At 41.0% G+C, this 72,089-nt stretch overlaps 3 protein-coding genes across 7 annotated transcripts; all 3 read right to left on the reverse strand.

Moving 5' to 3' along the window:
- Positions 1–22,974: 22,974 nt before the first annotated feature.
- LOC124274530 (ankyrin repeat and death domain-containing protein 1B-like) lies at positions 22,975–23,466 on the reverse strand. Its single transcript, XM_046709893.1, has one exon. The coding sequence runs from the start codon at positions 23,464–23,466 to the stop codon at positions 22,975–22,977; it is 492 nt and encodes a 163-aa protein (XP_046565849.1).
- Positions 23,467–23,614: 148 nt separating this feature from the next.
- On the reverse strand, positions 23,615–24,583 carry LOC124274531 (putative ankyrin repeat protein RF_0381). The gene has a single exon (XM_046709894.1). It carries the CDS (start codon positions 24,581–24,583, stop codon positions 23,615–23,617), a length of 969 nt encoding a protein of 322 aa, XP_046565850.1.
- Positions 24,584–25,511: 928 nt separating this feature from the next.
- LOC124274532 lies at positions 25,512–43,257 on the reverse strand. 5 transcript variants are annotated; one of them, XM_046709896.1, is made up of 11 exons: positions 41,927–43,256; positions 33,477–33,527; positions 33,027–33,305; positions 31,826–31,946; positions 29,012–29,065; positions 28,766–28,779; positions 27,842–27,865; positions 27,306–27,359; positions 27,084–27,143; positions 26,463–26,807; positions 25,512–25,834 (listed from the first exon to the last, which is right to left on the reverse strand). In XM_046709896.1, the coding sequence occupies exons 2-11, from the start codon at positions 33,505–33,507 to the stop codon at positions 25,548–25,550; spliced, it is 1,269 nt and encodes a 422-aa protein (XP_046565852.1). In that variant the 5' UTR covers positions 33,508–33,527; positions 41,927–43,256; the 3' UTR covers positions 25,512–25,547. The 5 variants fall into 5 exon arrangements, with proteins under 5 accessions (XP_046565852.1, XP_046565851.1, XP_046565854.1 ...); XM_046709895.1 differs by having other exon boundaries at positions 27,842–27,874; XM_046709898.1 differs by lacking the exon at positions 27,084–27,143 and having other exon boundaries at positions 27,842–27,874; positions 41,927–43,257.
- Between the last annotated feature and the right edge of the window lie 28,832 nt (positions 43,258–72,089).

The following is a 72,089-nucleotide window of genomic DNA, read 5'->3' on the forward strand; positions in this document are numbered from 1 at the left end:
AGGACTCCAGAATCACAGGACTTCACAGTGGCATCTACATCAGAGTTTGTCCAACAGAACGGGGCGCTCGTGAAGAGCAACCTCCTCATGGTGAGTGCTGGGTAACGCTAAGAGCTCTTTCCCGTGTGGTCCTCAGCACATCATTGCTGGTCGTAAGAGGCGACCGAATTAGGCAACCTGTGGAGAGCACCCTATGCCGGAGGAAATGATTCTGGTGGCTGAGGGTAAAGGGTCCAGATCTGTGTTCACTTTTACCCAATACAATTCTTCGACCCTTACTTCACTTAGACGGGTGGAAGGATGGGCCTGATTCTATCTATCAGCTGGTCATGCCAAGACCTGTGCAGATATACAAGTTTTCACAGAGATGGTTGAAAACACAATTGACTGGATTTGACGGATTCGAAAGTAATTTAGTGTTATACTGCAGTGAAAGTTCAATGTGGCGTTTCTCACGGGTGGTTCAGGGTTGAATTATATCTCTCACTCAATATATTTACACAAATAACAATAGCACATGTCAGCTTATTTGTAAATAGGAATATGCACAATTGAGTTCTACATATAACTTTCGGCGTTGAATTTGTGAAGATGCTTCCAAGGATAGTTTCAAGTGCCACATGTTGTTTGTTTGTAAACTTCACGATATGACTGCAATATTGCCGATGCTATGTAAAATTGTAACTCGCTCACAGAACCGTGCAAAATCGCCTAAAATAAAGACAGAAGACGTATCAGACGTTCATCGTTATCCCCAGAGCACAAAGCAGTACGACTAGCTCGGTGTCAAACTCACTGGAATTTGATGCCATAGGGAAGTGTCAATTTGTCGGACGAATGTCGATTTATTTTTCATGAAATGGCGTCTGACCAAATACCTTGTAGCAAGTACTGTTTGGTGGGGTTCATTAATGTGCCTCTCACATGGCTGTAAACTTGACGATCAGACAAACTGTGAATGGACAACGGTATATCACCGACATCCCAGACTGAGTTGTTGAACCATATTTCCATCAACCATCCTCCGAAAACAAGGTCCGTCTTTACGGGTTGGCAATGCTAGGCGACATCAACATCGTGTAAGTGCTGCTGCTGACGAGATTTCGATGTCAAGCGACGGTAGCAATCTTGACCCACCAGGAATCCAGATCTCAGTCCCATAGATCATGTTTAGTAAATTATGGTCGCAGAATACGCAAGAGAGATCCTTCAGTACAAAATCCCGACAAGCCCTTCATCAAGAATGGAACGCAACATCTCAACGTCAAGCTGTAATTCAATGAGGAGGGTCAGGGATGTTATTGCAGTTGGTGGAGGTTACACCAGATAGCTATATGCTCGGTTTAGGATACTCTCTTGAGCAGTGTATGCCAGAATCCTGAACATTATTGCACTTGTAAACATCGTTTGACCATAGTTCTTAGCACTACAAAAGAGTAAATTGTATTCCATGCCTGCTTTCCCTGAGTACACTACACCTGTAATGGTCTGTTTGCGTTTATTATTGGTGTCCATTTATCGGTGATTTTAATTTGGTAGAATTATTAAATAACTGTGATTGTTGGTGAGTGTACCATCAAGGGGGGTTGAAGTAGCGTAAAATAGTTGTCCTCTTGAGAGGATACGTAAGTCCAATTCTATTCAAAGTATCTCTCATTGTACGTGGTTTTAAACGAAGCATATGTCTTACTTTTAACTGTCTGGCTAAACTGTCTGATAATCACCAGTTGCCAGAGGTAGGGCGTAAATCCACCTGGGGTACTATGCAGGTAGCAGAAGGACTGTAAGTCCCTATTGTGGTGGCCTACCTTTGAGTGCTGGCGATTTTTTAACTGTGAAATAGGCAGTGTTTGTATAATGTACAGTTAGGAGTGGTAATCTTTTTTCAGTTAGATACTAACTTTTATATTATACATCTGCAATAATCTGGTTATTTTACTGTCCTTTGTTGACAGGTTTTATTTAGCCTGAAATTGTATTCTTAATGAGTACTTATATTACTCTCACAATATGGCTGAAATAACTTGTTACTTTAAAATTAAACTCACCCACTATTTCTTGCGTGTTAAACTCAGATTTGAATAGGTTCCTGTGCTAAGGATAATGGCAAGATATTGATATTATGAACAATATAGGGTGTTGCGATGCTTGTTTTCCAATATGTGTATATTTTTATAACCTAACGGCAAATAAGTCAGAAATATTTTACAGATTGATATTTCATCTTGATGAGCAACAGTGCTTTTAACATGTCTACCCTGTCTCTAGAAACCTAAAAGACGGGTTGTTAGACTGGATCTAAGTTCATATCTGTAACATTAGAAGTTACGTCTAAGATAAAATGGCAAACAAGTGGTTGGTAGGTATCGATGAGCAACGTGCAATAGAAATAACCATGGGGTGCACCTGCTTAGAGGTCATTTTAAGACGATGCCGTATTGCCGTAGCAGGGGTACTCAGGAATATTTATTAAAAGGCGAGGATCTTCCATTCTGTATCCCTTGTGATGAAAGAATTACAGTCAAGCATGTTCTGCAGTCAAGCATGGTACAAGCAGCCGCACGTATACATGCACACGCATGCACGTCGTCATATGAGCGAAATATTCTCAAGCACGACGTAAAGCCCAATTTCACCTCACCTCTCCTAGTATGGTGATCTACCTTCAGTTGCTGTTTTATATTGTATTGTTCTCTATGGTGATATTGTTTTGTGATAACATCTTAAATTCATCTGCATCTGTAATGCTGTAGAAGACCATTGGATACAGGTTTCTATGTTCTAAATACATTCATTTATAATGTGTAAATTGATCTGTCTTCAGCCAGTACCTCTGAGTAAAAGTCTGAATTCTGGAGACAAAGTGACCTTCACCTTAAGGACCGACTCGGATTCTTCCTGGTTTGTATATCTGCCAATCAACAAATGGTCGTTAATGTAGTATGTACCTTCAGACATTGTTGTCTCGCGTTTTGCTAAATAAAATGTGAAATATCCCATTTCTCACGAAGAAACAAAAACCTTGTCCATGAGAGAGTGAGTGAGTTTAGTTTTAGTTTAGTTTTACATTTCGTCACTTGTAGCAATATTCCAGCCTATCAGCAATAGGCTACCCCACTGCCTCTCTCATTAAAAATATTGTATATATTAGTGCAACACATTACCATCTTAGCAATAGGCTACCCCACTGCCTCTCTCATTAAAATATTGTATATATTAGTGCAACACATTACCATCTTAGCAATAGGCTACCCCACTGCCTCTCTCATTAAAAAATATTGTATATATTAGTGCAACACATTACCATCTTAGCAATAGGCTACCCCACTGCCTCTCTCATTAAAAATATTGTATATATTAGTGCAACACATTACCATCTTAGCAATAGGCTACCCCACTGCCTCTCTCATTAAAAATATTGTATATATTAGTGCAACACATTACCATCTTAGCAATAGGCTACCCCACTGCCTCTCTCATTAAAAATATTGTATATATTAGTGCAACAAATTACCATCTTAGCAATAGGCTACCCCACTGCCTCTCTCATTAAAAATATTGTATATATTAGTGCAACAAATTACCATCTTAGCAATTGGTCATACTAAATCTCAATTAGTCTCCTTATCTTGATCATAAATCTTTTGATTTTGAAGGTTTATCATCCGCCTGGAGCACAAGGCAACCGTCCTCTTCCGCATCGAAGTAGACTATGAGGATGACAAACGTATAACTTATGGCGGTGACTGGGAAATTGACAGTGACAAGTTTAAAAGTGCAGAAATACATCCTAATCTGATATCGAGGGCATTCGAGTTGGCAGTGGTGATGGGGAAGAATGACTTTCAGGTACAAAACTGCCGTTTTACACAATGGTATACAGAGTCATGTACAATACCATTTGGGGCACTTCTTGGTGAGCAAGCATACTGAGAGACCTAATCGTCATATACGCAAGTTAATCATGTTAATGAGATGTGTGAATGAGTTATAATTTAACATCGCCAGTGTGTAAGTCATTTCGTGAGACCAATCAATACTGTAATGACAAATGCATGTAAACTGCAAGGAGAACAACTAGACCACTAGATTCCAACCTAATCGAAAATGTAGCATAGTCTCTTTGCATTGAAAATGTACCGATGAATGTCACTTTAAACAAAAAAGTAAATCAAATAAAGTGAAATATAGAGAATGAATTCTCATAATTTGACCTTGCCAATTGAACATTTATATCTCAGAATTTTGTTCAACTTACGATAAAAGTTGTTTAACAAACGATCATAGTTTCAAATCGCTATTATTGGTTTGTATTACAAGGGGGTAACCAGAATATAGTATCATAATTACTCGATTATAGTTTTAATGTTGGTTACATACAGCCACTGGTGGCCAAAGTGATGTAAATCCTTCTTGGAATCATGATCCCATGAAGTTGATCTAGCTTATGTTGCTTGTTGCACTCACCACGAGGAGGTTGCTCATCACGAATACCTCTAGTTTTGTAAAAAGAATGAATGTGTGAGGTATTTGTAATTTTTTAAAGTCAACATATCATTGATCCATGTTGATTAATGGGTTTGGATTAAAACTGTTGATACATTGTTATAGATAATTCTACATTCACGTTGGTTGGTTGGTTGGTTGGTTGGTTGGTTGTATAACGCCGCACTCAGCAATATTCCAGCTCTTTGGCGGTGGTCTGTAAATAATCGAGTCTGGACAAGACAATCCAGTGATCAACAGCATGAGCATCGATAAAGACAATTGGGATACGATGACATGTGTCAACCAAGTCAGCGAGCATGGCCACCCAATCCTGTAAGTCGCCTCTTACGACAAGCATGGATCGATGAAGACCAATACTAACTCGGATTTTCACGGGTCATATGTCAAAATGAAATACATTGTACTGTAAATATTCATTTGACGGATCCAACATTCACGAATGAGCCCATATGTAGCTATAAATATATATCAACCCCACTTTAACGAAACCACAATTAAATTCAATCAATAATTTCAGGTATCTGTTGATGACAAATGTGTCTTCACTCAGAAGATCCCCGAGGAGTTCCAACCGATGACTGTGGACTCTCTCAGTATTAGCGGAGATGTGAAAGTCAGAGAAATTCACATAGATTGATATATTTCACTGGTTCTTTGGTTTGTTTGTAGTTTAACGCTGGACTCAGCAGCAATATTCCGGCTCTACTTAATATAGGCCTGTTACTAATTTAGTCTAGACCAGACAATCAACAGCATAAACTTGAATCTACGCAGTTGGAGTACAATGAAACCAGGTTACCGAGCCTGACCACCCTATCTAATTGTTCGTATCTTGCGACAAGCATGGGTTGCTAAAAACCAAGTTTAACCCGGATCTTCACGGGTCATATATCAAAATGAAATACGCTGTAAATGGTGATTTAAAGTTCCATAATTCGTTTGTCTTAAATACATCAATGCCCCAGTACACTTGTTAATAGTTCCAAGGAGATAGATGTATAAGTAAACTAAACATTTTTACTAGCTCATTATAGTTGAGAAAGACAGTAACATGTTTATAAATATTACGAGAATATTTTGAAATTTGGTATACATTTGTCTGTATTTGGAATAGTGGCTTGAAAATGGAATCAGATTGTCTTCAAGCTTTGTCCTTTATCACACATCTATGGTCTTTTGCCTTAAGTGGGCGACTGTGATTTCTTTAGGGCATTAGGTGTCTGTATATTTGTGAATAAACAATGCCATTTTGAAAGTGGTCAAATGTTACATAATTGGGATTACACTTAATAGTAAAGTTAAGCACCTAATCGCCAGCACACAACGTCAGCTATTTAACCCACTCAGTAACTGCTGAGTGGAACTCGGACAGCTGGTAGTCTACATCACGTGTTTTGTGTATCTCTCTGACAAGTGTACCTTGGTACGGTTCTCATCGTCTAAGCAGCGCCGGTTGAGTGGGTTAGAAGGCTGACGTTGCGCGCTGGTGATAAGGTGCCTGTCTCTAAGAGCGTGGGTTTCGAATCCTTGATGGGACTCAACCTAATAAAAGTACAAGAATCTGTCATCTATACACATATGTTATGTCTACGTATTCAATGTTGAGGGTGTACACCACCATCATGCATCCTAAACAAGTATCTGAATGCGACTGACTGACTGACTGAGTTGAGTTTTACGCCGCTTTTAGCAATATTCCAGCAATATCACGGCGGGGGACACCAGAAATGGGCTATCTGAATGCGAATAAATGTAATGAGTGAGTGAGTGAGTTTGGTTTTATGCTGTTTTCAGCAATATTCCAGCAATATCACGGCGGGGAAAATCAGAGATAGGTTTAACACATTGTCCCCATTTGGGGAATCGAACCTGGGTCTTCGGCGTGATGAACGGAAGCTTTAACCACTAGGCTACCCAACCGCCCCAAATATTGAATGAGTGTGAGTTAGTACACGTTTACAATCACATTGGCTATATTTCAGTCGCATCGTGACTAAAACAGGTCATACTTAAATCTTTTATAACGTTATATTCTAAATTCTATCGCCGAAGGAGGGTAAGACAACTATAACATCATAATTAGAGATTTAAAATTTGCAGGTAGCTTCACATTTTATACTATTTAAGGCATTACAATATAAAAATGGGCCATAGATCACTAGCAACTGAAGGTAGATCACCATATTAAGGACTATGGGGACTTACAGTACATTTGCTACCTGCATGGACCCTAGCTGGATTTACACCATCCCTTCAGCCGCTGGCGATTGTAGTGAGATTTAACGATTATTTAAAACGACAAATATTCCATGATAAAAAAAATCGGCAGACCAAAATGGACATTGAAAGTTTTGGGACTAACATACCCTCCCAGGAGGACACTAATTTTACATTTAACCCCCTTCCAAGATACAGCCACTAACAATCTCGACTAGAATTCAATGGTCTGGATCATGCAATTTCTTTTTTATTTAAACGTGGAAAACATCACACGTCAGTTTCACCTGAATGGCTCTCTGTAAGTACAACTTGAATTTAAACTTGATCAAATGAAAATAAATCAACAAAGGCAGATGAAAGTTTATGTCCAGAAGTATATGTCCGCGCCTGAACATTAACTCTACACATGAGCATTAATAGAGCACCACTTGAATAAAACGTCAAGTTTCAAGATTTTGGTGAAAACAGTCAGTCATGTCCAAGCACACTGCAATACACATGTAAAGTAAGTGCTGCACACATTATCTCAAAACATATATCCACATGCTCACGTGCATCTAAGGCCCCAAGCACACTGCAATACACGTGTAAAGTAAGTGCTGCACACACTATCTCAAAACATATATCCACATGCTCACGTGCATCCAAGGCCCCAAGCACACTGCAATACACATGTAAAGTAAGTGCTGCACACAATATCTCAAAACATATATCCACACGCTCACGTGCATCCAAGGCCCCAAGCACACTGCAATACACATGTAAAGTAAGTGCTGTAAACAATATCTCAAAACATATATCCACATTCTCACGTGCTTCAAAGGCCCCAAGCACACTGCAATACACATGCAAAGTAAGTGCTGCACACAATATCTCAAAAGATATATCCACATGCTCACGTGCATCCAAGGCCCCAAGCATGTTGGAGTGTACATTTCATAAGTGTAATATTAATGTAAACTAACGTTTTCCGACTTTATACACAAGACCAGCCGTTCCCGTTAGTCGATTCTTTCGATAAGCATGAGTTGCTGACAACCAGTTCTTCATCTCTATAAGAACACCAATAGTCGTGTCAAAGAGATATATAACTTGTCAAGTCGGCTGTTTGCAGTTTTGACAAAGAACAAACCTAACAGACCATTTCGATGTATTCCAGAAGATTTTACCATTTGATATTTTGTTGGTCATAAAATATTCCATTCTGCTCATCACGAGTAAATGTCAGCAGCCATTTGTTGTTTTGGAAGTAGATTAGATGTTCTTTTTAGGGATATATTTAGATGTTTCTGATACATTTTATAGCCTTTGTCTTATTTGTACTATACGATATCAATGTCCAAATAAATCAGACACAGCAAGGTCTATCCGTCTGCAATGGCAATTCTTTACAGAAATTCTGTTGTCATACGAGCGTCGGTCAAATAGTCAGTTTCACCTGAATGGCTCTCTGTAAGTACAACTTGAATTTAAACTTGATCAAATGAAAATAAATCAACAAAGGCAGATGAAAGTTTATGTCAAGAAGTATATGTCCGCGCCTGAACATTAACTCTACACATGAGCATTAATAGAGCACCACTTGAATAAAACGTCAAGTTTCAAGATTTTGGTGAAAACAGTCAGTCATGTCCAAGCACACTGCAATACACATGTAAAGTAAGTGCTGCACACAATATCTCAAAACATATATCCACATGCTCACGTGCATCTAAGGCCCCAAGCACACTGCAATACACGTGTAAAGTAAGTGCTGCACACACTATCTCAAAACATATATCCACATGCTCACGTGCATCCAAGGCCCCAAGCACACTGCAATACATGTAAAGTAAGTGCTGCACACAATATCTCAAAACATATATCCACACGCTCACGTGCATCCAAGGCCCCAAGCACACTGCAATACACATGTAAAGTAAGTGCTGTAAACAATATCTCAAAACATATATCCACATTCTCACGTGCTTCAAAGGCCCCAAGCACACTGCAATACACAAGCAAAGTAAGTGCTGCACACAATATCTCAAAAGATATATCCACATGCTCACGTGCATCCAAGGCCCCAAGCATGTTGGAGTGTACATTTCATAAGTGTAATATTAATGTAAACTAACGTTTTCCGACTTTATACACAAGACCAGCCGTTCCCGTTAGTCGATTCTTTCGATAAGCATGAGTTGCTGACAACCAGTTCTTCATCTCTATAAGAACACCAATAGTCGTGTCAAAGAGATATATAACTTGTCAAGTCGGCTGTTTGCAGTTTTGACAAAGAACAAACCTAACAGACCATTTCGATGTATTCCAGAAGATTTTACCATTTGATATTTTGTTGGTCATAAAATATTCCATTCTGCTCATCACGAGTAAATGTCAGCAGCCATTTGTTGTTTTGGAAGTAGATTAGATGTTCTTTTTAAGGATATATTTAGATGTTTCTGATACATTTTATAGCCTTTGTCTTATTTGTACTATACGATATCAATGTCCAAATAAATCAGACACAGCAAGGTCTATCCGTCTGCAATGGCAATTCTTTACAGAAATTCTGTTGTCATACGAGCGTCGGTCAAATAGTAGTCGGCCTTACTATATTCTCGATGTCCAGCGTTTGAAAGCTTCCATTTTATTTTGAAGGAATCACTAGTAAAGTCATATCCAAAATTTCACATAAGTGGGTAATGTGGTTAGCGATATATTAGTCAGCACAACACATTGAAGTATACTATTTCTAAAAGAATTGCAAACAATGAAATCTTTGCAAAAATTCTATTGCCATATGTTCCGCTGTTGTCTCTTTGTCAGATGTGTATTTAACGTTTGTCACAGTTATGGCAGCACATGCTCACCTTTTTCGACTCCCCTAGAATCATAACTGTATAATATGTTTATCGACTGGAAAGGTGTTGGGCATTCTCATTATATTGTTTTACCATTCATAAGTTGATGACATTTTCGAGTGGGGCGTGACTGGTCCTTAGCGGCAAACAGAAACCCTCTCTGTAATCGCGTGACCAGCCATGTGACATCTCGTGATAGGTGTCGCTAGTGTGTCAGTCATGTGACATCTCGTGATAGGTGTCGCTAGTGTGTCAGTCATGCTCAGTACATTTCCGCGGGCAGACGCCAAATGTCGGAAGAGAACCAAACAATGTGTTTAACCGGCGATTCGGTAATTGCTGATCTGTGTTTTAAGATTGATGATGCTTTGAAACGCCACGACCACTGACAGCGGCGTATTGGTGATTTACAGAACAGTCCGGCCGCTCCTGAGGGTCAACAACCAGACCGTGCGAGGTCTGACGTCACCAGTCAACCTTTGAGACGAAGTGCTCACATTCAAACATTTTCTGCTTGACTGTGTGGACTTTTCAAATGCAAGGGATTCACACTATCTAGCTATATAGCTAAAACATCTGTTTTCCCACGTGAACGGGTATCTCACTGAGAACAGAATGGATACATGTTTTATGATTGATAATTTAAAGTAACAAGTTGAATCTTTAATTGATCGACCAATTTCACTAACAAGCTACGTTTGCAAATCATTTGACGATAATTTAATATCAATAATTGTTCAGCTTGGGATTTGGATACTAATGACTGAGGTCAAATCAGAAGTACCATCGATCATATAGTGCGTTTAGAATCATTCATCAAACATTGATAAGTGTTTATATCTGCTCGATCTATAAAGAACCCAAATCAACGCCCCTTCATGTCTATAGAGGACATAACTAAGGTCGGATATTGATACATCATTTTTGTGGAGCCTGCAGTAGCAACATTTAGATCCTTTCGATCGTCAAGCTCGTAGACTTTGTTTTTGATCTTTGAATGTATCGACGATTGACAGTCTGTATGTGGAGGCTGACGAGTCATCTGTTAAACTCTGCTGGTTAAAATGTTCCTTACAGAATATTACTATATTGTAATGCTGTTTTTTCATTCCTCGTTATGAAGATGCGTACAATAAGACGTCTTATCCCGCTTCTAGGCAGAAGGACTGAACATGCGATTTCTGCTGCTAATATCGACCTTGAAATATATGTCGTTTCCGCATGCTTTCTTCATCTCATCCTAGGCAATTAATGAAACCACAGGTGGAACTTAAATTAACAAAACTTGAAATTTGAAAGCAAACGGCTAATCAGCATATAACAATACTATCAATCAAGAAACACTTACGAAATCTATGAAGCATGCAATTTTATGGATAACAACTTCTTGTTTATTGCACAGAGCGATGTATCGATGTAGTTGCGTGCACTGTTATCAAGCTAATAGTTACGTTGTATGCTTCATTTTTACTCAACCACTTCTAAAATGCCGATTGAACACTTACAAAACATTTAAAGGTGATCCACGGACGGGTGCGCCGGTCATTGGATCCAAAACATTCTTGTTTACATTTCCGTATAAAAGTTCTATTTTGAAAGCTGCTCTTAAATATATCAATAGACTGTCTAAATACAAACAATACACACTAATTTCAGACTCTCCTTTGTGCTTTGGGTCATACAGTCCCAATAGTCATCCAATGTAAGACGAAATTCTCGAATTGCAAATGATCTTGCCAGTGGCCAATATAACATCGTCTTTTGTTGGTTGCCCGGTCATGGAAGCCCCCGTAACACAATGACAGCTTCTGCCACTACAGCAGCACTCAACAAATGTTTGACACCAGATCCGACACATCACAATGATAATAATAATAAGCTTGTCATAAGAAGGTACATCAGGGATCTAATGCAAATCAAGACACCTAAATTTGGTGTCTAGAGGCGCCTAGAGGCGTCGTGCTAGTAATTCAATTTTGATTTTATTGTTATTCACATACCATTATTGTTGTGCTTCTTGGAAGATGGACGACACCCAGGGAACAATAGTAATTGTACATATTGTTTCGTTTATGGTTTGGAACTAAACATGGATGGCTGCTGTATAATTCCGTCACAAACCACTTTGGTCAAGCCCTCTTTACTGGGATGGGAGTGACAAACAAGATTTATCTTGAAGTACACAGACAGGTCCCTTCATTGTATCAGATTGTCAGGGCCATGGTCCCTAGTATGGTGATCTCCCTTCAGTTGTTGGCGATCTCTTGCCACATTTTTTTATATTGTATTGTCCAGACAGTGCTATTTGTTTTAACTTTCTACGCTAGTTTTACTTCAAATTGTGATATTCATCAGAATGTCAGGGAAAATAATAATTACATTTACTGTCAGGTTTAAACAATTGTTTATAAAGTATCTCAAATAAGGAACAGAAATCGTGGTGGTGTTCCTTATTCCAACTATATGACAGCGGTCCGTAAATAATCGAGTCTTGACCAGACAATCCAGTGATCGACATAAGAATCGATCTACACAATGGGAATACAATGGCATGGGTCAACCAATTCAGAGGATGACCACGCCATCCCTTTAGTCGTCTCTTTCGACAAACATGTGTTGCTGAAGATCAATTTAAATCCAGACCCTCATGATCCATACATTCACAGTGCCTGGACAAACATAATCCATTACGTCACCAGACAGTGCAGACATCATGTCCATTGATCTTAGAAATTGGGATACAACCACATGCATCAACTAAGTCAGTGCGCCTGACGATTTGGCCGAAATACTGCCGATGTAAATTATAACTATCTCGCTCACTTACGGACCATCGCTAGAATTGGAAGGTAAGGAAAGCAGTGTCATTATCTCATTCTGACTGAATTGTGGCATGTGTGACACCTGGCATTAACAGCGCCCACTGGCGATCAAGGATCGGAACCATGTTAGTATCTACATAAACTGCAGCACAGGGCCGAATTAGAGTTTTCTGGCTCAAAGTCCATCTTCTCGTAAACGATTACAAATGGTCTACGCCGACATTCTCCTTAAAGTTTCATGTGCAGTCGCTGTCACAATTCGACTCCGCAAATACTGAGATGTACCTATCCTGGGCTACAGTGGTAATCCGAGGTCTTCAACTTAGAGGCCGATCTTGCGTAGAATTGGTTTGCTGATATCGGTCCCATTAACGACTGTAGGTACTCTGGTCATCATTGAGGTGCGGTGCAACGGCAGGTAGAGATTCCCCACCTTCCAGACTTCCAATGACAATGGTTCGTTTTACAGCAGTGAGTCAAATCATAAGGATACTCTTTCATTTACATAAAGAAACAATACCAATGACTGTCTAAAAGCAAGGTGACCTCATACAGGCAATGACCATCACAAGTAGTTGAAACACGTATAAGGAACTACAGTTACCACGAAACGAATTAGCGGTTCCCTTGAGTTAGGTATAACTATAGTCATAACACATTGGTGGATATGAATCACATTCATGCTGTAGACACACTGGATTTGAACATTGACATTGAACTGTCATCTTTGTGTGGATCAGGCTAAATAGTTTAGCGGGTGAGGGTGAGAGTAAGGGTGTGCGTGCCTGCGTGCGTCCGTGCGTGTGTGTACAATGTCAACAACAAGAAATATACACAAATAACTGATGACATACTCTGATAGAAGTTGTTTCTCTGAAAGAACAAACTTGCTTGGCAATATAATTTAATGCCATGGAAATCTCTATTTTTCAGTCATGGCTGTGCTGAGGATCGTTTGGATGTCACAGTAACATTGACATTACAGCTATATACACCTGATGATACCTTTCGTGCAGCATTGCGCGTGTCTTAGTAGTTACCTTGACAAGGGGCATTCAATATTAATTGTCTGATCAGTTTTACCCAAATATGGTCTTTTTTGTTATGCCTCCTCACAAGAAGACGTTGCGGTTGCCATGGAAATATATATCGCCGTGCATTTTTATGACAGACAGTATGTGTAAATATATCTGTCGCTGTGTATTTTCATGAAAGCCAGTCAACAGTGTAAAACGCGAGATCTATGATTCATCAGCTTGCTATACTCGGTGTATCGTCGTTATCCAGAACCAACTCCATTTTGTCTTGGACCTTGATGGGAAGAAGTATTCTTTCTGTGTGAACATGATCGTGGTCTACATCACCAGCATTGTGTGGGGTGAGATCCTGTTCTCATCCTTTTCTTTGGTGTTCTCCAATAGCTCTGACATCGCCTGCAAACAACTGAAACAGCTTGATAAATCGTGCTGTCCTGACAGATGGATTCAGCATCTTTGTGTTTTTTTTGTATGGACCAAAGAGGTAAGATACCCACGATGAAAAATATCTTTACCCGTCACGCGTTTTATTAAACCTACTTCACATGTGAGATGCCCGGTTAATCACATACATTTTGTGTCGTTGTTTACCGGAAAATTAACTACAAGGGTCAAACCTTGAGACGTAAATTCTCCTACTTCAGATAAGAAGCAGGTACGTTTCAACACCCCCAATTCCACATGGATAAAAGAGGTAAGGTCCCCCAACAAACCCTTCCCCTCTGGATTCGCCTATGGTATTCCTGTAATGAGAGCTGACTGGGGCAAGACTGGCGCCCTTTTAAATCTCCTAGTCAGATGACACTGGTTTATTCCGGAATATGCCCCGATGTATCTCCTCTCCATGTAGGGGCGGTGGGGTAGCCCAGTGGTTAAAGCGTTCACTCGTCATGCTGAAGGCCCGGGTTCATTGTTGCCATTGTTGCCAGGAATGCCTGTAGATTACCAACGTGTACAGGTTGGAGAGAGAGTGATGTATGTCAAGAAGCATCAGAAAAAGAGAAACTGGCACCAAGCAGTTCGTGTTTGCGAGTCTGAGGGTTCATCTGTGGCAACTATTGGTACTAGAGAGATGGTGGATCTGGCAGAAAGTCTGTTTATGCCTGATGCTAAGGTACCAGGTAAATATTGCTATTACCACGTTGAGAAATTAATCAAAGCAACGTAAATAGGCTCGAAATGAACAGAAAATATTTGACAATACTCGTTGACCTGATTGAAATAACGAGAACATGATCCCATGACCCGACAAAACAACAGGTCCACGTGACGCTGTGAAGACCTGATGGAAGGAGGACTGTGTGACTATTGTCATCTTCCCTAATCTGCACTATGAATGGGTGGACCCTGGTTGACATTGGTGAACACGATACCTATGTAAAGTTACACCATCAAAGTGTCACTGAACCTTTCATTTTTAATTTAATTTGGTTTCCATTGTGTCTGTACAGTGTGAAACTGCCCAATAATTGACACCTGATGTGATCAGTATTAAACCATGGACACACATGTTTCACCATACCAAGGTGCCCACCTATACAGGCAACGTGTAGCAGACTATTCCCTATATTGTAAACGAATAGTGAGTGCTTTCTGCAATCTGATTGGTTAATTAGCCTTGTCGAATATTGTTCGACATACATGAAAATAATGGCCTAATAACCGCACATTAATACGTTGGCACTAATACCGTACTATTTTCGCTGCATGAATTTGCATAATTGAGGAACATTACTACCTCAAATTATTTCTCTGGGATTTTGATACAATCTTTGAAGATGACAAATTCTTGGAAGAATTATTCAAAGATGATGGTGTATACAATCACATGGCACATAATCATATCTGATCAGATAATAGTAAAGTGATTGAAGAGCCATCAAATAATATCCTTCAATGATGTATTCACAAATGAACTGCTCCGCAAATTTCAAGCATTCGTGTATTTAATTTGTTACAATATTCCAAGTTTAAAGATTATTATTCAGCCAAAGAATAAGTTAACTATACTTGTTTTTTAGATATTGATCTTCCAAAATACACCAATCCCAGCACTCCGGACGTTTCCACTTCGAAATTTCAGCGCTAAGGCTGACCCGGCTCCATCTTGTGCACCGAGCGTCCCTCCACAGTCCTGCTTTGCTAAGGTTGATGAGAATGGCCTGAGGGAAATAATTGATGGGTCATTGTCGAAAGCAACTGAGAGAAATACAATTTTCTTCAGAGGTGCGCAACGTTTAACATTTTGTGAACAAACCAAAAGGAAGTTACATGTTAGTTACCTCCCTTTCGCTAGACTGTCACACGGCTTCTAAACAGAATTATCAAAGGCATAAAAGCAAATATAGTTATTATTTCTCAAAAACAGCTTTCAACAAGATTTACATCTGATCTAACCCTGAATGATAATATCATGATATACTAAAATAGCCAAAAATAAATATTAATCGGTAATAATGAAAAGGTACTAATGCAGTCTAGGAAATCCCACTGACACAAGCCCAAGCATATCAAAACAATTAAAAATGTTGAAATCTTACCTTTTGTGTCCGGTTTCATCCTTCATGTTGTACAAATCCCACATGAATCCCAATAATGAATCGTTCTTTCAACATCCGAAATCTGTCGTCGATATCCGCGTTTCTGTTGGGTACACCTCACTTCAGCCACGATGCGTTAGCAAAAATTCACTGTTACAAATGATGAAAAAAATCTCCAAGAATGTCAACTTGCCACACACATACACAAATCACCGCCGTCGCAGTTTGGACATGCATCCAAGTCCTGCCGTACCTCTGGCGTTTGTTACCGCTGCGAAAGCAAAGACGAAAGCAATGACTTGAGGAAGGATATGGAATGTGCAAACTGCGGTGGGAACTGTGTTCTCTTAAAACATTGCTTGAGCATAACACCCGTGTATCCCCGGTGCCAGCATTTTGGATATACGGTGCTGTTGTTGTCATTCTGTGGTAGATGGGGACCACGGGTACTGAATAATTTGTCCTTCATATTATGACGCTACAACGAAATAAAGAGACGTTTACGTGAAATTGATCAATCTACAAGATATATCTGACCTAATACTGATTCGTGGACTAGATTCAATGAATGGCACCCTATGCCTCAGTCACTACACACCCTGTAAGTCACATCCTATCCCTAAGTTTCACCATACCCTTCAGTTACCCACTACCCGTGAAGATCTGGGTTAAAATGACCCTTCAGTAAACCATGCTTGTCGTAAGAGGCGACTAACCGGATGGGGTGGTCAGGATCGCTGGCTTGGTTGACACGTCATCGATTCCCAATGGCGCAGGCCGATGCTCATGCTGTTGATCACTGGATTGTCTGGTCCAGACTCGATTATTTACAGACCACCGCCATACAGCTGGAATATTGCTGAGTGCGGCGTAAAACTAAACTCACTCACTCACACAGTTACACTCACCCACTTCATCTTCAGCCAGTGCATCGTCCTGTCAGTCACAGTATTCCGTCCGCCAGTAACACCTTATCCAGCCAAAGCCACCTGCAAATCTCAACCCTCTATCTGCAATTGTAGGCAGTGGTTACTTGTAACCTGTAACTTGTAACTTGTAGTTAATTGTAGGCTCGTTACAATGGTAAGACCAGGAATCAACGTGTCCTGGACACAGCGTTTGTATTTCCTGTGTCTCTCAATACCCGACCGACACTTCTAATTTTATTTTCGTTGTGCATTCTCGGTCATGGCCTGTTTTTGAAGCCTCACCGTTGTTGCAGCGAGGTGTATTGTCATGATTGTTTATGTACAGATTCCCGAATCAATACCTCCTGGTTCTGTTTCAGTCAATCCCTGGATTGGACTGCGAGACACGACAAGGTCCAACGTCTACAGATGGACTGATGGGTCAGACGCGACGTACAGGAACTGGCGGATAGGGGAACCTTCACTTCCAAACATAAATGTGCACGAGGACTGTGTAGAAATTATCTTATCCTGGATTGGGTTTGGGTGGAACAATCTTGACTGTCATTACTTAAGGGGTTCTGTTTGTGAGATGTGATTTGGAATGTCCACCAACATGCTGTAGCTTCTGCTTCTGTAAACATCTCCCATCAGCACAACTCTCATGTAGTGTTGTGTCCAGCCAGGAAGTGACATGTAAATGAGCCATAAAATCAGCCCCTTTGGCCTTAAAATCAGCATTCAACCGCTTGCTGAAGACTCACCTGATTTCCTCTTATTACAACTACCTATATTTCCCTCCCTGTACGTATGTATATACATGTAACCTGAGCGTTTTGAGCATGTGCCCTGTACATGGAAAATGCGCGTTACAAATGCACATTTATTATTAGTAGTATTTAACGTTGGTTCATGGTTTGTATTGACCAGGATGAACCGTGTTCAACCAGGAAGTGATATTGTGATGGCCATCACGAATATTTAGATATTACTCCTGCATTTTAATTGCAAACTTCTTAGTTATAAAAGCTTGTAAATGATTAGGCGTCATGACATATCTGTTACGTATTTCCCATCTGTATTTTTGATAGTTTATGGCAGTGCAGAAATTATTATTATTATTATCGTGTAATAAGTTTTGCGGCTATATACGAGTATTATTGGCAACCTCGTTTTCACGTAATTCAGTGTTTTGAAATCTGTTTTGGTAAGAAATCTAGCAAAAGATCGTAGCATGTTGTTTTGAGCATTATAACATATTGTCATTCGTAAAACATCGTAAGCTAGTGCCATCACATTAAGCTCTTTGTTTAAAACACAGTTGTACTTTGTAAGAGTCAATTTCAACATAACGATCTTGTTTACCTTTTCAAGAGTTTTTTGAATTGACCGTAACGTTTAGACATTTCCTGTTTCCGTTTAGCGTCCAGTTACGAAAACTAACTATCAGATATGGAGGAATCTCACATTGTCCTTCGACAAACTGATCATAATCCCTTGACACTCGCTAACTATCCATTCTTTGGTGAATTTGTGATCAAGGCCGAGCTATATGTTTTGGAGACGCCTGCCATTTTAACTTTGTGACAGCCAGTCTATTTCGCAACGGGGTTACCGCTACTTTTGACTCAGATTAGTGTTTTGCATTGTAAAGTTTATGTAATCTTGTGAATTACGTACAGAAGAACCCAGAAGTGTATTTGATGATGTATCAGGTCATGTTACAAAGCCGATGTTAATTCTGACAACTGGAACTATGTGATTCTCACTGTTGTATTCATACGCGATGTATCATTATTTATGAACGTGTTTTTCATAAATATGACTTCCAGTGCAACTGTCAAATTGTATAAGGGTCTGAGTCATTGTTTTTAAACATCTTATGTGTCAGATAAACTCCAATTGCCTCCTAACTCTATAATCTTCCTCTTTGAACTGTCCATCATAATTCCTAGCCGATGTTGCTGGTTGTTATTACGTCCCCTCAGCAGGCAGCAATGACGTAGCAAGACGTAGAGAGATGAAATTCAGATCTTATGATATTGGAAGGCATTTAACGAATCAATTACACATAATTAATTGGTTGGTAAAAATAGTCATTTTCCTACCTGATTACCTCCTGAGATAATTCGCCTTCCTCTTTATTTCAGTGGTTTCATGTTGTGAAAGTAGACCCCTCAAAAGAAGAAGGACGTACCGGGACGTAATATCTCGTAATTTGATTGGTCTAGAACTTACATGTGACCATTTTCTCATACCTATAAGTACGGTGAGATCCATGTTGGGACATTCTGACTTATGCAGTCTACAGGTCAGTTTTAAACCAAGGGCAGATAATTCAGCCCAGAAGTCCCCCTTGTCCTTACATAATTATTTTAGCTGATGCTATAGATAGACCGCACTTTTCGAACACAGATACAAGTTACTATCTTAGTAACTATCAAGTTATTCAGATAACCCAGATAATTAAGTCATCACTATATCTATATAACAGTAAAGTAAAGTCCATACTTATGTTGCCCTAACACTGGTCCATGCACATAAACCTTAAGCTTGAGAGGGGTCTACTTATTACAAAGAGCATTGTGCTGAAGTACATTTATACCCATGAATAAAATGCTATTTATTCACTGAAAAGAAGTGTTCGACTCTTCCTGAAAACAACACTGACAAGGTTTATTAGAAGTTTGAGTCCCGGCCGCCACAATATGTAACGTACGTTCTTGGGAAGGCCTGACCTCAGTGAGGTGTCCGAATTCACCATTAGAACTGCAAACTCCAGTACAAACACTAAGCCATGTTTACACGCTGTTTATTAAATGATTCTGGAAGCAACATACACAAAAGAAGGCAATGAAACAGAAATAAAATATCAATACAACATACAATAAATATGTATTTCAACCCTCGTGAGAAACAGTTCTGATTCGATGAAACCATTTCAGGGTAGTATTATCGTCATCTGTGATGTAGCTGAGTATAACTATGTGTGAGTGAGTTACAGTTAAAGCCATATAAGCAGCATTTCAGTCATACCGTGACTAAAACAAGTTATAGATAAAGTTAAGTTATATACACAAATCTGTCGGCGAAGGACTATAGATGGCCATCAACTATCATTATTTGTACCAGGGGCCATGGGAGTCAAGTGAGTCTTTGTACCAGGGGCCATGGGAGTCAACTGAGTCTTTGTACCAGGGGCCATGGGAGTCAAGTGAGTCTTTGTACCAGGGGCCATGTCAACTGAGTCGTCACATGGAGTCAACTGAGTCTTTGTACCAGGGGCCATGGGAGTCAAGTGAGTCTTTGTACCAGGGGGGGCCATGGGAGTCAGTCAAGTGAGTCTTTGTACCAGGGGAGTCTTTGTACCAGGGGCCATGGGAGTCAACTGAGTCTCTTTGTACCAGGGGCCATGGGAGTCAGTCTGAGTCTTTGTACCAGGGGCCATGGGAGGAGTCACCAGCTATGGGACTCCAACTGAGTCTTTGTACCAGGGCCATGAGTCAACTGAGTCAACTGGAGCCATCTGGAGTCAAGAGTCTTGTATCAGGGGCCATAGGAGTCAAGTGAGTCTTTGTACCAGGGGCCATGGGAGTCAAGTGAGTCTTTGTACCAGGGGCCATTGGAGTCAAATGGGTTTTCTAATACTGTTTTCACTGAGTAAGGAAACAACATTCAGAAAGCAGCAAGTACTTAGAAATAACAGCAAATAGACGTCTCCGTGTGGACATTGTATACACACATATCTCCTGCATAGAAAGCCATACTAATCCTGCATACTTTTCATCAATGACTCTTATTCTTCAGCAACTAACAGCCAGTAACAACATGTTCATCAAACATAAAAACGTCAATTGTAAACCACTGGAAGAGGTGTGATCACATGCTAGACGCGGTAGATGTACAGTGAAATACAACCCTGCATACACATATTGCTCAATGGACGGCACACATGGTGTTTGTTGAGGTTTTCAGATGCGTTTTACACTGGGTATGAAAACACAATTCAGAAAGCACCAAATACCTGTCAGGAATAAAGCTATACTTGACCTGATCGTGATGATATACATACACAACATCTGCATAAACAGCAAAACTAATCCTAAATACCTTTCATCAATGACTCTTCCTCTTCAGCAACACAAGGACAGTAACAACATGTTAGTCAGTTTTGTCTAGAAAGTGAGATATATTTGATGGTGATTCCGAAATAAACCGTAATCTTTGTTATTGCTGTCTTCCAAAAGCATATATACTCACAGACAAAAGTTAGTGTGATCAACACATTTGTTTATAGAACTGAGGAACTTTTGATAACACACCTTAATATTCTGTATAATACACTTAATCCATAACCCCAAAATGGCCCTGTCGGTAGTGTATTTTTCGCATGCGTTTTTCGTGTTTTCAAGAAAAGGCATAAAACATGTGCCCTTTAAATAGTGTGGCTCTAAACCTCGAATCACTGTCGCTATTTAAACGTCGCCGGGTCCGAGAAACACAAATTTGGAAGACTCTGCATGCATTTCTCTATGCCACGGGTAACTGAAAATGAAAGATGGGGAGCCATTGGAATGCTTGAAACTAGGACACCCAAGCGCAACAGTGCACAGCAGTTTAACGGCCAAGCAATGAACACCATATGCCACTTGTGGAGACGTTGTCAACAAAACGCCGTCGTTGCAAACCGTCCCCGAAGTGGTCGTCCATCTGTAACCACGCCACGCAACGGTCGTTGTATTCGAACCATCCATCTGCCTCAAAGATTCCAACCAGCCACACTGACAACACGAAGAGTTCCTGGTGTCAACAGGATATCGCCAAGGACCATTCGTCTGTGTCTGGCTGCACACGGGATAAATGCTAGTCGTCCTACCAGACGACAATTTCGACATTACGTCACCAACGTCTACGACTGCAGTGGTGCAGACAGCATTTTCGGTGGAGAACACGTGAGTAGAGACGCGTTCTGTTCACTGGCGAGTCAAGATTCCTCTTGAACCGTACTGATGCTAAATCTTCAGATTTGTCCCCTATCGAACACGACTGGGAAGAAATGGAGAGGAAATCGAGATGTTGGCCAAATCCTCCAGTCACGCTTCAGGAACTCTGCCAGGTGCTTCCACAGATATGGAATACCATTCCACGAGATTATTTTGTGATGTTTGATTGGCTCTGTGAGGGAATGTGTCAGGCATGCATCAAAGCTGACGGCGAACATACACTTATTCACTGTGTGAATTTCATTTTGACCGTTCCCTCACTGTGACCACAGTAGCATGTGTGCTCCAGAAAAGTTTAATATGTTCCATTTGCAATCCTATTAGGGAATGACTTTCTTGCCATATTAAAAAAACCCGTCTTATCATAGAAATGAACAGTTGTTAATTCACAGATCTAACACCTAGTCAATCACAAAAACTTTTGCCTTTGTGTATATTAAGGGAACGCATTTGAGAGAATTGAGGGACAATGTCAATATGATATATCGAGATCTACTATTAAACAAAACAAAAATGTACAAAATTTCATGACATTCATCTGTTTGTTCCCTGTTGATATCATGAGTTTGCTCCTTTTCCTGTTTCCAGTAACTGCCAGGTCTCGGAGTTACTTTCTGTTTATTCAGCTGGTGCACGTAAGACTTGATTTCAACAGGTTTTTTCCATGGTGACAGCTTCTTGGGTCTGTTTCATTTGTCCCGAGTTTAAGCTCTATCCGGCTTGTACATATTCAGATGGTACACGTCAGACCTCGGTATTGACTTCATTATGTCATTCCATGGCTTGACATTCCTCTCTGAGTCTCCACCTGATGTAAGTGTTTCCATGATTTGTCTGCAGTCCACTTTAAGGGCAATGTTCAAGGCGTCATCCCCTGTACTGTCAACCAGTGTCAGATCAGCGCCTCTACTTCTAATGTAGTCAAACACTGCAACTTTACCATGTAACACGGATGTCATGATGCATGATAAGCCACCGTTGTCTTGAGTGTCTATATTGAACTTGTCTGAGATATGTTTCACAATGTCAAGGTGGCCATATCTACAAGCAAGATGTAGAATAGTGAGTCTGTCATTGTCCACCGGAGTGAGGTCAGCATCCCATCAGGAACTTCACCACACTCATATGGCCTCCAACAACAGCTCTCATCAGAGGCGTGCAACCATTCGTACCCCTTGTGTTGATGCCAAAGCTGTCAGTGACCTTCCTAACAATGGCTTTGTTCCCACCTTGACAAGCTGCATGAAGAACATTGTCATTCTGTGGAGTAGTCAAAAATGGAATACCCCCATTTGCTGCAATCAGATCATAAGCATCCATCTTTCCACTGAGAGCTGCCATCATTATTGGCGTCCACCCATCTTCTCCCAGACTGTTGATGTCAAACAGAGGCAGGAGATACTTTATGATGGACGTGTTTCCTCCCTGACAAGCAAGATGCAGTAAATTGTTCCTGGAGAGATCCAGCAGATCCATCTCAACACTTTGTGACACAAGGAGGCTGAACACATTCCTCTGTCCTGCCCAAGCTGCATGCATAACTGGTGTGCAGCCATTCCGTCCTTTAGCATTTATGTCCATCATCTTCAGAAGATCCCTTACAATGGCTGTGTCTCCGCCAAGACATGCAAAATGTAGAACGTTATCATTGTAGTCATCGATTAGATTCAGCTCAGCTTCCTTTGACACAAGGAGATGAAAAACATTAGTTTTGCCTGCCAAGGCTGCCCCATTACAGCTGTTCTTTGTTGAATCCCCGGTGATTGATATCACTCTGCTGTAGGAGGTGTTCTACTATTGAAGTGTTTCCACCACGACAAGCTAAGTGAAATATGGGCGCGTTGTAATCATCCTTCAGTGACATGTCAGCTCCCCAAGAGACAAAGTCAAACACGCTCTTCACTCCATTCAGGACTGTGTACATCACAGCTGTCCTGCCATCTTGTCCACGAGTGTTGATGTCACCTGGAAGCAGATGCTTTATGATGGACCTGTTTCTTCCCTGACAGGCGAGATGAAGCATGTTGTTACCGTGGTCGTCAGTAAGAGTTAGATCTGCTTGTTGTGACACAAGCACGTTGAACAGACGCCTGTTTCCTAACGAAGCTGCTATCATCGCTGGTGTCAAACCCTTCTTTTCCCTGGTATTGACGTCAAACATTTGAAGAACACACTGAACGATCGACGTCTCGCCTCCCTTACATGCTGAGTGTAGGACACTATCTCTGTAGTCATCGAACACTTTTACATTGGCGTTCTTTGAGACCAGAAAATCGAAAACATTTTTGTTTTTGACAGAAGGTGCCTCCATGATTGCTGTTCTCCCATTGTCTTCCAAACTGTTGACGTCAACATTTGGAAGTAGTTGTTCCACTATTGACTTATTTCCACCTAGACAAGCTAAATGAAACACGGAATTGTTGTGGTCACCCTTCAGCGATGTATCAGCTCCCTCTGAGACAAGCAAATCAAACACACTCTTCACTCTGTTGACAGCTGCGTACATCACAGGCGTCCTGCCATCCTGTCCACGGCTGTTGATGTCAAACAGTGGTAGCAGATGCTCTGTGATCGACATGTTTCCTCCCTGACATGCGAGGTGAAGCATGTTGTTGCCCTGGTCGTCTTTCAGAGTGAGGTCCACTTCTTTTGAAACAAGCAAGTTTAAAACATCTGACTTTCCAAATCGAGCTGCTACCATAACTTGTGACCAGCCATTCGTTCCCCTCGCATTGAGGTCAGCTGTTGTCAGCAGATGTTGAAGAATGTCTACATTCCCTCCCTCACATGCAAAATGTAAGACGGTGTTATTGAAGTCGTCAGTTTGTTTAAGATCAACTTTTTGGGACACAAGAAAATCAAAAACACGAATGTGCCCTGACTCTGCAGCTTTAGGTTCCCACCTACCCAAGTGGAATACAGAGTTGTTGTAGTCATCCTTCAAGGATACGTCAGCCCCCTAAGATACAAGGAGGTCAAACACGTCCTTCGCTCAACTGGCAGCTGCATACATAACTGGCGTCCATTCTTTACTCCCAGGACTGTAGATGTGATACGTTTTCAGTAGATGTTTCACAATGGTGACATGTCCACCATGACATGCCAGGTGAAGGAAATTGTTGTTTTTGTCGTCTTTCAGGTAAAGATTAGCCTTTGCTTTATCCAGCTGGTCAAATGCATGTTTTGATCCATTGACAGCTGCCTTCATTAGAGGTGTCCAACCGTGATTCCTTGAATATCAGCGTCAATCTTTGTCAGTAAAGTGTCGGGTATGTCATCAAGGAGGCAGGCTAAATGAAGAAGACTGTTGTTGTCATCGTCAGTCACTGACAGGTCAGAATTTTGTGATACGAGTAGGTTGAACATATACATCCTCCCTGACAATAGAGCACACATCATAGGCGTCATTCCGTTTTTCCCGTGACAATCTCTGTCTATTGATGGCAACAACGAATTAACATAGAGATCATTCTTGCCCGCGACAGTTGCATGCATAATCGGTGTCCATCCATTCACTCATCGACTGTTGATATGCCAAGTGTTACTTTTCTTCAGCTTTCGTTCAACATATTGGACAAGTGAAATACTTCCATATTGACAAGCCAAATGTAACAGGTTATTGTTCATGCTTTATGCTCCACTAGAAGTTTCAAACTGTCCATCTGTCAACCAGTAACTGCAAACATAACTGGCGTCCAGCCATTCACAGCACGTCTATTGATGTCACAGTGGGGGAGGAGTCGGTCTATGATGTCGTTATTCCCCATGAAACAGGCATAATGGAGAATACCGTGCTTTGTATCATGAGACTTGGTCCCATCATCTGGAAACATTTGATTCACTTTGTCTGCAACTTCCTTCATTTTCCAGATGGGATGCATGATGTAGTTACTGAACGTGCCATCAGCAACAGCTTCAGCCAGTCTGGCGGTGATGACGTCACTGTGAGCACCTGGGAAATAAATGACAGTCTGTTCTGCTGGAGCGGTGTCATGCTGCTGATCACGTACATGGTCCCAGATGAACTTTAAACTACAGTTATGGAGGAACAGCTCTGGGTTAGTATTCAATATGGCAGACATCCACATGTTTTGTATTAGAGGAATATTGGAACATGAGACAAGGGCCAGGACATCCTTCAGGTGTGAGTCTTGTATTTGGTTGTCGGATACAGTGTGGTGTTTTCTTGTATTCTGTTCACCTCCACATAGTGACTTCAGCAGGAACTTTACTGAGGGATCGTCCAGGTGATTTATTTTCTTATGCAGTTCCTGTTTTAGATGGAATTTAGGCATTTCAAAAAACGATTCTTTGTGTTTTTGAAAGGGGGCATATCTTGAGAAAAGCTTGCATGCCAGAGGAAAACCAACCCTTTCCTCGTATGCAATAAATATGTCTACGTTGACCTCAGTTTTACTGTCGTAATGATTTTTGTGTTTCAGCCATATGGCCTCCTTCTCTTCATCTGTCATCAATTTGGTCAAGTCTACTACTGAAGAGTTTTGGAACAATATAGGTTCTTTGAGTTTTGGCATTGCATGTTCAAGGTTGTTGGAATCTGTAGTGAATATGATATATACCTTCGGGCGATCTTTTCTCCTTTGTTCGGTTCCTGGTGTTTGCTGCAGGATGTCCGTCCATGGATGGCCCAACGCTCTGAAATACGTCATCGAATATGACACAGACGTCTTTGTCCTTACACAGACAATCAGACAACTGGAAAGTACCAACGTCCTCAACCAGTACCACTTCATACCCATGTCTCCTGAATTCAGCTCCTAACATCAGAGCCATGGATGTTTTACCTGCTCCTGGACCACCGCTTATTATCACGTGGCCAAGTGTTTCCAGTTTGTCTTTAACCTCCCGGTAACCCTCAGTTTCCACGAACAGGTCACTGATGTCCTTCTCCCTGGACGGCTGATCTGTTCAGGCAGAAATAATATCACACACTTAAATTAAGTTGGGAGACATAACTCAGTAAATTATACATTCGTGTATCCATTCATTGTAGAAACATCTCCTCTCAGAGAACCATCATTTATTTATCATAAAATCAATTGCTCAATTTGTGAATTGTCGCTTGATGGAATTACAGCGAAGTTATATGAAACCATTTTTTCCGTTACCTAAGTGGGAATGTTAAAGATGAACTGTCTCAAAAAACAAAGTTGTACTAAAGTCGCAGTTTATGTATGTACCTGTCGGCTGCTTGTCAAAGTCGGGAACAATCTTATGTGTATCCTCGTTTCCTGGTGACTCTGTCAAAATATACGTCACATTTGATTCACAGAAAAACGAAAGTTTGTTCTATAAATGGTAGGAATATTTTCAGGACTCTGTTATACTGCGAAGGAGATAAGAAAACATTATTGACACTTGAAACAACATATATGTCAACACCAACACGTCACTATACTCACCGCACGGGTCTGCTTCAGGATGCTCCGCTTCAGGATGCTTCTCAATCAAGGGAACTGAAACATGTTATGTGATGGTCAGAGCATGTCTATCAAACACATACACTACACAATAACAAACAATTTCTGGTGTCCCCCGCCGTGATATTGCAGGAATATTGCTAAAAGCGGCGTAAAACAAGACTCACTCACTCACTATTTCCTGCATATTCATCTTTTCTAAGACATGATCTATAAATAAAATAATCCAAAACTTATCGGATGAGAAACTATGATAATATAAAGGCACTAAGAATATAGCTGACTTAACACTATCTGAAACACTGCTGGCATCTCCCGATTAGTGATGTTCACACTCAGGGCATTATAACACTATACATTGTTCACAGATCAAGAATGAATCGATTTCACAGCATTGTATTGTGCAGCTAACCATAACTAAAATAGTATAGAATTATCATTTTACATTCATACGTTAACTCCAGCCTTCAACACTTCCACACATGGTCTGAAGTCGCATGTACACTCACTATACTGACCTGTATAGTGCGGCCTCAACGGAGCTGAAACAGCTGAAACATCAAACAATTGAGCAAAATGAACAACTCTCCATATTGCCTGACATTTGCATCGTCTTCAGTAGAGTTTCATGAAGCAAATGACGTTTGTGAAAACATCTCCCCATTTCCCTAATGATATCTCGGGAACTTATGTACTACAATAGTACAAGGCAGATCACTCTGGGTATCAGGAACACGCTGTCACCAGGGGTTAAGTCCGTAGTTTGTTACTCACGAGACCAAAGTGTTTGTTCACCGTTTTGGGCCATCTTGGAAACAAAATGTCTGGGGTTGTTTGTTCAAAGTATTCCTTTCTGAGTGTGTTCATCCACAAATATCCCATAGTTAATACACAATCAACTGTAGCATGGCATCTGTAGTACACGGTGATGGACAACTAACCATCACTTTCCACATTAGGAAATACTTTGAGTGGCAGCTAGGTGTCATCTGTAGGTCTAGTACATTGTGATGGACAGTTAACCATCACTATATGGATATTCTAGTATAAGCAGTGATGGTTACGCCCTTAAATTAGAGTTACCTCCCTTTGTCTATATGTACACAGTACTGACTGACTAAATTTGGTTTTACGCCGTTTTGAGCAATATTCCAGCAACATCACGGCGGGCTGTACACAGTAAAAGTGAAGAAAATACATGTGTATACACATACACGCACGCACACCCACCCCCACGCACGCACAGACACACACATACATACATGAACATACGAACATTTATTGCCAACACCCTCCCTACAATAACAATAACAACACGCACGCACGCACGCACGCGCGCACACACACACACACACACACACACACACACACACACACTTATTACCCTCAAACAATAACAACGCTAACACGCACGCACACACACACACATGAAATATACTTACCGGCCTTAGGGGTACTGCAAAGAAAAGAAAACATTTGAATTACTTTCTATTTCATATTTAGATGTATGTGGTTGCATCTGAAGCTTCAGATCAAGGTACTGTTCGCTAATTCAAGAATGTTGTATCTTTGTCGTGTCAATGTATGTACACATATTTAGATGTTGTTGACAAGGCATTTCTTTAATATGTTTGGCCCGAAATTCATTTACACTCAACGAATTCCACAATGATAGAAGTTATAGTTACCTGTATTCGTTATTGGGATATCTTCTTTTCGATTCAGCCCTTCTCCTCGATCTCCTGGAAATGAAGTAGAAGTAATTCTGATTGAAGTAAGTTCACGTGTTGAATGTATGTTTATGAGCATCTACACGGAGCCTCATACTTACATGAAGCAATGTACAGAAAATGTTGTTTTACTAAAGGTAACCTGTTCTCGACATTTTATGTATTCTGCACAATACCAAATACCATAAGTCGAACAATACCAAATACCGTTAGTCGAACAATACCAAATACCGTAAGTCGAACAACATGTCATTCATTTCTGATATTGTGAGTCAGTGAAGAATAGTCTACACCATCCATAAAACCCGGTAGTAGATATTGTACAGTCAATATATACAATCTGCAAATGTGGAAAAAGAATGAAATTTAAATTCAGTCTGATAACAAAACGCGAGAATAGCTCAGTTAGTTTACAAACTGATTGTTGTCTATTCAATGACGAATTCCCAGCTGTTTTATGCATGGTTTCATCATCCATTTACTGAAAACTGATAGGAGAAAAGGAAAACGAAGGTCTTTTCTTTTCAATATTTAGATAAGTGGCGTTTCATCCTGGCAAATTTAGACCACTATCAATTGTTTGCCCTTTGGAATTTAAAATAAGTTAGAGTAAATGTTCGCCAAAGGTCTGGGCAAATGTGGAGTGAATTTTGGATATGACCGAAGAACAAGGGTTTTGTAGACTGCCGAAGTGAATCACATTTGCACTTTGATTTACTCACGTTGATTGTGGCAAACATATTTATGGAGTAGACTATACACTTACAGTCTGAACACCACCACAGCAAGGATAATGATACAGACGATGACGATGAGGATAATGAGGAATATACACTTACAGTCTGAACACCACCACAGCAAGGATGATACAGACGATGAGGATAATGAGGAATATACACTTACAGTCTGAACACCACCACAGCAGGTGATACAGAGGATGATACAGACAAGGGACAGACGATGGATAATGAGGAATATACACTTACAGTCTGAACACCACCAATAGGGTGATACAGACGATGAGGATAATGAGGAATATACACTTACAGTCTGAACACCACCACAGCAAGGATGATACAGACGATGAGGATAATGAGGAATATACACTTACAGTCTGAACACCACCACAGCAAGGATGATACAGACGATGAGGATAATGAGGAATATACACTTACAGTCTGAACACCACCACAGCAAGGATGATACAGACGATGAGGATAATGAGGAATATACACTTACAGTCTGAACACCACCACAGCAAGGATGATACAGACGATGAGGATAATGAGGAATATACACTTACAGTCTGAACACCACCACAGCAAGGGTGATACAGACGATGAGGATAATGAGGAATATACACTTACAGTCTGAACACCACCACAGCAAGGATGATACAGACGATGAGGATAATGAGGAACATACACTTACAGTTTGAACACCATAAGCAAGGATGATACAGAGGATTAGGATAATGAGGAATATACGCTTACAGTCTGAACACCACCACAGCAGAGGTGATACAGACGATGAGGATAATGAGGAATATACACTTACAGTCTGAACACCACCACAGCTAGGGTGATACAGACGATGAGGATAATGAGGAATATACACTTACAGTCTGAACACCACCACAGCAAGGGTGATACAGACGATGAGGATAATGAGGAATATACACTTACAGTCTGAACACCACCACAGCAAGGATGATACCGACGATGAGGATAATGAGGAATATACACTTACAGTTTGAACACCACCACAGCTAGGATGATACAGACGATGAGGATAATGAGGAATATACACTTACAGTCTGAACACCACCACAGCAAGGATGATACCGACGATGAGGATAATGAGGAATATACACTTACAGTTTGAACACCACCACAGCAAGGGATGATACAGACGATGAGGATAATGAGGAATATACACTTACAGTCTGAACACCACCACAGCAAGGATGATACCGACGATGAGGATAATGAGGAATATACACTTACAGTCTGAACACCACCACAGCTAGGGTGATACAGACGATGAGGATAATGAGGAATATACACTTACAGTCTGAACACCACCACAGCAAGGATGATACAGACGATGAGGATAATGAGGAATATACACTTACAGTCTGAACACACCACAGCAAGGGTGATACAGACGATGAGGATAATGAGGAATATACACTTACAGTCTGAACACTACCACAGCAGGTATGATACAGACGATGAGGATAATGAGGAATATACACTTACAGTCTGAACATCACAACAGCAAGGGTGATACAGACGATGAAGATAATGAGGAATATACACTTACAGTTTGAAACCACCACAGCTAGGGTGATACAGACGATGCAGATAATGAGGAATATACACTTACAGTCTGAACACCACCACAGCAAGGATGATACAGACGATGAGGATAATGAGGAATATACACTTACAGTCTGAACACCACCACAGCAAGGATGATACAGACGATGAGGATAATGAGGAATATACACTTACAGTCTGAACACCACCACAGCAAGGATGATACAGAGAATGAGGATAATGAGGAATATACACTTACAGTCTGAACATCACCACAGCTAGGATGATACCGACGATGAGGATAATGAGGAATATACACTTACAGTCTGAACACCACCACAGCAAGGATGATACAGAGGATTAGGATAATGAGGAATATACGCTTACAGTCTGAACACCACCACAGCAGAGATGATACAGACGATCAGGATAATGAGGAAAATATACTTACAGTTTGAACACCATCACAGCAAGGGTGATACAGAGGATGAGGATAATGAGGAGCACTGGGACAAGGATCGCAGCAAGATTGTTGTCATCGGGGCCTGCCGTGCATGTGACTGCCAAAATACCTTTTGAAAAACAATAATAATAATAAACATCCACGATAAATAAACAACAGATTAATATGAGATATGGGCTTTCCATATGAGTGTCTATGTAACCATGAAATATGACAACTGTGAACATCCATTTTCGAATTTATCCTCAGCAACCCATGGCCCTAACAAGGAACATTGGGACAAGAATCTCATAAAGATTATCTGTTGTCGTGGTTGTGTGTACGAAAAATGCTTCTCAAAACGAAGAAAAACATAAACCTATTTAATTAAAGGTGTAACCATCACTAACCCGGTTTACAACCACATTTTGTAATGCAATTTTCTATGACATACAATTAGATACATAAAGGTTAAACATTGCCTTATAGAATGTCGAGGTTTGGAATCTTCACTGCACCTTACTTTAACACGTGTTTCAAAAATCGCTACCTGAGTGAGTGAGTGAGTGAGTGAGTGAGTGAGTGAGTGAGTGAGTGAGTGAGTGAGTGAGTGAGTGAGTGAGTGAGTGAGTGAGTGAGTGAGTGAGTGAGTGAGTGAGTGTCAGTGAGTGAGTGAAGATTTAAAGTCACATAGGCAATATTTCAGCCATATCGTAACTAAAACTAGTTCTAAATTCATAATAAATACATATGATATATAAAACCCTGTCAACAAAGGACAGTAAAATTGCTAGAGTATGACAAAATGGGTTAAAACTAGATAGCGGATATCTTTAAAAGTGAAAACCTATTTTTGGACAATACAATGTGAAAATGGGCTATTGATCGCCAACAACTGAAGGTAGATCACCATACAAGGGACTATGGGGACTTACAGTACATTTGCTTCCTGCATGGACCCTAGCTGCATTTACACCATCCCTTCAGCCGTCAGCGACGTGCCAATTATGCTGAGATTTAGCCATACATTAAAATGACAAAAATACTACGATTAAAATCCTGTTATACTTAAATATGCTTGAAATGTTTTGGGACTTACGTACCTACCTACCAAGAACTAATATATAAAATGCATATTTATGATTTTCTACTTATTGTCTTCGATGTTAAAGCAGTTAAGAAAGTTTAGGTCCTGCATGAACTACTGTACCTGAAGTCTCATTACAGAAATCTCCAATGTAGGTCTCTTTACAACCTAACGTACAATGTCCATTCCCGTGATTGCAGGTTTCGTTTAAACAGCCTCCGCTGCAGGATATGTTACACTGGTCGCCATGGTAACCACGAACACATCCCTCAGAACATTTCCCAGTGTACTTCTGACAGTGTCTGAGGTTTCTCCCTGGGTCAAGGTAACAGTTGGAGGGGCAGGTCCTGTCGCAGTTCTCGCCATATATTCCCCAGGAGCATTGCTCATGCACCGGTAAATCTGGAAGAGAATTGTTGTTACATATTAAAACTGACAAATAGTAATGAGGCAAGGTAACATCGATTTGCAAAATTTGAAGACAGTATGACCTCATGTGTGCTCTATGACCCTTAGTCTGAATTGGAGCTAAAACATCTTATCCTACGATATAGATATAACACAGGTACTCACTGATCACCAGCAGAACTGCAAGTAGCCACATTGCGGAAGTTGTTGCTTTACCTGTTGGAATACAAATATCGATAGTAACTACAAATAATAATAAAATGCTAAAGTTGCCGAGTTTAATTTTTTAAAATTTCGTGTGTAAAGACGAAAAGGCTTTTAGTGAACTTTCAAATATAGCAACAACTCAACCCTGAAACGTCATGTAAAACAATTGACAAACTAACAAACAAATGCAACAAACAACGGTTACAAGTTTACAAATCAGGAAAGGTTACTGCAAAGAGAATACATGGACATTGTTATTGGAACATGTATTGGCATTACAAAACTATGGGCAGAACTATGATGGTGGGACATGCTCATCGGGTATCGCCACTTATTTAAAGAAGTTGGAAGCTGACTATGGCAATGACAATGATTTTAGCAGATTAACTGACTGACTGACTGTGTGAGTTTAGTTTTACGCCGCTTTTAGCAATATTCCAGCAATATCACGGCGGGGGACACCATAAATGGGCTTCACACATTGTGCCCATGTGGGGCATCGAATCCGGGTCTTCGGCGTGACGAGCCAACGCTTTAACCACTAGGCTACCCCACCGCCCTATTTGTAGCAAATTAATAATAATAATGAAAGTCCACTTGTAACGCGCTGAACCCATGCACAGTACATTCTCTAAGCACACATGTCTGAGAGGAGGTGCGAGAAGTTACACAGAGAAGGAAAATCTGAACAAAAAGGTTTTGGGTTTCAAACGATGACAATGATTAGGATTTCTTCCTAAAACATTTTCAATACCTGATGTCAAAATACACACCACCTATATTCAATCATTATGTCTGATTTACATTCAGTATGATATCTGGGTTTCTAACCTCAAAGCCCGAGAAACCGTCACAGACGCAAGTGAAACCAAACATTCGTCCGTACGGAAACCAAGATGTTTTATTAGTAGTAAATGTTTCCTGAAAAACTTGAATGGCTTCGAAACATAGTGTGCTTTGTTTCCTGCTGACAAGGAACATGGAATCAACCCCAAACATCGCCAATCTGAAACTTAAACACAAACATAAGGTCATGTCGTTCATTTTAAAACTCTCCCCCAGTTCTGCTCTGGGTACATTTCATTTTGCATACAACGCTGTCTTAACATTTGTGAGAAACAATTGTGTTTTTCACTTTTTCAGAAAGAAAATAGCATGGAAATATTGGAGCTGTTGTCACTTGCTTGCATTGTTGGGACACACAAGGTAAATCCAGTTTGTAACATTACTATATACTGAATAACACTTCAATTACGTAATGCTATTGTTTACATCATATCATTATTATTGACATGTATATCATTATGTGCGTAAGAGAGTTTTGTTTTACGCCGCTTTTAGCAATATTCCGGTAATATAACGGCGAGGGACACCAGAAATGGGCTTCACACATTGTACCCATGTGAGAAATCGAACCGGGGTCTTCAGGGTGACGAGCGAAAGCTTTAACCACGAGGCTACCCTACTGCCCCTATCATAACTCAAACTAGTTTGAGACATACTTTCAGAAATCTGTTCCAGTTGCACCATGAAGAGACTGTTCAGACTGTAGTAACATCTCGGGACGGTGTCTCACACAAAGTGGCCATGGCTATTTCGGTCTGATGTGCAAATCTGTCTGCAGTAAGACGTGCAAGGGAAACATATACCAATCTTCAGCTACTGGCATTGGCGTGTGTTCCGAAGGATGTGCGTCTGGATACCAGGGCGGAAGGTGCCTCATACCATGTGACAGTCCAGGCGGTGGATGTACAGAATGTCCAGGTGGTTGTGATGGAGAGTACTGTTATCTGGACACTGTGTCCTGTGTGTCTGGCTGCAGTGATGGGCACTACGGATCTGACTCCAAGACGTGTTCTGACAGATGCAAAACATGCAACAGGACATCAGGGGCATGTTGGGAGTGCCATCCGCCATATTTCGGCCGGACTTGCGAGTATTCATGTGATCGATGTATAAAACCATGCAACTTTCGTTGTTTCCATGGATGCCTACCTGGGTTTTATGGCCCTTTCTGCAGTAAGAATTGCAGTGAAAACTGTCGAGTCAACCACACTTCTACGAACGAAACAGTTGCTATTTCCGAATGCCAAGAGAAGAGCGGAGAGTGTACCTATGGATGTAAAGATGGCTAGGTCGGTTTACAATGCTCCAATCAGTGTAAGTATGGAATTTCTAGGTATAAGTAATAATTAAACAGGTTTATGATTGATGATAGATTTATTTTTAGTTTTGATTGTCATGATTACGATAACAGAGAAAATGTCTCAGCATTATATACTACTCACACTTTGCTAAGGATCACAAAAAAATTAACAACTTTACTTACACGTACATTTATATTTTGAGCTTGTATTCATTTTAAACTGTAAAAATAATGATATGGTAACCCCTCTTTAGGCAAACAGTCCCTTTAATCTAACGTTATGCTGTTGATACATCAGTAACCATAAAAATGGTTTTCATGGCAGCAATCGACCATATTGCATATCATGGAACGAGTCACTGACAAGTACACAGCACCTGTCAATAGCAGGTATGGGATCCACAAGATGAAATGACATACTGAAACCTAGGATCTATGCTTACAATAAGCTTATATATTTTAAACCAAATTGGACCTCACATCATAGTTTTCTGTTGAATCCATGATTTGATCCTTAGCAAAGTGTGAATAGTAAATCTTGACCATGTGGCTTAACGTGATTTTTTTCTCTGTTCAGAAGAAAGTTAAGTCTGTCAGTAATTACTCATTATATATATCTATGTATGTTTAGATGGGGTTACACAAGCTGCTGATGCTGTTACAATAGCACTTTCAACAGGATCAGCACTTCTATTTCTGATGTTGATGGCAGTGTGCTACCGGTGTCGAAATGTCGTGAGATGTGACAGGTAAGATCCTAACAGAAGTAAACATTTGGCTCTATTGTCTTTTGCATGTCGTCCCTTACATGACCATGCCTGTGAAGATTTGGGTTAGAATTGGTCTTCAACCCATACTTATAGTAAAAGGCGACTAGCCGGATCCAGCGGTAAGGTTTGCTGACTTTATTGACACATGTCATCGGTTCCCAATTGCTTACATAAGTACTCATGCTGCTGATCACAGGATTGTCTTGTGGAGACTCGATTATTTATAGACCGTCGCCATATAGCTTGTAAATTGCTAAGTGCGGCGGAAAACAACAAACAAACAAAGAAACCCTTACAATACCTGTAGTTCGTAGAAATCAACTGGAAAACAGTATTGTTGAAACATATAGAAACATCTACCATCGATTTTTGGTCTTGTACGACTCTCCTTTTGGTTTACCGGGATGGTGTTCATTTAAGTTGCTTTGCTGTCACCTCTTGGTCAAACCTAGTAGTTTATCAAAGTGCATGAACATACACAACTGCCGCTATGCAGTTGCTATATGTAATTGTGTTTAGAGCTGATATAGAATGCTCGTTTATCAATGGTTATTTCACGATACTACACTGTACTAATTTTAAGTGTCAGTTGTTGTGGCTTGTCAGATAAGCATGTACCACACTTGGAAAAGATTACATTATACATAAGGGCTTTACCTGGACACATGTGCTATCATTTGTTAAACTCGCCCTGTGAATACTACAAAGTAGGAATGAAAATACAAAATAAATTAAGCTAGTGAACGTTACTGGAACATATCTTGGTATTGTGGACAATGACAGATTCAGTGTGTTAAATGAGATGACGTTAAAGTGAAAAATATGCTTTATAAATACGACATTTGTTACATTATGGGCGACAGGATAACGCAAAATGGTTGACAACTCAAATAATATAAATGAGTCCACTTCTTTTGTTACAAGGATGAATAAATATGTTCTCTTCCTGCGGCCTTCCCCTACCTGACAGTGTGGGGGAACACAAAGATGCCCCCGCTGTTGAGTACCATGGGTATTGTGAAATACTGGAGGACGACGACAACAGGAGTCACCAGCCTATCGTGAACCCAGAAGAAGGAAGTGATTCTCCAATGCCTGTTTTGGCAGATTGTTTCCCAGCAGCAGGACACGGAGGTGGAGGAAGAGGAGGGGGAGGGCCATCAAACATCCCACAAATGCGTGATGTCTGTGTGGATGACACAAGAACTGTCGTAAATTACATAACGCCAGTTGAGTGATACTGACAAACAGATAGTGCCTCTCGAGCCAAATATATACTAAACGTAACGTGTATTGTGTTTCTTTCTTCAGCGGCATGTTCAAGAGTGTTTATTAATCTCCCATTTGTTCAACGCAGCGGTTCACATGCACGATATTTGCACGAACTTTTCAGCAATTTGATGCATGATTCTCGCGCAATTCATCTCCATAAGGTTTGAAAGAGAGAGAGAGAGAGAGGAGGGAGGGAGAGAGAGGGAGGAGAGAGAGGGAGAGAGAGAGGGAGAGAGAGAAAGGGAGAGAGAGAGAAAGGGAGAGAGTGAGAGAAAGGGAGAGAGAGGGGGAGGGAGAGAGAGAGAAAGGGAGAGAGAGAGAAAGAGAGAGGGAGGGAGGGAGAGAGCGAGGAGAGAGAGGAAGAGAGAGAGAGGAAGAGAGAGAGAGAGAGAAAGAGAGAGAGAGAGAGAGCGAGAGAGGGAGAGAGAGAGCGAGATACATAACATATTGTGAGTGTTTTAACTGTGCCTAAACTTTTTGATGGGTAGTATATTTTGTTTTGGTTTGTGAATGGTATGGAGTGAGTGAGTGAGTGAGTGAGTGAGTTTAGTTTTACGCCGCACTCAGCAATATTCCAGCTCTATGGCGGCGATCTGTATATAATCGAGTCTGGACCAGAAAATTCAGTGATCAACAGTTTGAACATCGATCTGCGCAATTGGGAACCGATGACATGTGTCAACCAAGTCAGCAAGCCGGACCACCCGATCCCGTTAGTTGCCTCTTACGACAAGCATAGTCGCCTTTTGAGGCAAGCATGGGTTGCTGAAGACCTATTCTACCCCGGATCTTCACGGGTATGGAAACGTATAAGGGCCAAAACATGTTTTTATCATCTACGAAGAAAATACTGTCACAAAAGTAACAGCGAGGCCGCAACGACCCAGAACAAATATGTCAGGAGATGTGTGGATGATAACAGGCAAGCAGGAAGGGAATTCCCTCAACTGTAACTAGGATTCCCTGACAGTCCAGCTGTACCTCACACCGCCCTAGCCGCAGGAGAAGGCGGTTGTGGATGATAACAGGCAAGCAGGATGGGAATTCCCTCAACTGTAACTAGGATTCCATGACACTCCAGCTATACCTCACACCTCCCTAGCTTCAGGAGAAGGCGGTTGTTGATGATAACAGACAAGCAGGATGGGAATTCCCTCAACTGTAACTAGGATTCCCTGACAGTCCAGCTGTACCTCACACCTCCCTAGCTTCAGGAGAAGGCGGTTGTGGATGATAACAGGCAAGCAGGAAGGGAATTCCCTCAACTGTAACTAGGATTCCCTGACAGTCCAGCTGTACCTCACACCTCCCTAGCTTCAGGAGAAGGCGGTTGTGGATGATAACAGGCAAGCAGGAAGGGAATTCCCTCAACTAGGATTCCATCAAGCTGTATAGGGAATATATTCCATTTGTTGTCCAACAAGAAAGCGATCACAGTTGTGCAATCGTTGAAATACCTCTGTCCTTTCCATTTACAGTCCGTTTGAGTCAGAAATGGAACGATGAATTGCAAATTTTATCATTGTACAAAATTGCCACATAAATATAAATAGTACACATGTTTATCATTAACTAATACCCTACAGCTTTCTTATATTTGAAAATTTTCCGGACTCCACCAAAAAAGTTCTTTAAGAAACTATCATTAAAATTTTGACACAGTTCACTATATGTTACGAGGGAGGAGTGCAGAGAAAGGGACATCCAGGTGTTAGAGAAGCACTTGCACAAGTGCCCACCAAGTTATTGATTCATTAGCTTGTGCTGTACAGTCTCCATCCTTTCTCGCACTCCTGGCTCACCAATGACTCTCATTGCCAAATGGTCACAATGACCCGGTCCCCGATGAATAGAGCGTTCGGAGAACAACGTCGATCTTTACCTCATACCTCACTAGCTGAACCTCACACCTCCCCAGCTGTACATCACACGTCCCCAACTGTACCTTAAACCTCCCCAGCTGTACCTCATACCTCACTAGCTGTACCCAACACCTCCCCAGCTGTACCCAACACCTCCCCAGCTGTACCTTAAACCTCCCCAGCTGTACCTCACACCTTCCCAGCTGTACCTCACACCTCTCCAGCTGTACCTTAAACCTCCCCAGCTGTGCCTTAAACCTCTCCAGTTGTACCTCACACCTCCCTAGCTGTACCCAACACCTCCTCAGCTGTACCTTACACCTCTCCAGCTGTACCTCATACCTCACTAGCTGTACCTCACACCTCCCCAGCTGTACCCAACACCCCCAGCTGTACCTCACCCCTCCCAAGCTGTACCTCACCTCTCCCCAGCTGTACCTTAAGCCTCTCCAGCTGTAACTCAAACCTCGCTAGCTGTACCTCACCCCCCAGCTGTACCCCACCCCTCCCCAGCTGTACCTCCCCCCTCCCCAGCTGTACCTCACCCCTCCACAACTGTACCTTAAACCTCTCCAGCTGTAACTCACACCTCTCCAGCTGTACCTCACACGTCTCCAGCTTTACCACACACCTCCCCGGCTGTACCTCACACCTCCCAAGCTGTACATCATACCTCCCTAGTTGTACCACACACCTCCCCAGCTGTACCTCAAACCTCCCCAGCTGTACCTCAAACCTCCCCAGCTGTACCTTAAACCTCTTCAGCTGTACCTTACACCTTATCAAAATATCATTAAAATATGGACATAGTTGACTATTTGTTACGAGGGATGAGCGCAATGAGAAGAACAGCCGGGAGTGCAAGAAAAGCATTCGTATACTCATACCCTTCTCGTAGCCATTTAACTGAACTTGACTGTCTCTGAGCGCAAACGCACAGAGAGACAGACATTGTCTAGTCACCGAAGTATTTTCAAGGGCATGTAACTCTAGTTTACTTGGAAAACAAACATGGCATTCACGCAAAGGAAATTACTTCAAAGGGTATGTTTAACATGTTTAGATACTTTCCTACGCCATAATGTTAACATATCCTGCTTATAAAAAGTCAAGGAGGACTATGCAATAATTAAACATACTTGAAGTGTCTGGGAACAAATTATGCAAGCTGAAATGACAATTATTTCAATTACTTATTTTGACCCAATTTCTTCTCTACATTCTGGTTGTTTCCCGGACATGGCTACAAGAGCGGTACGAGTCTTCTTTCAGGTTACGGAAAGGGACGAGTAGTTACGGAAAGGGGCGAGGAAGGATGGAGACGGCACAGCACAGGGTAATGAATCAATAACTTTGTCGGCACTTGTGCATGTGCGTGTCGTATACCTGGCTCATCCTCTCTTTGCACTCCTCCCTCGTAACAAATAGTGAACTGTGTCAATACTTTAATGATAGTTTGTTAAACTTTTGTGTTTTTAGGACATAAATTCTGCACAAAAATCACCAAGTTGGTCTGATGTTTTAATTATGATCAGCGTATAATATATTTATTAGTTTTCGAGTTAGAATGCAATTCATTGGATCGCTTTTGAGCTAGGCCGACTGTAGTTTCCTCGAAGGTCGAGTTGAGATCAGAAAAAGGCATATAGTTTTAAAGTGCAATATTCCTCTCAAAAGTTCAACAGACGCATCTGCAATGGGTACATACATCTTGTTTGGTATATTGTAATAATTATTGTGTTATTTCTTGAAATGATTTTAAGCATATTGCTTTTTTTATTGTAGTGACATAGGTAGTTCTGCCACGTTCTGCCCGGACTTAGGTCATTCTGCCAGTAAAAGGAAATTCAATAATCAGTTTTGCTTACATAATTCTAAAAGTATTTAATGAAAGAACATTAAAGTAAAGCATGATGCATTTGATCCCACATCGCAAGACTTCCAAAGAAAACAGGGGCGGTGGGGTAGCCTAGTGGTTAAAGCGTTGGCTCGTCACGCCGAAGACCCAGGTTCGATTCCCCACATGGGCACAATGTGTTAAGCCAATTTCTGGTGTCCCCCCGCCGTGATATTGCTGGAATATTGCTAAAAGCGGCGTAAAACTAAACTCAGTCAGTCAGTCCAAAGAAAACAAGGCCCTTTTCCCAGTAATTTTCAAGATACCACTTTTTCGCCTCTCCTGAAAATCTACGAAAAGTGACTTAGGTCGTTTTGCTCCTTAACTTTTCCTATCATGTCGATTTGAGAGCGCCATACAATATTTCTAAATTTCATGTACGCATTGAAGATGACACTACAATCATGATTGGTGGCTCACACATTGCTACGACCAAACGAGAAATTGTAAATATTTATTACCTCGCGTCGATTCACATCTTCCCTCAAATGGAAGCAGTAGTCCTCATATCCAAGCAAAACGCCTTCAAAGAGAGAGGTACACAAGTTGCACCATTCAAAGGTGTAAACGTCTGTTAGACATCAACTGTGCTGTACTTTGTTACTGTACAGCGCCATGAGACAACGCCATATGGGATATTGGTAGTCACGCGCAATACCGTGATCACGTGCCCCAATCATATCTCGTCCTGTGTCACAAAGCCCTCAGCGTATACATTTGTCCAGGCGCTTAACAGCTGCGCAGAAGATCCACACGTCTGGAAAGTGTTTTGAAGAGTGATGAACATCATGTGCATCTATTCACTCAGCTGGGATACGATGACATGTGCAAGGACAGGTTGACCGCTGTAGTAAAGTGAATCCAAAACTTGATCAATCCAAAACTTGAGCTGTTTTAACAAGTATCTTCCACCATACTCAGCTATAAATAGATCTAACACCCCCCCCCCACCCCCACCCCCAAGCCCTCCGTTTTCACACTCCAACAAGCGGAAGTCTCTTTCTCCACATATCGTTATCAGATATTTCTGGAGTCTAACCGAGACGAGAGTATTTCCCGAGAATACAACGTGGGCGGGCTTATTACATGTAGGGGTGACAGTCTGTTAGGACATTCACAGATTGGCGTATTTATCAGATGTTACTCATACCTATAACAGAAACTAACTCAGCCATCTTGAATATTTATTAGGGAAATGTTTGAACATTACGTATCGATTGCCTTTCTGTTCTGTTCGTCAAATGCTAAGTGCCTTCTCCCCCTGTGTGATTATGTTACCGGTTTCAAGGAATTGGCAATGTGTCAAGTTGATCTGTGGGGGTCGTTCTGTTCAAGCTGCAGTGTCAGACTGTATATGACCTTGCAGTAAGAGCTGTTAATTTTGGCCCAGATAGCAGTCATGAACAGCGAATTGAATAACGTCCTGAATATGCCTAATTGTGTCCATTAACAGTTTGGTGAAAGTTTCATTCCTATAACTATGGAATCAAGGAAGGAACATTGTCGCGTTTCGCCCATTCAAAAAGAAACAAAAAATGTGAAAATCAACAGCGACAATCCAGGATCGAATACATAGTGCCCTGGACTTGAACTTGCCACACAATAATTGTGTCTCCATGAGTTACTGTATTTTGCATGTTGAGTATCAGTCCCTCTCCGTGGAGTGCTTTACACCTACACAAGGTGGACAATTCCAGAGTCACTGAATAGTGTGGTCGGTGGCTAAGTAGATTTCGGTGCGCTTGGGTAGCCTAGTGGTTGAAGTGTTCGCTCGTCACGCCGAAGACCCGGGTTTGATTCCCCATATGGGTACTACTCACTATTTGTGAAGCCCATCTCTAACGACCCCAGTGTTTGATATTGCTGGAATGTTGTTAAAGCGGCTTAAAACCATATTCACTCCCTCACTCACTGGATTGCATTACGTGGTTTCATGTGTCACGGTATCAACCTCTCGGGCTTCTGGTCAAGTATCAGTAAGTCACAGACAATCTGATATTGTTGGAGTGCTTCTGACTGCAGCGTAATGAAAGGACATGGTGAACAAATTCTTGGGTTTACTGATTATTATTACGATGCTCTCATTGAGTCAGGAAATATTTCTTGTATCTATCTCTAACAAACAAGGACGTGATTTAACCTCATATTTGTACTTTTAGTTTCCGTGCAGTTGTCCCATTTACATTATGTAGGCCATTAATCATCGACCTGACCATTCTTGTTCATGAAACCATGGTCACGGAAACAGCAAAACATGTTAAATTGAAATATTGACAAAATGCATAATTATCACATTTCTGCGTTCATCTTCAATACAGGAGGACTTCCATACCATCTGAAATAGAAAAAACAATCTGACAATCCAGAAATACCCCAGTACTCCTGTATACAAAGACAACTCAGTACACCTCCATACAGTGATATCCCAGTACACCTACATACAATGACAACCCTGTTCACCTACATGCAGCACAAACCTAGTACACCTACATTCTCTGACAACCTACTACACCTACATACAGAAACAACCCAGTACATAGGCATAGGTGATGGCCCAGTACACATACAAAAATTAAAAACCCAGTACAGCTACATACAGTGACAAACCAGTCACCTATATACAGTGACAACCCAGTACACCTACATACAGTCACAATCCATTACACCTGGTGACGGTGACAAACCAGTACACCTACATACAGCAACAACCCAGTACACCTGGTGACAGTGACAAACCAGTACATCTATATACAGTGACAAACCAATACACCTGGGGCAGTGAGGTAGCCTAGTGGTTAAAGCGTTCGCTCGTCACACCGAAGACCCGGGTTCGATTCCCCACATGGGTACAGTCTGTGAAACCCATTTCTGGTGTCTCCCGCCGTGATATTGCTGGAATATTACTAAAAGCGGCGAAAAAACCAAACTCACTCACTCATTTCTGGTGTGGCTGAACTGCCACTGAAATTATTAATCTGTATTATTTGTTTTCTATGTTTTGGTTTCACAGTGAAATCTTTTGAGCATAAATTTTGGGGTGAAGTTATAGTTGGAAATTGAACATTATAATGTTTTCAGGTGATGTAGTAAATCTGCCCTGTACCATCCGCCCTGAATCAGCTTACGTTGTTTTATAGGCAGTGTTAAATTACCCGTGAATGGAATTTATTTTAGACTACCTTTGTGGATGTCTTTACGGAATGTATACCGTTTACCTCGAGCTCCTTCTTAAACCAGTTTCGGTTCGTGAATTGAAAACGTCAAACAAAATCAGCTGCAATTTATTTAAAATGTGGGTAATAAATAGAACACCGCTCTCGTTCTGGTTAGACATAAGGTTTACCAAAATCGTGAATAATCTTACCATATCTGACTCAGCGAAAGTGCTTCCTGAAATCGGCATCCAGTGAGAACTGTATTCTAGCATTCTGTGTGTACCCACCCAAAACTGTATCTCCCCATATTTTCAACCCGAATATGAGTACGACCATTGTTAAAGTAAGAACGAGTAGATAGCCGGTACTTACAGTTATATCATGGGGGGGGAACAGTTACATTCCAAAGTGTATGGTACAGGCACTAAACCACATCCATCCGAGCCCTGACACCAGTGGGATCAACTGTCTCCATGCAATGTGGCGTCTGTGCACCTTGTGCCTGCTTCATGTGTAATTATTGAACCCGCAATGGCGGTCGGTCGATGTGAAACAGCTGTATACAAGCTTGTCGCACCAAACAGGTTAGTCGTTATTCCCAAAGCAAGCTGAATTAGGAGATAAACCTACTGTGTGGGAAAATCAGAAGTATATAACGAAATTATAATAGCTCTAAGTTTAATTTAAAATCTTTAAATTAGGTAGGTTTATCTCCTAATGAAAAATTTAGAGCTATTATAATTTCGTTATATACATCTGATTTTCCTTCACAGTAGGTTTATCTCCATTCTACCACGACAATTTTATGAACAATTTCAGTTGGAACTCTTTCGTTGGTGACGAGTCAATACGTGAAGCGGCGTCGCATTCCCATCTCAAGTGGCATCACCTCAAACGGGATGATTAGTGGCCAACCGTCAATGACTAACAAACTCCAGATTCAGTAATAACAAATCACGTTTTGTTTTTGTCAGTGCAATTATCACCAATCATTAACTGATAAGTTGGAAAACATATATGAAATAAGTTTAAAAAGTTTGGTTCACATTTGAAAATTCCACCGTAGACCCTTTCCCCACCAGAATAATGGCAGCAACCTCATGGCCTTGACCTTTATGGAAGTCAGTGTTTACATTTACGTGCAAATTTGAAAAGATGCGACAGGAGGGCCTCTGACAGTTTGCGCAAGGTTAACCTGATTGTATGACTGAGATAGTTTTTTTATATTTAATTACTGGTACTGGTACAAAATTTAAGAGTAGAGGCGCTTTTGCTGTAATGAGAAGTCCGTGTTGTGCCGAATTTAGATACTGTTGAATTTTGCGCCCTGTCAACTGGACGATTTCACGCACATCTACGTCTCCGTGTGACAGAAGAGTCACTGTGGTGGTGCTCAAATTCGATTCTACAGATATTATTTTCTACATTTTGGAAAGTGTTTTGTGACCTAGTGGCTTCAAAGTGTAGTGGATTAAAATTGAGTCGGATTCGCTGGCAAGTTCGCGAGGCTGTTGACAAAGAGCCAGATTTGTGGTGATATTTCCGAAAGGATGGATCAGGACATGAGGGTGTACCTCTGGCATAAACACGGTAAGGTAATTAATTATACTTTAATAGACTACTTTAGATCAAGCAGTGTAATGGATAAGAGGGATCATTACTAAGCTAAATAACTTTTTCAACGATATTATACTTTTAGAAAAAACATATGTTGGGCTAAACAGTACGGTTTGCAGATTCTGTAATAAAATTGTGTTTTACTACCGCTAAATCTGAAACCGTACAAATTTCAAAAAATATATCATTTTGTTTGAATTGATAACCCAACTGTTTATTTATGCGGACGGAAGGCATTAACATTTCTTCGGCGGTCGATGTTAATGCCGGATCAGCTCAGCGGCGATATCGTTGACGAAAGCTGATAATAAATTTAATACGGAAATTATGTAGCAGTCTATTGCTTAATCTATTTTGACATAACATAGAATGAACATAAACATATTTCTCTTGCTGAATTTTTATTCGGAAAGCAGACGATGGTTTGATCTTGTTCGAATGAATATTTGTTGCCATGCTTTCGAAGTACTTTTGTATGTATAAACACCTATTGCTGTGATTTACGCAAGTAGTGAGTCGAGCCCGTCATCGTTAAATCCATCTTTAAAGACATGTGTAATTTCTATCATTGACTCACAACTCTACCCTCACTTCTATAGCTTTACCTCAAACACCCCTAAATTCTACCATTGACTCACAACTCTACCTTCCACCTACATAGCTTTAACCCGTACACCCCTAACTTATATCATTGACTCATAACTCTACCCCCACCTCCATAGCTTTACACCATACACCCCTAAATTCTATCATTGACTCACAACTCTACCCTCCAAATCCATAGCTTTACCCAATACACTCCTCAATTCAATCATTGACTCACAACTCTACCTTCCACCTACATAGCTTTACACCGTACACCCCTAACTTATATCATTGACTCACAACTCTACCTTCGACCTACATAGCTTTACCCCGTACACCCTTAAGTTATATCATTGACTCACAACTCTACCCTCCTCCTCCATAGTTTTACCCCATACACCCCTAACTTCTATCATTGACTCACAACTCTACCCCCACCTCCATAGCTTTACACCATACACCTCTAAGTTCTATCATTGACTCATAACTCTACCCTCCACCTCTATAGCTTTACCCCATACACCCCTAACTTATATCATTGACTCACAACTCTACCTTCGACTTACATAGCTTTACCCCGGACACCCCTAACTTCTATCATTGACTCACAATTCTACCTTCCACCTCCATAGCTTTACCCCATACACCCCTAACTTCTATCATTGACCCTCTACTCTACCACCACCTACATAGCTTTACCCCATACACCTCTAAGTTCTATCATTGACTCACTACTCTACCCCCACCTACATAGCTTTACCCCGTACACCCTTAAGTTATATCATTGACTCACAACTCTACCCTCCTCCTCCATAGTTTTACCCCATACACCCCTAACTTCTATCATTGACTCACAACTCTACCCCCACCTCCATAGCTTTACACCATACACCTCTAAGTTCTATCATTGACTCATAACTCTACCCTCCACCTCTATAGCTTTACCCCATACACCCCTAACTTTTATCATTAACTCACAACTTTACCCCCACCTCCATAGCTTTACCCCATACACCCCTAATTTCTATCATTGACTCACTACTCTACCCTCCACCTCCATAGCTTTATCCCATACACCCCTATCATTGACTCACAACTCTACCCCCACTTCAATACCTTTACCCCATACACCCCTAACTTCTATCATTGACTCACAACTCTACCCCCACCTCCATAGCTTTACACCATACACCTCTAAATTGTATCATTGACTCACAACTCTACCCCCACCTCCATAGCTTTACACCATACACCTCTAAGTTCTATCATTGACTCAGAACTCTACCCTCCGCAAATAAGCTTTACCCTGTACACCCCTAACTTCTTTCATTGACTCACAACTCTACCCCCCACCTCCATAGCATTACCCCATACACCCCTAACTTCTATCATTGACGCACAACTCTACCCTCCGCCAATTAGCTTTACCCTGTACACCCCTAACTTCTATCATTGACTCACAACTCTACCCTCCACCTCCATAGCATTACACCATACACCCCTAACTTCTATCATCGACTCACAACTCTACCCTCCACCTCCACATCTTTACCCAATACACCCCTAAATGCATGAGCTGACTCACAAACTGAATCCCTCATTTCCAATATATACCCAATCGTTTCTACAAATCTTCCGGGAGGTGGAGTAGCCTAGTGGTCAAAGCGTTTGCTCGTCAAGCTGAAGTCTTGGGTTCGACTCCCCAAATAGGTACAATATGTGAAGCCCATTTCTGGTGTATCGCCCTGATATTGCTGGAATATTGCTAAACGCGGCGTAAAACCATACTCACTCACTCTACAAACCTCCACAGTCCCGATCTGACATTTATCTGTCTCTATCCACACGGCTGCCACTCTTTATGTATGTCACGCAACATGTCAAATCGTTTTCTCGGCAATCTGTGGCCAACTCAATTCTCGGGAATACTACATGGGCGAGACTATTATGTGTATAGGGGGCAGGTTGTTCGGTCATGAACAAACTCGCATATTTGTCACAAATTACTCTTACCTATGTAACCTATAGTTAATGAAACATTTGGAAAATTTATTAGGAAAATATATTCAATACATACTAAGTGACTTTAGTTTTGCTTTAGCATTGTTTGTCTAATATCAGCTTCCTTCAACCCCTCTATGTTTACGTTTCCAATTTCAAGGAATTGTTTCTGGCTCGATGTGTGCACGTCATTTGATCACAATGTATACAATGTACTTGGACGATCCCTTCCCCAGGAATACGAATGTGTATAACACACGAATTAGCTGTATCCGTCGAATTTACGTCACGGACTAATTATGTTATGTAATACAGTTATCGTCGTTATAGTTACAGGGATGGCTGACAAAATGTAAATTTATGATAATTATTGTAAGTTTGGTCACGCACCTCTTCAAAGCCTGTAGTTCAGTACACGGGGAATGGTGAAAGTTCTCTGCGCATCAACCGTGCTCCTTGTGAGGTTATAGACTGGGACTATCTGTGGTAATACCCAAACAGCAGCTTTCAGTTTAAATGTTAATGTGGATTTCAGCGCTTGATAAGAGTATGTGGGTCACTCAGCATTACATCGTAAAATCATTAAATCGTTAACCGCTTTCACTAGGTTTTTTAGATAATAAACATAAAATGAACTAATCTGATAACAGCTGGTATGCTTAAAGACATGTTTGACAACTGATTATGTTGGAATTAATGAGGTGTGGTGGGGTAGCGTTTGCTCCTCACGCCGAAGACCCGGGCTTGATTCCCCACATGGGTACAATGTGTGAATGTCTGGTGTCCCCTGTCGTGATATTGCTGGAATTTTGCTTAAAGCGGGGTAACAAAAACAACTTAATTCACTCCTTATGCACGTGTAAACTCATACATTCAAACTGTCTGAAGTAGATAAAGATCCCCAGATATATCTGCGTTCCTGGTAGTGTTAAGTTCATTCCTGATCACATTTGTAGTCTAAACAAACATATCGTCCGCCAGATTAAATAATACACATACTTTAGAGACATCAACTTATTTATGCACTATAATGAAGAAGTTGTTTTCCATGAATTGGGTCGATTTGTGATCCGTGCGTTGCTACAAAACGTCTATCAAACATTTGCAGGTTCAAGCTGTACGTCACTCCCACCCAGGACATGGACGTGTCCCCAGAGGCAGGAGATGCTCCTCAGTACGATGTCGTTGATGAAACAAGGATGTATGATGGACTCACTGGCATCCAGCCTACTCCAGTTGTCCCGGCTATCAGTTATCCGTAGTACACCAGGCTCATACAGGACCGCCCGAAATAAACCCCTGTGACGCCACACGTTAAAGGTCAACCGCAAGTGACGGCGTGTAGGAATTCGGGAAATGATGAGAATTATGTTTTGCGAAGTCGTAACAGTGATTATGGCAGACACTATTGGTCGGATATTTTACCCTAAATTGGCGATTGCGAGAAAACAAATAAAAATTGTGAAAATGGATGAAACAGGTGTATTTGTGACTCTAAAATAATGATCCTCATTTGCAAAAATACTGGGTATGCAAAATTTAATGGATGAAATGGGTGTATTTGTGACTCTAAAACGACAACCAGTTATCATACATGCAACAAACAGCCACGTCTGAACTAGGGTGCATATCAATGATCTGGTATTGCTAAAAAGGATGGTATTCAGGCAGTGAAACAAAGATGTATGATGTTCACCGTGACGACGGCCAATAAACCTGTGCCGCATTTTATCACGGCATGAGCTATGAGATTCAAACACGTCATAACATGGACTGGGACGGGCATCCAGACAAAATGACTGCCGGGAACTTTGATTAGAGACAGGGGCTAAGCAACCCATATTTCCCAAGAATTGCATCAATCTCAATAATAGAAGCAATATATTTCCATATTTGCTAAAGCTGTAATTATGTTGATATGTTGTTGACGAAAGGTATATGTACTGCTGTCCCGATGTCCTGTTTCAGAACCATTCCCTCCCCATTATAAAACAGGATGCTAGGCGCTGTATAGGGGAGTTAGGTGTTCTTATTCTCGCGACAGGTCGGGTTGTGTGAAAAGTAGCGTAGGAAATGGAATATGATTTAGACTGTAGTTCTGGGGTTATGTTCGGTTTAGAAAGGGTTGGTTTGGGTGTTTTTTCAAGAGTAGTTTAACGAATTCGTGGGCTGAATAGGTCTGTGAGGGAGGGAATTGTGGCATTTACAAGTTGTTCAGTTTTTGTGACTAGTTTTCCACCACCTTTTGCAATAAACTGTTATTACTGTTCAGTTTGTTTCCGTTATTTCCTATTAAGCTTTATGTCTGACTGACGAACAGGTCATTGAGTTTTGAGTAGTGAACCCGAGGTGAGGTGAAACTGGGTTTAACGTCGTGTTGAGAATATTTCGCTCATATGACGACGTGCATGCGTGTGTATGTGTATGTGCGGCTGCTTTTACCAGCCCAGACTTAAGCTGGTTCTATAGTACTGACCCACCGCTGACTAGTCCTTGTTGTACCCATTAATGCCGAGCGCCAGGCAGTGACCAACAAGTACCATATTTTAACGTCTTTTGGTATGACGCGGTCGGGGATCAAACCCGCGACCTTCCGCTCTCTGGGCGGACGCTCTAACCACTACACCACGGAGGCGGTAGTGAACCCGAACACACATTATAAATACACAACGCAAAGTCCAAACAGGTTGATTTAACATCCCGTTCCTACTTCAGCTGTCACTGGGCGACTGTAGTTGTTCACAACCACCCCTATTACCACTGTGTCGTATTGGCCACAGTCAGTTTACCCAGGACTATCTGCTGAATGTGGGTGTACACAACCACCCCTATTACCACTGTGTCGTATTGGCCACAGTCAGTTTACCCAGGACTATCTGCTGAATGTGGGTGTACACAACCACCCCTATTACCACTGTGTCGTATTGGCCACAGTCAGTTTACCCAGGACTATCTGCTGAATGTGGGTGTACACAACCACCCCTATTACCACTGTGTCGTATTGGCCACAGTCAGTTTACCCAGGACTATCTGCTGAATGTGGGTGTACACAACCACCCATATTACCACTGTGTCGTATTGGCCACAGTCAGTTTACCCAGGACTATCTGCTGAATGTGGGTGTACACCACCACCCCTATTACCACTGTGTCGTATTGGCCACAGTCAGTTTACCCAGGACTATCTGCTGAATGTGGGTGTACACAACCACCCCTATTACCACTGTGTCGTATTGGCCACAGTCAGTTTACCCAGGACTATCTGCTGAATGTGGGTGTACACAACCACCCTATTACCACTGTGTCGTATTGGCCACAGTCAGTTTACCCAGGACTATCTGCTGAATGTGGGTGTACACAACCACCCCTATTACCACTGTGTCGTATTGGCCACAGTCAGTTTACCCAGGACTATCTGCTGAATGTGGGTGTACACAACCACCCCTATTACCACTGTGTCGTATTGGCCACAGTCAGTTTACCCAGGACTATCTGCTGAATGTGGGTGTACACCACCACCCCTATTACCACTGTGTCGTATTGGCCACAGTCAGGTTACCCAGGACTATCTGCTGAATGTGGGTGTACACAACCACCCCTATTACCACTGTGGTGTATTGGCCACAGTCAGTTTACCCAGGACTATCTGCTGAATGTGGGTGTACACAACCACCCCTATTGCCACTGTGTCGTATTGGCCACAGTCAGTTTACCCATGACTATCTGCTGAAAACGAATGTGGGTGGACCTCCTTTGTGTGTCTCTTGCGATTAGGTGTTCACCGTCAAGCATATACTGCTTGACTCTGCGGACTTTTCAACTGCAAGGGGCTTACATTATGATGCATTGGCAATATCCGGCAATACCTGACAACTGAAACAGCAACAACTCTTGTTCTATCCCTTGTCATGAGCAGACAGACTGCAACTGTCTGTTGGCCGGTGCAACCAAGTATCAGATACAAACGCTACAAAGAGTCCAGAATGTAGCAGCTCGCATTGTGACAAGATCCAGGAACAATGGTCACATCACTCCTCCTCTATACTTTCTACACCGGTTGTCTGTGGAGTTCAGAATTGAGTTTATACTTCTCTGCCTTGTCCTCCGCTGTCTGTATGGAATTGCCCCTACATATTTATCCAGTCTACTTTCTCTGTACAAGCCTTCTCGCTCGCCCCGTTCTCAATATAAAAGTCTGCTTGTTGTCCCTAAAACAAGAACAGTGCAGTATGGAAACAGATCCTTTGTCTATGCAGCACCAGTGGCCTGGAACAAAATTCCACAAAATCTCACGGACTGTACTGACTTTGTCACTTTCAAATCCCGGTTAAAGACACATTTGTTCAGGACAAACTTTTCAACTCTATAATTGTGTAATTTGTTACTTTCTATCTACGCTTTGAGCATGAACTGCATGGATACCAGCGCATTACAAATGTGTTACGACGATGATGATGACGATGATGATAATGATGATGATGCGAGAAATCTAAAAGATTCACGCATTGTTGACTACCCGAGGGACGTTAACTTGTATCATAAATTGTAGCCATGTTATGTGGATAACAAACTGCTTGCTTTTGAATTTGGTGCTATGACATTTTCTGTTTGTAATAATAATGTAATGAATATGTGTGTGTGCGCGTGTGTGTGTTTAAAATAAAACTCATTAGGACCTTAGATTTAAAACGTTCATAAATGTAGACTTGATCTCGTCACTATACGGCTGGAATAATGCCGATGTGACGTAAAGCCAAACTCAACTATTACACTCTCAGTGTGTGGAATGCTAGTATAGTTCTGACCATGTCGCCCTTGTCCATCTCTTCACGCTTGACTCTGTGTATTGTAATCACAACCAATCACAGTGTACTTCAACCTACTTACTAATCACCACCTCATTGTACATCAAACTCACCATTGTATAAACTCATCCTCTAATCACAACCAATCACAGTGTACTTCAACCTACTTACTAATCACCACCTCATTGTACATCAAACTCACCATTGTATAAACTCATCCTCTAATCACAACCAATCACAGTGTACTTCAACCTACTTACTAATCACCACCTCATTGTACATCAAACTCACCATTGTATAAACTCATCCTCTAATCACAACCAATCACAGTGTACTTCAACCTACTTACTAATCACCACCTCATTGTACATCAAACCCACCATTATATAATCTCAACCTGTAATCACAACCAATCACTCTGTACATCAACCTACTTACTAATCACCACCTCATTGTACATCAAACTCACCATTGTATAAACTCAACCTCTAATCACAACCAATCACAGTGTACTTCAACCTACTTACTAATCACCACCTCATTGTACATCAAACTCACCATTGTATAAACCCATCCTCTTATCACAACCAATCACAGTCTACTTCAACCTACTTACTAATCACCACCTCATTGTACATCAAACCCACCATTATATAATCTCAACCTGTAATCACAACCAATCACTCTGTACATCAACCTACTTACTAATCACCACCTCATTGTACATCAAACTCACCATTGTATAAACTCAACCTCTAATCACAACCAATCACTCTGTACATCAACCTACTTACTAATCACCACCTCATTGTACATCAAACTCACCATTGTATAAACTCAACCTCTAACCACAACATATCACCGTGTACTTCAACCTACTTACTAATCACCACCTCATTGTACATCAAACTCACCATTATATAAACTCAACCTCTAATCACAACGAATCACAGTGTACTTCAACCTACTTACTAATCACCACCTCATTGTACATCAAACTCACCATTATATAAACTCAACCTCTAATCACAACCAATCACAGTGTACTTCAACCTACTTACTAATCACCAACTCACTGTACATCAAACTCACCATTGTATAAACTCAACGTCTAATCACAACCAATCACTCTGTACATCAACCTACTTACTAATCACCACCTCATTGTACATCAAACTCTCCATTGTATAAACTCAACCTCTAACCACAATCATATCACCGTGTACTTCAACCTACTTACTAATCACCACCTCATTGTACATCAAACTCACCATTATATAAACTCAACCTCTAATCACAACCAATCACAGTGTACTTCAACCTACTTACTAATCACCACCTCATTTGTACATCAAACTCACCATTATATAAACTCAACCTCTAATCACAACCAATCACAGTGTACTTCAACCTACTTACTAATCACCACCTCATGTGTACATCAAACTCACCATTGTATAAACTCATCCTCTAATCACAACGAATCACAGTGTACTTCAACCTACTTACTAATCACCACCTCATTGTACATCAAACTCACCATTGTATAAACTCATCCTCTAATCACAACCAATCACCGTGTAACTTCAACCTACTTACTAATCACCACCTCATTGTACATCAATCGCCGTTAATGAAACCCGTCATCTTGTCATGATGATCGCAGATCTGGCTATTATATCTTAGATCGTTGATTGGATCGTCGATGTTGCGTCTGTATCGGTTATGTGCTCTGATGTTAAGTCATAACGTCGGCTGTGTAATATCATGATGTGCGTCTAACGATGGTTGGTAATATCTGATGTGCGTCTGCGGTGATCGATTGGTAATGCTCGATGTGCGTCTGTGATCGGCTGTGTATGCTCTGATGTGCATCTGCCGATCGGTTATGCTCTGGTGTGCATCTGCGTGATCGGTTAATGCTCTGATGTTAAATCGCGATCGGCTGGTAATATAATGATGTGCATCTAAACGTCAGTTATTATCTGATGTGCATCTGCAGCGATCGGTTATTGTCTCTGATGTTAAATCTGCGTGATCTGACTGTTATGTCTGATGTCGTCTGTGATCGATTATTATGTATTCATGATGGTACGTCTGCAATGATCGGTTATTAATGTCTGATGTGCATCTGTGATCGAGCTTCAATATGCTCATGTTGCATCTAACGTCGATTGTCAATATTATCTGATGTGCATCTGCGTGATCGGTTAATGTGCTCTGATCGTACATCTGCTGTGATCGGCTGTTAATATCTGATGTTGCATCTAGCATCAGATTATTATTAATATTCTGATGCATCTGTGTCGATTGTCTCTGATGTGCATCTACTAGCCAATCGATGCTCTGATGTCAATCTGCCAATCAGTTATTATCTGATATTGCGTCTGTAATCGGCTGTAATACTCTGATGTGCATCTGCTTGTCAGTTAATATGCTCTGTGTGCATCTGTATCGGCTATCTGATGTACATCTACTATTGATCAATACTCTGATGTTAAAATCTGCCTTGTCAATAATATGCTCGCGATGTACATCTGTGATCAGTTGTTAATAATATCTGGTTACATCCGCGTATCAGTTAGTATTAATATCTGATGTGCATCTGATCGGTGTATGTCTGATGTGCGTCTACTGTGTCAATGTATGTCTCTGATATTGCATCTGTGATCGATTATTATGTACTCTGATATTGCATCTGTATCGACTGTGTAATATAACAATGTACATCTGTGATCAGTTGTATGTCTCTGATGTGCATCACCTTGTCGGTTATGCTCTGATGTGCATCTACTTGTCGGCTGTCATCAGTGTGCATCTGTATCAGGTGTATCTCCTGATGCTACATCTGTAATCAGTTAATGTCGCTCTGTCATACATCTATTGATCAGTTAATATCTGATGCTCATCTGCCTTGTCGGTGTATGCTCCTGATGCTGCATCTGTATCAGTTTATGTATATCTGATGTGCATCTGTGTCCAGCTGTATGTATGCTCTGATGTGCATCTTCTGTATCGACTGTTAATATACTCTGATAACATCTACTGTGATCGGCTGTATATGCTCTGTGTGCATCTACCTTGTCAATGTATGCTCATAATGTGCATCTGTATTGTCAATGTATGTCTCACAATGTGCATCTACCTTGTCAGGTGTATGTCTGTGTACATCCTACGTTGTCAATTGTATATGCTCTGATATTGCATCTACTATTGTCGGCTGTATATACTCTGTGGACATCGTTGTCAGTTGTATATGCTCTACGTCTACTTGTCGGCTGTATGTACTCTGATGTACCTACGTTGTCGATTGTATATACTCACAATGTACATCTACGTTGATCAATAATATATGCTCTGATGGACTCTACTTGTCAGCTGTATATACTCTGTGTGGACATCGTTGTCAATTTTATATACTCACAATGTACATCTACTATGTCAACTGTATAATATACTCACAATGTACATCTACCTTGTCAATTGTATATGCTGATGTGCATCTGCTTAATCGGCTATTATACTCTGTGGACGTCGTTGTCAGTTGTGTATACTCACAATGTGCATCTGCCTTGTCAATTGTATATTATCTGATGTGCATCTACTTGTCAACTGTATATGCTCACAATGGATATCTACGTTGTCAATTTTATAATACTCTGATGTACATCTGTATCAGTGTATATACTCTGATGTGCATCTACCTTGTCCAGTTGTGTATGCTCACAATGTACATCTACATTGTCAGCTGTATATACTCATAATGGACATCTACGTTGTCAATTGTATGTACTACAATCGCATCTGCTTGTCAATTGTATGCTCTGTGGACATCTGCGTCGGCTGTATATGCTCTGATATTCATCTACGTGTCCAATTGTATATTACTCTGTCAATGCATCTACCTTGTCAGCTTGTATATACTCTGATGTACATCTACGTTGTCAATTGTATATGCTCGTGTACATCTACCTTGTCAGTGTATATATACAATGGTATCTGCCTTGTCGGCTGTATATATACTAATGTGCATCTGCCTTGTCAACTGTATGTATGCAGTAACGCATCTACGTTTGATCGGTTATTATATTCACAATGTACATCTGCGTCGGTGTATGCTCTGTGGACATCTGCCTTTATCGGCTGTATACTCATGATGTTGCATCTGCCTTGTCAATTTAATAGCTATGCAGTATTGCGTCGCGTCGGCTGTATATACCGTGTACATCTGCAGCGTCGGCTGTGTATTATACGGTAGCATCTGCAGCGTCGGTGTATTATATACGATGGACATCTGCCTTGTCGGCTGTATGTATCGTTAATGCGCATCACGCTTGTCAGCTGTATACTCACGAGTATTGCATGCATCGGCTGTATACGGTTGACAGAATAGATATGCATTATATTGTTATACGATGACAATCAGATAATGATATATACAGTTGATGGTACATTAATAATTAATATACAGTTGACAAAACAGATATACATTGATGATGATGACAAAGGTAGATGTACATTATCGATGCCACAGTTGACAAAACCAGATGTCGATGATATATACAATTGACGGAGCAGATGTACATTATATACCAATTGACAACATGTACATTGGTATATACGACGAAAGATAGATGTTAATGATATATACGATTGACAAAGGTCTTAGATGTCATTATTGATATATACAATTGACTTAGATGAATCTGATATACAATTGACAACGTAGATGTTACGTTGATATATACGATTGACAGATGAACAACGATGATGATATACAATTGACGAAGATGAATGTACATTGATATATACGGTCGACAGGTAGATGTCCATTATTATTATATACAATTGACGAATAGATGGCTGTTAATGATATATACAATTGACGGCGACATATTCCATTAATGATAATACGATTGACAATGAATGTACATTGTTATACAATTGACGAACAGATAACATTGGTATATACGGTGACAGGTAGAGCAATATAAGGCAACGTGAATATCCGTTATTATTATGCTTCTGATTGACAATATACAATTGACGGAACAGATGTTACGATGAACATCTGGTGAACTTAGCGTGAATGTCCATTATTGTTTAATATGGATTCCGACAAAGATGAATGGCCATTGATACGGATGACAAGATGGAATGTTACATTGAATGATATACGATTGACGAACAGATAACATTATTGACCATATAAAATTGAACAGCGTAGATGTCCATTATTGATACAGTTGACGAATAGATGTCCATTATGGTATATATTGACGATAGATACATTGTTATATGCAATTGACAACGTGGAGTGTATTATGATATGCTCGTTGACGAATGAATGCATTGTATTCCACTGACAACAGATGTCCATTATCAGTATATACCGGTTGACAGGTAGATAACGCATTGTGATATGTACAATTGACAACGACAAAGATAATACGTTAATATTATACGCTTGACGAAAGATGAATATTGCATTAATGATGATTGACAGATATGTACATTATCGGTATGTACAGTTGTTGAAATATTCATTGATGATACCGACAGATAGATACATTATTGATATATACGGATGACAGATAGATGTACATTATTGATACGGATGGAGCAAAGTAGATATTACGTGGCATGGTATAAATTGACCAGGCTAATCATTAATATTATATACAGTGACAAAAATCTCTTTGGCGATATATGATGGAAGTAGATGTATTATTGATATGTATTGACAGGCTGGAACTGGCATTGTCGTATATACGCTTGACAGGTAGATAACATTGATATGTTGACAAAAGTGGGTACGTATGATATATACAATGAACAGGCTGGGCTACATTGATATATACAGTGAAGAACAGATATACGGTGACATGCATTGTTATACGGTGACTTTAGATAGGCTACGATATTATATACGGTTGACAGGTAGATATTTACGTCAATGTTATACAATTGATGAATATTTACGATAATATTCTCTGACAAAAGGTGGATAACAATTAATGTTGGACGGGATAGTACATTATATACGGTGTTGGAATATTTACGTGATGTTGCTCCCCAGTTGACAAATGAATATTTCGTGTATTCTGATTGACGAATGGAGTATACGTGAAACCATACAGTGACGAACTGGAATGTACATTATGACATATACGATTGATGCATTGGTAATAGAATTGTTAGATAGATATACAGTATGCTGGTTGACGGAAGTAGATATTACATTAATGATGCTACGGTGACAGGCTGGAATGTACCATTGAATAGCACGGTGACGGAAGTAGGCTATTGCGATATTGATATATACGATTGAACAGATGAACAATGATGACATATACACAATTGACGGGTAGATGGCCATTGTGATGCTACGATTGACGGAAACCTTGCATTATGATGCGGTTGACGAGTAGATGTACGTGTGATGCTACTGGTGACAGGTAGATAACACGTTATGATGTAGATGGCGTGTATGCGACGGGTGGCTACGTTGACGGTATGTACGTTGACGGGTAGGTATTGCATTGTGGTAACGGTGGAGCGAAATGGTGTTGTTATGTTCATACGGTTGACAGGTAGATGACATACGGTGACAGGCTGTTGTATACGGTCGACGGGTGAATGTGCGTTACGGTTACGTTGAAACGAACTGGCTGCGTGTGGTATGTACGGTGACGGAGTAGATGTACATTGTGGTATACATTGACGAAATGTGCATTATGTTATATACGGTTGACAGGTTCTTTACGTCGTGGTATATAGCGACGAAAGTCAGATGTACGTGGGCATCTGGTGGTGATAAGAGGATGGTTTATACAATATTGAAGTTTGATATACAACAATTGACGGTTGTGAACAGAGGATGGTTCACAATGAGCGAAGGTGATATTGCAATAATTATTGACAATGAAGTGGACCAGTACACTGTGATTGATTTGGCGATTGAAAGTCGGTTGCTACAATGACGGTGATACAATGGTGAAACCGATGGCTAGTGAGTTGAACCGCATTGATTGAGACGTGACCAGAAGGATGATTGCTACGATGTTGGTTTGATGCAACTCGAAGGTGATTATTGAAGCGGTTGAAGTACACTGTGTTCGTTATTGATTGAAAGGATGGTTGACGATTGACGTTAACGAGTAGCGAAGTACACTGTATTGACGGTTGTGACCAGAAGGATAGTTTATATAATATTGGTGAGTTTGATGCAACAATTGACGACAATGATGGACAGTACGCTATTGTTCGTTGACCAGAAGGTGATTTATATGATGGTGAGTTTGATGTAATGAGTGATGGTAAGGTTGATACGCAATGACTATGATGATTAGAAGGTTGATTTTATACAATGGAGAAATTTGTTAATGATGATGACCAATAATCGGAACGATATTTCTTGTGTTAAACGTTGATTGCTACAATGACGGTTGATTGATGTGAAACAGGTTATTTTAATGATTGATTTCTAATGAATGATTTATTAACGAATGACAATAGTAGGTTGTACACTGTGTTCGTTGTGAATTGATTTGATTTAATAGTGTTAACAATCAGGACGGTACGACGATATGTTGTGTTAGAAGGTGAAGTTTATACAATGACGGACTGATAATACCTGACTGGTGATGATAACGAAGCAGGTTATGTACAGAATGACGGGCAACCGATTAGAAGGAACGGTATTTAATGGTGGTGATTATTAAACAGACGATGGCTGAAATGATTGTGATACGGTTGAATGCTAATGGTGGAGTTTGACTGTTGCAATAATTGACAATGAGTTGAATTTTAACGAATGACGATAAGAGGATGATTTATACAATGTTGGTTGTTACAATGAATGAACCGCGATATGTTGACCTTCAATGAAGTTTGTCGCTGACAATTGATATGAAACGGAACCTATTACGAAACCGACCGGTTGTTACAGGTTGAATTATATAATGATTGGGTTGTTTAATAATTGAGTTGACCAGACTTTATTGATCGGTTGTGAATGAAGGATGAATATGATGAGCGATTTGATATATACTGACTGAATGATGATTAATGAAACCAGCGGTACACTGTGACCCGGTTGAAATGATGAGCCGGTTTGATACGGTAATTGACGAACGATGGGACGGTACTTTGTGATTGGTTATTGATGCGGGATGGTTTATACGGTGAACGGTGATATTTAATATTGGGTTATTTTATTGATTGATTTATTGTTCTGACTACTGATGAACGGACGAAACCTTAACTGAAGTGTGAGTTTGGCACACGTCATCGGCATTATTCCGGCTTATATGATGGCGAGATCGAGATCTTACGTTTATGAACGTTTGGTCTGTCGAGTTTACATTTTAGTACACGCATCTATTCGTGCATTATTACAGGCAAAATGCATCAGCGCCAAATGAAAGAAACGTATCGCATAACGTTGGCGTCTCGGTCACTGATAGCGTTGAATCTTTGAATTTCTCGCGTCGTCATCATTAACATCATCGTCGTCATCATCATCATCGTACGCTGTGCGTATTTTCAGTATCGAAACAGACCAGAAATGACAGAAACACGGTATAGGTTGAACTTTGTGCGGTAGCATTGGCTGGCGTTTGAAAGTCGTACGATCGTGGTTTGTTCGGGCCGCCATATGATCTGTTTCCTGTTCTTTGTTTAGGACAACAACGAACTTTTGCTGTTGGTGCTGAAAATGAACTGGATAAATAATGTGAAATTACGAACGGCGACGTTGAGCGAAGATATCAAACTCGATTCTGAACTCCGCAGAAACCGGAGAATTGATAACCGTTGTTCACCGGATAACTGTCTGTGCGGCTGGACAAGCGTTTACGACGACAACTTTGTTGCGCCGACAAACGAACGGTTAACGTCTTCTTTAACTCATGACGGGGACTCAGAGGCGGAAGTTGGTGCTGGTGATATTGCTGTGCGTCATCTTTACGGTAGTCGCGGAAATCAGCATTGACACCTGTCTGGCTGACTAATTTTCGGCAATCGATAAAACTGACTTTGTGACCAATACATTTTGATACTTTGGCGTAAATACTGCATTCATTTCGAATCAGTCTGGATAACGACTGTTATTACACGGTGTTGATAAGGGAGGTGATTGATATTGCGCCCATTCGACACGAATGACTTGTGTAATACGTACGGTAGAAATTGTTGATGTACCCATTCGGCAGACAGTCCTGAATGGCGCGACTGTGACCCGTACGTTGACTGAAGTTGATTTACGGTAACGAACCAGTCACCAATTGTGACTTTATTGATAATACGTACGGTAATAGAATTGATGTACGCCATTCAACGAATGGTCACTGAATTAACGACTGTTACAATATGATGACGGCTGAAGTGATTTGTCGTACACCATTCGGCAATATGACGACGACTTATTGATACGTGGTTGATGATACGCCCATTCGGCTGGAATGATCTACGAATGAAACGTATACGTGTTAACCAGAATTGACTGAATAACGACGTGATACGCCCGTTCATTCAGTCACAGATAACTTTGACTTTGTGGCAGCGGTTTACGATGTTAATATGGTGGTTGTCAACCCTTACATTCGTGATATAATTGTGATAATACGACTGATAATTGATTTGTCATACCCGCATTCGGCGAATATGATCTGAATAAACTGTTTGCAGTGATGACGGTTGATACGCCCATTCGACATGGTCTGGAGCAACGACTTTATTGACTTCAATACATTCAGTATTATTCAGGGTGATTGCGGCGAAATGAACGAGGACTGAACATTATTGTTTATATTATTGACCGACCGAGGACTATACCTTTCCATGATAATGGGGCTTCGGCGGAAAGATAAATTTGTCCCCGACCGCGTCTTCAAAGAACACGTTAAAATGAACGCTTGTTGATTGCTATGACTTCATGGTACAACGAACACAGTCGTGAATACTGTAACCGGCCCCAAATGCTGAACGGTAAAAACGGCTTACATGCGCGAAATAGATAAATGGCAGCTTTGATTAAGCGTTTCACCTGCTATAATAAATGACTTCGTCGGTCGAACATAAATGAAATGGCGATACAACAACGGTTTGTGCGCAAAAGATGATGAAGAAAACTAATTAAACGGCAACGAAGTATACGTTCCACTCACTACGAACTATTAAACCACTAGTGAAATGTACTTGCCCAGGCAACTTCATTTCATTAAACCGAACAACTTTGGGGAACCGGTATCATATTCATTTCTACTTTCGCAGCCCGACATGTCACTGAAATTTATGCGGCATACAACATGTTTTATAATGAGGGGAATGAACCATCGAACGGCAATACGCTTTCGTCAGCAACATATCGGCATGGTAACAGCTAATAGTATATTGCTTCACATTATTGAGATTGATATATTTTGGAGCTTCTCGACACAATCTTGTCGAAAGTTACGACACATTCATCGCCAGTCCCGATATGACGTGTTTGTCTCATAACAAACCAAATGATAAATGCGTACTGAACTGTCCAGCGATAATGCGACGACATCATGTCTTTTGTTCACTGTACCGATCGCTTAATGCCGAATCGTTGTTAATTCGGGCGTGTTGTTTGACCGTATAATAACGGTTGTCAGAAGTCACAAAATGCATTTCGTCCGTGTACGTATTTTGCAAATGAATCGTGTGCAGAGTCTGAAAATGCGCCTGTTTTCATCCATTTTCATTTTTATTTTACTTTCTTAATCGCCAATTTAGAATGCTCCGATAGTGTCTTATACATTTCGCAAAACACCAATTCTGTCGTTCGAACTACGCCTTGCGATTGATTGCTGGCGATATTGTCACCGAGGGATATGGAAGCCTGATTAACTGTACTACGAATGAACAATGAAGTCCATCATGCATTCTTGTTTTAAATGTTTATCGTATGATGCTCCTGCCTCTGGTTTATACTGAAGAACGCAGCGAACTGCAAATACTGATGAACTGTAACGGCGCACCGAATCACAATCGACTATTCATGGAAACAACTGGCTAGACCATAGTCATAAACGTATTGTCTGACGTGACGATATGTTTGTTTGGGCTTACGAATGTGAATATTAACATACCGGAACTTTGCGGGTATATCTCGGAGTCTTATCTGCGCTCGGACTGAGCTATTATGATTTGCGTACCGGAAGCCAGAAGATTGTTGGCAAAATTCAATATGAGACACCGAACATTCACCGTAATGATGCGTGATACCCTCATTAATTCAACATCGGTGATAAACAAATCTTTTCCCAACTGTTATCGAATTGATTCATTTATGTTTATTATCTAAAACAATTAACGATTCTGTTTAATGTTTTTACGATAACGGTACGTATCAGCAGCTGAATCGACTGTTTAGGCTGGCTGCTGTTTGGTATTGCACGGATCATATTTCACGGAAGTACGGTGTGCGCGGCGTTCACGTGTGCTGAGCAGCGAAGATTGGTGACGGCAGTATGTACGTTTTGTCAGCCTGTGCGACGTTAACTGTTACCTTAACGGTGATGACGGTTGGCAATTCGTTATTCGTATTCTGGAGGGATGTTCAATGCATTGTACATTGTGGATCAGTGACGTTGCTCGAGCCGGGCAATTCGTAGTGGAGGGCGGTTGAAGGAAGCTTCGATATTGACGAGAGCAATGAAGCAGGCGGTCATGATATATCGATTTTCACAATAGGCCGATGTTTCGTGTGCATGGGTAGTGATTTTGGCCGACGGAAAGTAATGCGGTTTGTTGGGCCACGCTGCTGGTCTCGTAGAGGAACGATACCGATTATGGTGTTTCGCGTGAATGCGTTCATTGACACTGAGGTCGAACTTGAAGACTTTCGGCGACGACAACGGCGACATGGCGGAAGTTCGAAACGTTGGTATATTGAGTATTCGGTTTGTTGACCTCGTATTCAATTGAAGTTGATTGAGGTGTATGGGGCTCAGGAGATCGGTATTGCGGGAGTAGAAATGGTGGAGGTGAATGAAGTTATTGACGATACGATTGACAGAAGGACCAAGCTTCAATGAATCGGCGACCAGAGCCAGGGAATATGAGGAGGTTAATGATGAGGATTGGGGTATGATTTGGTGGAGATATGATCCGATGACCGGTAATGGTGAAGTGGAACAGTGTCGGTGCGGAGATGCGTAGAATGAAATATGGAAGGTTATGATCGTGATGTCAGCTTTAGTGCGTAATGATTGATGAAACAATTGATCGATGATGGAAGTCATTGGAAGCAAGCTGTGAATTGATGATGGAGGGGTCGATGATTGAGTATATAGTCGAAGGTAAATTAGTCGAATGGCATGTGAAGGTAAGTTGATGGTTATGGTGGTGGTGGCGTGAACTTGGTGGTAATGATGTGAAGCGTAGTCAATGATGAAGTTGAGTGTAATTAGGCGTGATGATCAATGATATGGCAAAGGGTATTGCGAATAGTATGTGGTCGTGCCAGAGATGTGATGAAGTTGAAGGTGTGCGATGTCTTATGTTGGAGTGATGAGTTGACCGGTCAATGATTGGTGGTGAGATGAAATATGGTTATTAGTTATTATGATGATGATGATGATGATGAAACTGGAGGTGAGGAGACATGAGTCGATGATATAAGGATTGAAGTGTGCGAGTTAATGTGGGTGAAGTTAATGTTGAAATTTGGGGTAGAGGTGAAGTTGATGATCAATGATAAATTGCGTGATAACGAATGGTTAACGATGGGCGAGAATCGACTTTCGCGTGAAATCACGGCAATAATTATACATGCAAAGGCGCTAGAAAGCATCGACGGCTGAAATATTCGTTCGTTGAATCGAGCAATGAATCTTTCGACGCAAAGAGACTAAATGAAATCGACGGACGTCGGACTAGATTCATCGTTATCGATAAAGATAGTGTGAACAACATATTTTCGTGGTAGAACGGTGTCGGCTTTCGACATGTCAGCGCTGACGATCGTGCATCGACACCTCCAGCGTTAATACCTTCATCGCCATCAAACGGTTGAGGTTATCGATTCGAAACAAAGTATTCTTCTATTTTTGAAGAACTGCGGTTTCGAGTTGGCGATGAAATAAACACGGTACCGGCTGCGAGATAAATTGCGCTGTGGCAACAAAGAGATATGACAATGAAGTGCGTGGCCAGTAGTCATAACATCGTTGCGCTTGGCGGGTCTGCGTGATGATGAAACATGATGCCTTGCCGAGAACCCATGTCTGATCGATATCGCAATCTGTTTCTTTATCCCGTACCGGTACTGCGCTTTATTTAGTCGCAAAACTTTTCAAATGAAAATGTCTGTAGAGGTGATTTGTCGTGTCTTCTGTCGCGGAACGTGAATGGCATTAATCGGTTGACGAGGGCGCGGTATCTAAGGGTGCGGCTTCTCGGCAAGCGCCTCTACTCTTGAAATTTTGTGCCGGTAAAACCTTTAGCGCCAACATTTCACTGATAACGCTTTCGAAATGAAAACGCGACTCATGAACTTTATATTATTCTGGTGGCTGATGAGCAGAACTTTTAAACTTATTTCATATGTTTTCCAACATCGGTTAATGGAACGGTGACTATTACTGACGAAACAGGCGATGAACGATACTGATCACCGAATAGGTAACTAATCGTCGTTGGTAATGTATGACGATACTGTTGAAAAGTTCCAACTGAAACATTCATAAAATTATCGATACGAATGAACAAACGCGGAGATAGAATTAATGACGAGGTATAATGACAGAACTTGGGTAAGAGACTACTGGTTAAGATTTTAAGTGACTATTTCGTTATCATACTTCTGATTTTCCTACAGGTTGACATCTTCAATAACGACCTGTTTGATTAACGTTAGCTTTAATGCGGCTGTTCATCGACCGACTTCATGCCCGAATTTCAACATGGTAATGGCTGGAAGCACTGGAGCACCGAACGATTGATCCCACTTTGTGTCGAGCTCGATAGCACTGTACTTGCGCTTTGAATAATTACATGAATAACAACTGTGGTACCGATATCTACTCGTTCTTTACTTTAACGATGGTCGCATCGACTAGGAGTTGAAAATGAGGTACGGTTTTGGTGAATTTTGAAATCTTCAGGGGCACGGTTCACTGGTGCCGTTTCGAAGCACTTTCGTCGGGCATAATGAACCATTAGATTTTTTATTGAAGCAATGATGCAACGAACGGAAGCGATGGTGTTGTGCGGCAAAACAGTACATTGTTCGTTTTCGAATGCGAATGAACTGATTTTGAAAGAAGAATCGTGACGGCCGTAATCGCAAAGGCGATGCAAATAATTTAACGCCTATAAACTGGCGTAATGCGTTACTACATCTGCGGCCATAATGTTGTATAACTTCTTGGTAATAACCAGGCTACTGAGCAAAACATAAACAATAATACCGAATTAATATTTCGTGAGCATTCAGCATACACCGAAATGATTGATGATTTTCGCCGCTTTAATATTCAGCAATATAACGTCTGAACACCGAAAATGGGTTTCTGCGAACTTCTTGCCCGTATTAGTCGAATTAACTCTGACGAACGAGCTTATTTGCTTTAATAACAGGCTACTCGCGGAATATTATTATTTCGTCGCTGTGTAACGGTTTGTCACTTTGTCTCCAGGTAATGCTGAGTTGTTACTGTAACTGATTTGTCTCAATATTATCATGGAATGATGATTTGGCTCGCGTATATGAATGACTTTGATTTCAATGCTTCGGCAATGTGACTGCTGGTGCAAATACTGTTGTGTTGATAACAGACCTCACCTATGCTGTACTGGTTGTTTCTGCTGAGTGTCGAAACCAGGTGATGAAGAATGTGGTACTGAGTTTGTTAACATCTGGAGCCGGACGGGGTTATTCGGGTACTGTATCTGTGTGAAGGTATACTGATTGTTTTGGCTGTCGGGAGTAGCGGAATTATTTACTGGTTGGGTAAACATTTTCAAAGATGATGATTCTACTATGACGGTGAACTGAAATATAGTCGGCTGTTCGATTTGGCATGTTTTGCTTTGTTTCGGTTTCATGAACGTGAATCGACCGACAATACTACGCAACTGTGAAATGAAGTTTAACTACGCGAAACTTTAAAATTACTGAAGCTGTTAAATCGTCCTTATTTTGTTGAAGATGAATGCAAAATGACTTCTGACAATGAGCGTCGTGATAATGTCCGACCAAAATTCCCCATTCCGCCATCGATCGCACTAAATGCGCTTCAACAATATCGAATTGTCTTGTGTTTACTGACTGTGACGGACGATACCGTGACACCTGAACGTAATCATCGATGATGAAGTGAATATGTTTTAAGCTTGGCAACTAACATTCAGCTGGCTTACTGAAGTCGAATTATGGGCTTCACAAACTCAATGTTATGAAATCAGGCGATCGTACTCGGCTTCGCTGTTTGCAACTTGCCGTCTGCCAACCACCGTATTCATTGACTCTGAGTATTCGCATTAACGGAATAATGGCACTCGCGGGCTGATGCTCGGCGTACTTGGCTACTGATGACCGTGTTTATTATTGACGTGGCGGATTCGGTCGAGCATATGTATTCGTCTGGGCGGATAACTGTTGACACTGCATTTTGTTTCAGCTTTGAATGGTATGTCGCCATGATTCTGAATGAAACGCCAAACGTAATGGACACCAGTGGCGCCATTCAGTTATTCAATTAAGCTGTTCGCTGCTATCTGGGCTAAAACCAACATTCTTCACCTGCGAGGTCGCCTCTTTGATCTGACACTACCGCAACGTGAGCCGATAAACGCCAATCGCGGAGGCGCCAGCGACGGAGCAGGGCAGAGGCGGTCGTGCGTGTTTCAGGCGACACAATGGAAGTATTTAAAGGGTAACGGTTAGTTTCTGTTATGGTACATGGTGGCGTCACGATGAAATTGCCGATGTGAATGATGCAACGAACTGCTTACGTATTAAACCCGCCCGCGATAGGAAACCGTCCGTTGAATAAATGACGATGACATTATTGAAGACACTTGTTGAATGATAATATTATTATTAATTTAATATATGTATTATTATTATTAACGGCGGAAGTAGATCAACCTCTTCAGTGGAAGATATGACCAAAAGCAACTCAGGATTTTGGATGCGATCAGAGTTTTGGATTCGCTGCTGGCGGTCAGCGCAATCGTACGTAAATCATGGCTGGTGGTGAATGAATGCACATGATGTTCATCGCTCTTCAAACACTTTCAGACGATATTCTTCTGCGCAGCTGATAAGCGCCTGGACAAATGTATACGCTGAGCACAACACAGACGAATAACGAGGCACGTGATCTGACTGGCGTGACTGCAATATCGCCAACGTTATCCTCATGGCATGCAATGAAATACCAGCATTGATATCTAACAGACGTTTGCACCTTTGAATGGTTACAGCGTGTGCCTAAGGCGTTTACGCTTGAATATGGATACTACTCCATTGAGGAAGATCAATAATCGACATGATAATAAATATTTACCAATTTCTCGTTTGGTCGTGGCAGTAGTAGCTGAGCCGCAATCGCTGATTGGCCGAATTAGTAAATGTTCAATGCGTGCATGAAATTTAGAAATGTTATTGTGGCTCTCAAATCGACGCTGATAGGAAAGTTAAGGGAGCAAAACTGACCCACAAGTCACTTTTGTAGATTTTCAGGAGAGGCGAAGAAGTGGTATCTTGAAATTGCTGGGAAGGGCGGTGCAACGGACTGTTGTGGTTTGGTTTTGCGCCGCTTATTATTCCCTTGTATCGGCGGGGGACGCAGGGTGGCAACGCATTGGTAGCGTAGAGTCGAACCTGGGTCTTCGGCGTGACGAGCCCAGCGCTTTAACCGCTGGGGCTGCCCACCGCCCTGACAACTTTGAAGTCTTTGCGATGTGGGATCAATGCATCGTAACGCGTGTTTCCAACAGGTAATGCTGAAAGTAATGGCTTAAACGGTATTGGTACGCTGGCAAAACAAATCAGGCGAAGGCGCGGCAACTCTATGTCGCAAAGTATGTAAAATCATTTCAAGCCTCAGCTGCAATATTGACACAATATGCCATTGCGAATAATCTCGATGACTTTGAAGGAATATTGCGCCAAACTAATATTTTTCTGATCTCAGCTTTCATTCGAAACGATCATTAAAAAGCGATCAATGATACTAACTCGAAGACTTAATAAATATATTATGCAGCGATCATAGTAAAACATCGAACAACTAGTGTTTGATAACGAGGTATGTCTAAACTGCAAAGGATTACAACAAACTATCATTAAGTATTGACACATTCTTTATTTTATTTTTGAGGAGTGCAGAGGATGAAGCAGGTATACGACATGCACGAAGATGCCATTAGAGTTATTGATTGTTACTTTTATTAACGTTGTCTCCATCTATAAGCGCTCGTGGCTACTTCGTCCTTTCCGCTCGAAGAACTTTCGTACCGCTCTTCAATATGTCGTGAAAAGAATTGAGTCAAAATATTAATTAATGGTGTCATTCAGCTTTATAATTGTTCGAACCACTTCAGCTATGTTTAATTATTGCATAGTCTCTTGACTTTTTAAGCGAGATATCGGTAACAATATCTAACATGTTAACGTAATTTCGCTTGCTACATTTTCAAGCTTATTACATGCCGCTAATACTTCGATGACACGGGCAATGTCTGTGCGTTTCCTCGAAGACCGGTCGAGACTAAATATGGCACGAAGGTATGATATGCGAATGCTTTCTTCTACGCGCATTGTTCTTCTCGTGCGCTTTCATCCCTCGTAACAATATGTCCTTCGACACAATGATATTTTGATAAGGTAATAGGCGGATTTGCGAGGATTTAATTGCAACTGAGTTTGGTGGCTAATTTAACTAAAGTATGATATATTTTGGCACCGGAAGAGTATTGATACAACCGAATATTAACCAACTGAACGTATTCCAGCTGGAAAGGTATTGGTCAACTGGGGAACTGGTAATGGAGAAGTGAATACGGCTGAAGAATTACGGCGGTGAGCTGGCTGGCGAATTGATTACGGCGGAAGACTTAGTACGGCTGGTACGGCTTTTGAGGAAGGTATTGTACAGTAGTGGTAACTGGAAACGGCTGAAGTGTTAACCAGAAGGTATTCAACTTTGAGCTGGCGTTAAGTACGGCTGAAGGTGGCAGCTGAAGCGGTACGGCACAATTGCTGGAATATTGGTAACTGAAGGTGTTAGGCTGAGCCAGTAATTTTAACTGGTTTAGTACGGACGAATGAAATCTGCAACTGGTGGTAGATAACGTTGTTCTCCGAGCTATTCATCGAGGACAAGCGTCGTGACAGAAACCCGGCGAAAAGCGAATCGGCTCAACGGTGAACGTCTTTCTGGATATTTCTGCGCTCTCCTAAACATATAATGGCTTTGT

This window comes from Haliotis rubra, unplaced genomic scaffold (genome assembly GCF_003918875.1).
Source record: "Haliotis rubra isolate DU_JTF1 unplaced genomic scaffold, ASM391887v1 Scf1912, whole genome shotgun sequence".
In the NCBI taxonomy this organism is placed as follows: domain Eukaryota; kingdom Metazoa; phylum Mollusca; class Gastropoda; order Lepetellida; family Haliotidae; genus Haliotis; species Haliotis rubra.

Excerpts from the sequence above, each read along its gene's own strand:
- LOC124274532 (XM_046709895.1), bottom strand. The coding sequence starts at position 33,507 with ATGTGGCTACTTGCAGTTCTGCTGGTGATCA. Across the intron at positions 29,066-31,825 it reads GCTGTGATGGTGTTCAAACT|GAGATCGAGGAGAAGGGCTG; the intron begins GTAAGTATATTT and ends CTTCATTTCCAG. Across the intron at positions 27,144-27,305 it reads TCCTGAAGCAGACCCGTGCG|AGTCACCAGGAAACGAGGAT; the intron begins GTGAGTATAGTG and ends ATATTTTGACAG.
- LOC124274531 (XM_046709894.1), bottom strand. The coding sequence starts at position 24,583 with ATGGTAGCAGCTCGATTTGGAAAGTCAGATGTTTTAAACTTGCTTGTT.
- LOC124274530 (XM_046709893.1), bottom strand. The coding sequence starts at position 23,466 with ATGATGGACATAAATGCTAAAGGACGGAATGGCTGCACACCAGTTATG.